Raw genomic sequence first — 72089 nt, 5'->3', positions numbered from 1 at the left:
GACACTCAAATCAGTTTTGGGGTTAAATCTGAGTAATTATAAAAACAGTGATAGTGAATAGTAAAACCATTGAAGAACTTACCTGTGCGTAGAAAAGGGACCTTTTATATAGCACTTTGACCCTTGGCCCATGTAATGAGGTGTATCATCATGACAATGTAACCTCCAATGCAACTTGTCTTACCACCATACTTAAATGATACCTGGTCGTCTTCTCGTAGGGACGGTATGTTGGGACTTGACGTCCGGTTAGAGGGGGTGAATAGCTGATCACCCTCGATATTCGCTTCCTACAACTTGTTAACGCATAGCAGAATACAAAAACAAAACTAATAAGAGAAAGCTAACCCTAAGCACTACAATGAACACGAAAGACACCAAACCTCACACGTTCATGTAACGTGATTCGGAGATCACTTATTCATACTCCACGGCTGTCCGTAAGGTCGACGATCCCGATCCGTCGATTGATGACTCTCCAAAAAAAACCCCGACTACCTCAAGTAACTCTTTGTGGGTGGAGAAACCTCGTCATAACTTAGCATAAGCACTCTTGATCACACAAGAGATTGGAAAACTCTAATAGGGGTTAACCACCTCTATTTTCATCAACCATGGTCGGCCACCTCGAGCTCAATTAAATAGAACTCGGGAGAAAACACAAGCTGTCTTTCCCGCCACCAGTCAACTGGTAAAGTCATCAGTCGACTTGCCTTTATAAAAAGATCTATTGTTACACCCCAAAGGTTCGATACCAGTTGACTGTCATACTTTCCATTCGACTACTACAGTAACTGTTATAGTTCCAGTTGACTGCTACAGTACCAGTTGCTTGCTACAGTGTCGGTAGACTGGTTTTCGCAGTCATTGGGCACAAAAACATTATGTGCCTTGGCCCAGTCGACTGGTCCAGTTGCCAATCGACTGATAAAACCCTTATCTAGGATTTCACCCTTAGCACAATCTCTCATGCACTCATCCTTGCCCGCACAACATCGATCTTACCTTCTAGCCTCCTCCATCAGCCTTGCATCCCTTGGATGCTTCCCCATCCTTCACGCATTGCCTTCAAGAGCTTCCTTCAGTCTTGCCCTTTGTTGTAAGGTCTTCCATTGCCAAGACACTCCTCACCTCCGGGACTTTATCCTTTACCAAGTCATACTTAAACTTACGTTACCAAGACTACATACTTAGACTTACACTGTAAGACTCCACTTGTACTTTTCCTTGTTGTACCTATATCTTGTACACACACAAGCGCATATCAAATACAACAATAAACCTAACTTAATCTTTTACCCAAATATCAAAATCTAGGGCACTCAGATTGCTCCAACATGGTAGGAATGCCTCAAGAATGAGTGGTAAATATATGCTTCAGGGATCTTCTAACAAGCTTTTGCATGACATTAAATGAGACAATGGACTGATGGGTTAAACAGATTAACGGACCTTTAGTTGCTATCCTTTAGTAGTAAACACAGGTTGCTTAAGAGAAGGCATTGTGGACTCGTAAATAAGGAATTTGAACCTAGATGAGCCTCCAAGGGTTTTGAGACCTTAATGGGCCCCCAGTGATGCTCCTTCAGCTGAATTAGCCCTGTTGGAGTCTGAACGGATCATGTGTACTATCATATCCAATTGTCTTCGGGAGGCTAAGAGATCGTGAGATCATTGTAGGAAGGTAGGACTCTTAGCATACTTAGAGTGATGTTTGAAGATTCAACTACACAGTAGGTCTTAGTCACTTGAATGCTCTGGGAATATGTTCCGTGCCATGTCCGATCGGATATGGGAAGCTAGGCCCCTCAAATGTCTGATCAGAACCATCCGACCGATGTTGTAGAGGGAACCATCTCATGTGTACTTGGGATGCTTGTCTAATCAATCTGGGCTTTGTGACCCCTGCCAATATCTAGTCGGCGCTATCCGCTCTGATTTGGGGGTCCCTACTCTACATCCTCCTTAGGAGTTTACCTCGTGCCTTTGATCAGTCTTTAGGAGTCACCCTAGGACTAGGGTGCTTAAGTTTACCTTTATTGAACTTTGATCTCTATGTCAACTAACCAACTTAACTTTACTGTTCACTCGGGGGTTCTACCTTATTCGTCATATCACAAATCTCCCCTTCGAGTCTAGTCGAAGGAGATGCGAGTCCGACTGACTGGACTTTCATGTTCCATCGCCTCTTGCTATCTCCGATTGGACATTATGTCAAGGTTAAGGTCATTTTACTATTCGTACCCTAAACCACCATACCCACATCTCGAAAAGGGATGTGTCATATGTCATAAATGCACGGTAAGGCACACACCAGTATTTATAGTAATGATGATTATATTGTCTCATCCTTAATAAATGTCATCAATATTCTTTCACCACGTAGACAATACATGCAAAAAATTGTATATTTGAAACGACAAATGACTATTAGGATTTGAAGCGACAACCAACTGTTGGGCTTTAACAGTTGTGATCTCATCCAATCGTCTCTCTCTTGGATCGGACGACGATGTGTCAATGAGACTAGGGCTTTTAAGGCTTCAAATTTTCTAAATGAGGCTCACCTTCTTCTCATTTCCTTAGACTCTTTCTTGTCTTTGGCGCCGGTGATTTTTTCTTCCCCCCCCTTCGTAAGTTTTCTTCGCCTCGCTCCCTACTTAACTTGCCCCTACTTCTTATTTTTCCTCTTTGCTTAGAAATGGACTAAGAAACTCCTCTACACGGCCCCACCCTCTCTGACATCATTGGTGGAGATTTTGATCAGATTAGGTTGACTTTCGAAGTCCCTAAGGCTCATAGAATCATTATCCTCAGCACCAACGACCGCCCCTAGGTTTTTTACCCTGTTAAAAGATCAATTTATGGTCAGTCTTTGCTTTCCCGTTCATTATTTCTTTGTTGAAATTTTTTGTTATTTTCATATTCCTCTTTAACAGTTAGCCCTTATTTATCAGACTACTTTTGTAGGGTTGTAATCTTTTTTCTACTGTATCGCATTCCCCTTAATCCTCAATTTTTTTTATTATTTCTACTACCCTAAGAAATCTGATGTAGGGAATTTTATCTATCAAGCCCGAATGAAGACAGTTTTCTTTGATAAGATATCTTCATCCAATAAGGAATGTAAACCACATTATATTTTCATTAAGTTCGTCCCTCCCGGTGCTTGGTCGATCAGATGGTTAATGAATATATCGCCGCTATCCGAACTCAGGGACTTCCGAGCAAAACCCACATTTGAAATAACCACTAACACATTGGCCATGTTGAAGTTTAATATTAACATTCTACTTCAGGAGGGCATCCTGCATATGTTTAACCTAAGTTCAATCGAGGCTGAGTTGACCTACTCATTTGGTAAGAGATTTTAATCTAAATTTATATTTTTTTTATAATTAAGATATTTTATGTTAGTACCCCGTGGTAGTTTTGATGTGGTCAACCAAGTTAAGTTAAGTCCTGTGTATTTAATCATTGTATCTAAGTGTGTAGGAGCTTAGGAACACAAGAAGTCGAGCGGAAGACACAGCTAGCGAGAAGGATGGCACGAGAAGGGAGCCAACAGGTTCGGTGCATCTGAGGGACGAGGTACTGCAAAAGAGTACACTGGTGGACGAGAAGGACATGCACGAAGTTCGAGGAATGAGAAGTCAGGGAGAAAGTCTGCTCGAGGAGAAAACCCGAAGATGGGTTTGGGTGAGCCCAATTCTAGATAGACGAAATCACCCAGGTGAACGGAGCAGTGAAAGAGCAAAACGGAGCTGCTAGAGCTGCTCGAGGTGCCTCCAATGCTGTTGGAAGCGCCCTTGAATATTTCTGGTGGAAGACGCCTTTAAACCTTCATGGAAGGCACCTTCAATCACTTGAAGGTGTCTTAGACTGGACAACAATTGGTCGTTAGTGAGGATAAAGTTTTATCCTCGCTTGCCTTGCTAGAGGCGCCTTCCAGCTTGTTGGAGGTGTCTTCCAGCCCCGAATAGAATTTTTCAGGGGCTATAAAAAGACCCATGGAGCTAGGAAATAGACATTATCTCTTGTATTCATTTCCTAGCAACTATCTGAGCATTCAACAAGTGTAAGAGGCTTCTCCGCCTTCATCAAAAGAGACTTTTAGTGTTTTTCATTTGTCTTGGATTAATAATCACCTAGGTTATAGCCAAATAAATTTCTTTGTCTCTTCTTTCATTTTATAGTTGTTTAATTTACTTGTTATAATTATACTGTTACTACTAATCTGAGTTGAAGGTTGGGAAATATTTTTTTTTTAATAGGCAATTTACCCCCCTCTTGCTGGCCGCATGGGTCCTAACATTTTCCTTTTCTTTGCAGCTAAAACCATGTGGAAAACTATCCTTGGCGAGTCTATATGTTGGTGTGATTTGCACTAATAGTCTAACTCAGGTTTTGATGAATAATAAGTGAATTAAGTTAAGGGCCTTTGTAATCTAAGTGTTTTACCAATCGTGCAAGAATTGATGAGTCTGGAGGACCAGACACTAAACTGAAATCCAGCTAGGTTTGTGAGATTGGATAGCTGGTGTGAAGTCCATATAGATCAATGGGTCAACTTGATATATGGTAGGAAGTCCGATGGACAACCGGTAGAAGTCCAGTTGGATCTGTGAACCTGACAACTGGTATGAAGACCTGGTGGGTCATGAGGCTAGTCAATCGACTGCAAATTGGTAAGTGAAGGTAAATCACTGGAGGAGAGTGACTCGATGAGGACACGTTCCGGTTACAGGACAGTATGCGTTGATCCAGTTTAGGTCCATTTTAGATCTCTAAACTGAGACATTGACTAGATCCTGGTCTCCGGAGAGACAAGATCTAATTACTACTCAATATCATTATGCTAACACTTGTCTTGCAGGTTATTCTTTAGTCTATTAGACTAACATATTTTGTAGGGTAAGAAGAGCACAAAAAGCCTCGGGTGAACAGTACCCGAGGTGGGTACGCCTTCTAGGGGATGGAACGAAGGCGCCTTTAATGTATGAAAGGCACCTTCCATAGGATAAGAATTAGACCTCGTCGCGGGTCAGTTTGTTCGGATCAAATTTATCGAGTTGGAGGCGCCTTCAAAGCCTTTAAAGGCGTATTCCACAACCTTTATAAGGGCTTCTCGACCTAAGCTTCTACAACAACTTCCATACAAGCTTCTATGTTTCTATTAAAGGTTCTGACTACTTCAACTTTCTGCTGTGACTCTGCTACAACGTTGTTGTGCCCGACTACTGCCAAGAAGCCGACCAACACCGAGCCTAAGCTGACAATCTTCAAAGGTGTTGGGTAACAAACTTGTAATTTGTGTACTTAATTATTTGCAAAAGGACAAGTGCAATGTGTTGCACTTGTTCCATCTTTTTGTGCACTCGATTCCCTTTTCCGGAGGTACCGAAAAAGGTATTTTAGTGAATTACCCATAAATAGATCTACGAAACCTGGGTCTTGGAGTAGGAGTCATATTGGTCCCCTGAGAATTCGGTACCCCTTCAACAAAGGCACAAAAAATGTCGGCTGTTGAAGGCCACTGACCAAACTCCTTCATCCTCTGCTTCCAGGTGCCCTCCCTCAATTCGTAGGAGTTTGCCCATCCAAATTCCCGAGCTCCCTTCCCATGACACCTTAGGGCAAACAACTATAGGGGTTGTTAGTGTAGGACCGTTAGAGTCGATAGAGGGGGGGGGTGAATATCGATTCGAAAATTTAGAGTATAAACGCAGCGGAAAAATAAAATAGACACAAATATTTTTTACTTCGTTCGGAGCCTGTGACGACTCCTACTCGAAGGCCCGTGGTCCGTGACCACTTTCGTTGGGCAATCACTAACAATTCGAATATAGTTACAAAAATGAACACAGGAACTGCTAGTGAAAATAAAGCAATACCGACAAGGAAATTAAATAAAAACCGAAGGAGCACTTTGTCGGAGCTTTGTTGGCGTCGCACTGAACGTCGAGCAGCAAGACCAGCAGTAGAAGAGTTCTCAGATTGATTGATTATGAAGCTCCTGCCTGGGGCTTCTTTTATATGTTGTTCCGGGCGCCTGGATTCCTTCCGGGCGCCTGGAATGTGACGTACCTGCTCAAACCGAGATGCTCCACATGGTGACCACTTGGTTTGGATATAATTTGACTGCATCTCGAATTTGCGCCGCGAACGATGTGGCATCCTGCGTGGACAGTGACGGGTCAAAGTCAACATTTGGTTTTTTTTTTCTCTCCGCGCTCGTTCTTTGGTTTTTTTTTCACGCCCCGCTCGTTTCTTTTCTCGCCCGGCTCGCGCTTTCTCTCCCCCTCCTGCCCTAATTGGTTTTCTCCTCTCCCCGCTCCCTGCCGTCGCTCTTTCCCTCCGCTCGCTGCTCTCGGCCCTCCTGCCCTAGCATTTTCTCTCCGCCTCCTTGCCGTCGCTCTTTCCCTCTGCTCTCTGCTCTCTTTCTCTCCGGCTCCGTGCCCTAAATCTCTCGCCGCTCGGCGGAAAACTCGACCCCGCCCTAAATCTGCCCTGAATCAGGTATGAGGTGTTTTCCTTAGCTGATTTTTGTCCAAATCGACTCGATTTTCTGCTATTCGGACCTTCTTGTTGTTTAGCTGCTCGGCTCTCCTTGTGTGTTTTTTGTTGTTGTTGTTGTATGTCATTGCAGAGCTATGCTGACATTAGGGATTGTTCTATACATTCAAAATTCATTGTGATGAAGATTCTTGCTTTGTACGTTAATTTGTTTGCCTGTGTATCATGGAGATAACCAGCCATTAGTTTTTCCTTGTGTGACAATAACATTAGTGCTTCCTAAGCTCATAAGCTATCTGCCATGATATGACTATTACAATGGATCCGGTTGATATTTGCTATTTGGATTTTGTTTTTTGTTTTAGAGTTTTGTGTGTTTGGTTTATTAATTTTTTAAAATAAAACATGATATCAGCACAGCTCTGTGCTGACAAACATCTCTTATAACTTTTGTGTTTGGATGTATATTTTCTTTCTTTTATGGAATTCCTTACTTTTCATTTGGATACTTAACTTTTTGGATCTGTTTTCTATTTTTTAAACAAATAAATGTAGTTGAATACTTACCTGCCTTCCATTTTTGAATAAATGTAGGCGAAAAATAATCATGGATCAAGGAAAAAGTGATTCAAATGAGGTAAACGATAACAACGACCATGTGAGCACAGATCTATCTCCATCTAGTTTAAATGAAGTCATGATTCCTAAGATTGGCATGACTTTTATATCTGAAGATGAAGTTCGTAATTTTTATAAATTATATGCTCAGAATGTTGGTTTTGGTATTTCCAAATTAGGTGGTAAAAAGGGAGATGATGGAAAGCAAAAATATTTTTGTTTTGGATGTGCCAAAAGTGGTAAAACAGTATCTCAAGCCAAAAAAGCTTTGTACCCTAGACCTTCTATTAAGACAAATTGCAAAGCTAAGATTAATGTTGTTATTCGGAATGATGATAACTTTGTGATAAATAGTGTATCTCTTGAACATAATCACGTCTTGAGCCCAGGAAAGTCACGGCATTTTAGATGTAATAAATTATTGGATTCAACTACAAAGAGGAAACTTGAATTAAATGATCAAGCAGGAATTACTTTAAGTAAAAGTTTTCATTCATTGGTAGTTGAGGCTGGAGGCTATGAGAATTTGACATTTGATGAGAGAAAGTGTAGGAATTATATTTCAGAAGCTAGAAGGTTGAGGTTAGGGGATGGAGATGCTGAAGCCTTGAGTAATTATTTTTGTCGCATGCAAAGTCGGAACTCTAACTTCTTTTATGTGCTTGATTTAGATGAAGAGTCTCGAATAAGAAATGTTTTTTGGGCAGATGCAAGATGTAGGGCTGCATATCATTATTTTTCTGATGTTGTGACTTTTGATACAACTTATTTGACTAATAGTTATGATATGCCATTTGCTCCTTTTGTTGGGGTGAATCATCATGGTCAATCCATTTTGCTTGGATGTGGATTATTATCAAGTGAAGATTCAGAAACATTCATATGGTTGTTCAAATCTTGGCTGACATGTATGCTTGGGCGTGCTCCAAAGGCCATAATCACGGACCAGTGTCGCTCCATGGCAATTGCTATTGAAAAGATATTTCCGGATTCTCATCATCGTTTGTGTCTTTGGCATATAATGAAAAAATTACCAGCAAAATTTGGTGGGCATGCTCAATATAAGTTGATAAAGAAACAATTGAAGAATATTGTTTACAACTCACTTAGTATTGATGAATGTGATGAGAATTGGATGAAAATGATTGAGATTTTTAATTTAGAGAACAATGACTGGTTGAAATCTTTGTATGAACAGCGGAATAGATGGATACCTGTGTATGTCAAAGATAAGTTTTGGGCAGGTATGTCTACATCCCAAAGGAGTGAAAGTATGAATGCTTTTTTTGATGAATATGTTCATTCGAAAACTTCTTTGAAGCAATTTGTTGAACAGTTTGATAATGCTCTGAAGAAGAAGATTGAAAAAGAAAAAAAATTTGGATTTTGGTTCTTTTAATTCTATGATACCAGTAATTTCTGGTTATCCTATTGAAAGACAATTTCAAAGTTTCTACACTAACAACTTATTTAAGTTGTTCCAAGATGAGATAAGAGGGTTGATGTTTTGCAATACCTCACTAGTGAGGCAAGAAGGGGTTGCTTTTATATTTGAAGTGGTAGAAACATTGTTGGGAAAAAATGGAGACCCTATAAGAGATGCTTCCTTCAGGGTAGATTATACTGAGTTAGATTGTCAAGTTAAGTGTCTATGCCATCTTTTTGAGTTTCGGGGAATTTTATGTAGGCATGTGATCTCTGTGTTGATACGAATGAAGGTGATTGAGGTTCCTATGAATTATATTATGGATCGATGGCGCAAAGATATTAAGCGTGGTTATCAAAGTGTCACTAACATTTATGATGAATATGTTTGTGATGGAGAAAGACATCGGTATAATATTCTCACTCCATTGATACAAGAGGTTCAACATCTTGGGGCAAATAATGACGACGGTTGTTCTGTTTTGGTGGAAATCTTGAAAGATGCGAAGGAAAAATTGATTGCTATTCAAATAGATCATTCAAGAGTGGACCATTTGAAAGAAGCATCTACATCGAGTTCAAAAACAATACACTCTCCATTAAAAGTAAGATCTCGAGGTCGTCCACCCACAAAGAGGAAACAATCTAAGATTGAACAAATTATGAAGAAATCAGTTGCAAAGGCCAGAAAAAAGGTATGATTTATTATGTTTTAAGCGATAGAGGATTATTGTTTGATACCTATGAGATAACTTTTGCTTTATATAGATATTTATAGCCAAATATCTCTATTTATTATTTATAGGGCTCTTTGTTGAATACAATGTTAGGTCATTCATTCTGTGACAACCAGCCAATCAACAACATAATGATGACGACAACAACCAGCCATTCAATTCTTTCTGTTCTCAAAAACCAGGAGCTAGTGACCAGAGAGGTACATCTGGCCAAACATCAGTGTCAAAACACATTATTTAATGTCAGTTTCAATAACTAATCAGCATTCTAATTGTCATCATGCAGATTGATATTCTGTGATGCAACACAGAACACAAGATTCTTGCATGTTCAGGCTTTTGGCGTGGTTTGTCAGGGGCTAAGAAGGCAGTCTATATGATGCTTGTTTCTTGTGTTTCTAAGCTTGTTGAATTCTGTGTGATGGTTAATTGTAGCTATGCATGTCATTTTGTAGTTGAACTGATGACAAATCTGTATCTGTGTTTTCAAAGAAGTGTCATGAAACTCGTATAGGAAATGCACCTTATGAACAAGCTAGTCCTCAAGGGGGACTAAGCTAAGCATCTGTTCTCTTTTTTTTTTACTTCCTGTGCAAATCTCATCAACTTATCTAAATATTTCCAGACTGATTCTATACTTAAGTGCCTGATTGTGGTAGTTTAGACAAGTTTTCATGTCCATAGTATTTAATATGCTCAATTTCTTTTCAGGATCCCATAGCACAGGATGCTTGGAAAAGGAAGTTTTCATCAAACGCATTTATATGGCAGGTATGTGTGTTATATTCTAATTTTTTTTATGGCGATTTCTCAAGTTTAGCTGGTTTAGCTCTCTAATCTAAATATTTTTTGTATCAAACATGGGTTTGGCTTGATTTGAATTCTCAAGTTTAGCTAGTTTTTTATCGCACCCATATTTTATGTTCGAATCCTTTTCCAAGCATGCAAAAATTAAGATAGCAGTTTGATATGACAGCATTTGGTAGTGTACCTGCAAAAATCTGCAGTTATTGCTATTGTATTCTGATGCCTTAGCATCTTTAGGGTTTTTACTATACCAATTTGTATTTCTACTTGATAGTATATCTTACATTAGCCTCTGTAAAATTATCATCTTTTGGACCTGTTTTGTAGATTGTCATAATTTGAGAGGTGTAAAACAAATAGGACAGGGTTATTTTCATCTTATCATTCTTCCTTCGCCTTAGAAATTGCTTCCAAATAAGTTGGGGGTCTACTACGTTCACTCTCCCTCCTATTCGTTGACCTTTAGATTGTATTTAGTATTTTTTTGCTTTATCATTGATTATGCTTTTGTTGGTTTCGTAAGAATTGATCTACCAACAGATTTCTGTGCTTATAAGTCATTCATGTTCTGCAGCTTCTTACATCCTCAATTCGGGCAAAACCTTTGCAAATTAACTATGATAAACGAGACCCCAAATCAGTCTTCAGCTGGTTAGATAGATGGACCACTATCAGTTTCTCAGTGCCTACAGCCAAATCGAAACGGAGAATTAATTTGAAAGGCCAAAACAAACGAGCTGTGGAAATTGAATCAGGAAAATCAAGGCGCGTGCAAAATAATTCTGCTTCAAATACTGCAACTGGTCAATCAACAAATACCAACAATGAACCTGAAAAGGCAAAGAGGAATCTGAAAAAGGCAAACAGTTCCCCAGTGCGCAATAAAACTAAAGAAGATATGAATGTGAAATATTAAATCAATTCTGAATTCTGATGGTATTGTAGCTTTCAAGTATGTTTCTCAAAAATAAATGTCATCAGTCATCACTGGAGACAATTCTGAAAACTATCGAAATATATCATTCAGTGGTTGTGTAGCTTTCAAGTATGTTGAAGTGGGTGCTGGTACCATCATCACGTTTCCTTTACAACATTTGCAAGCATCTAACTGTCAGTCCAACCCATTTGGTTACATCCAAATTGTACGTATATGTAACGACCCGCCTCCTATTAAACAAGGTGTTTACAACTGATAACCTCCTATTAAACAAGGTGTTTACAACTGATAATAAACAAGGTGTTTACAACTGATAATAAACTTCGGATCGATCCACAGACCGAACCGATCTACTGATACTGGCACGGTAGGAACCTCCGGATCGTTCAACCGACCGATCCATAAACTACACCCGCAATCCTGTACGCTGCTGGATCGGTCTACCGACTGATCCAGCTGGTCCCTGATCGGTCAGTGAGACCGATCAGTGGCTTACTGATCGGTCTGTTGACCGATCAGTGAGCGTGTGTGCTCTCTGTTCGCACCATTGTTTCTGTATGGGGCTTGATCGGTCTACCGACCGATCCAGGAGTACACTGATCGGTCGGTAGACCGATCCAGTGACTCACTGATCGGTCGGCAGACCGATCAGTAAGCTTCGTATTCCTCTGTTCGCATCTGGATCGGTCGGCTGACCGATCCATAACAGACGCGAACTCTCTGTTCGCGCATGGATCGGTCAGCTGACCGATCCAGGCGTACAACCCACACCCTGATCGGTCTGTAGACCGATCTGGGTTCTGATTTCACCCTGAAACTCTGATTTCAGCACTCTGGCGTGCCAAAACTTCACACAACAATTCTAATACGGGATGCCAAAACTTCAGCAAATTAGAGGCTGTTCCGGTTCATCGCTGGAAAGTAATTTTATAGAATTATGCAAAAACCCAGTAATACGGGATGCTTGTCTACTAATCCGTGAAATTTGTTGAAGTTAATTAGAATTTGAAGTTAATTTAAATTTAATCAGAAAGCAACCAATTTAAAAAGGTTAAAACGGATTCTCTCTTTTTGGCCCTGTAGTAAGTTTTCTTCCTTGGCAACAAACAAGAAGCCCAATTTAAACTTTCCATTCAAATATCTGCATAGTGGTATGTCTCACTTTTGCTTGAATACCAGATTGAATTCTACATAGAGATCAGTAAAGATGTTTTTTTCCCTTTGTTTTATAATGGGAAAATGCTGGGAGAACAGAGTTTGAGCACTCTAGCGAAAAGATTGATCGCTTTGGTTAGTATAAACGCAACTAAATCTGAACATATTATGTTGTGAAAAGAAAAAGTGCCTTAGCTTTCATAAAGTAACAACCAAGTTGATTTGTTGTATGTTATATTCAACTAAATAAGTCCGGAAAGAAGAACAAAGCAGAATACATCATTACAAATTATCAAACCATTATATAACATGTTCTGCATTATCCATCTTAACTAAAAACAAATTATCCTATCACATTACATCACCAACATTACTCCACTAATTAACAAGACCGAACTAACAAAGTAATAAGGTATACAGCCAAAAGAGTTAAATTCACTATAACTAATATCCAGACCACTGATGGTACATTCCAATTTCCTAAATTATGCCCACGAGAAGCAATGTATTCACTTCCTAACCTTGACTCTATTCTTCCTAACCTTCCATGACATATGTCACTTCTGTCTTCATTAGACAAAGTATCGCCTACCACCCACTTTTGCCAGCCATGTTGCGCACATCCATAATACCTCCTTCCGGGATTTTTGCTCGATCTAGAAACACATACCAATGTTCTTCGTCCGCAATCTCTACATGGTACATGTTCAAATTTTGCGTCGTCAATGGAGCTGTAACTTGATGATGCCATCTTTTAACAACCTATTAAGCAAACAAGAATTATTTAGATTCATTTATTTTGTAATGCTCATAGATTGTATGCTAAATCAATGGAAAAAATAGGAAATAATCTATTTTATGTTATTGTATAAATCAACAATAAGTACTACATAAATTATCTCATTTTGATAATAACCACTAAGTAAAACAAAACCTTATTGCCTCCATCAGGTTTTCCTTGTGATGGAGAATCTTGCTCTGTACATTCATTAGCATGCAGTCTCAGAACCTAATTTACAAGATACGAAAATATTGACTGAATTAACTATGAAGGAAAATACTTATTTGACTAAATGTTGTAGGGCCATATGATTTCAACTCTCATTTGCTATAGCTCTCAAGGCCTATGCATAAGCCTCTGGCATTACATATTGGATGGCATGCCAATTCACAGGCTATCCCTGCTAGTGTCTATCTACAAAACTCCCCTAGTCTCGGATCAAGACATCCAATCCCTCTATCTCAGACAGAAGCATCCTGCAAGAAACTCCCTATCTTGGACAAGGGTTCATCAACAAAATTTCCTTGGTCTCGAATCAAGGTGTCTAATTCCTCGGTCTCAAACAAAGGTGTCCTTCAAGCAAATCCCTATCTCAGGCAGACATCCATCAACAAACTTCTTTTGGTCTCGGACCAAGGCGTCCAATCCCTCTGTCTCGGACAAGTATGTCCTTCAAGAAAATCCCTATCTTGGATAGGTGTCCATTGGCATATCTCTCCCAACTAAGACTTAATCGAAGATTTAGGGATCGTCGTCACCGCCGAGCAAGAATCTACAGCAGGAAGGTCCGAATAGCAGAAAATCGAGTCGATTTGGACAAAAATCAGCTAAGGAAAACACCTCATACCTGATTCAGGGCAGATTTAGGGCGGGGTCGAGTTTTCCGCCGAGCGGCGAGAGATTTAGGGCACGGAGCCGGAGAGAAAATGCGACGGCAAGAGGCGGAGCGTCGAGAGCAGAGAGCAGAGGGAAAGAGCGACGGCAAGGAGGCGGAGAGAAAATGCTAGGGCAGGAGGGCCGAGAGCAGCGAGCGGAGGGAAAGAGCGACGGCAGGGAGCGGGGAGAGGAGAAAACCAATTAGGGCAGGAGGGGGAGAGAAAGCGCGAGCCGGGCGAGAAAAGAAACGAGCGGGGCGTGAAAAAAAAACCAAAGAACGAGCGCGGAGAGAAAAAAAAACCAAATGTTGACTTTGACCCGTCACTGTCCACGCAGGATGCCACATCGTTCGCGGCGCAAATTCGAGATGCAGTTTCGAGCTGCATATCATTTCTCTTATTTTTTTCCCTCAGCGAGTTAAATAAAATTTAAACATTATTGCATATGGGAGGTTAATAGAAGGAGGGACCTTCCCAATCATTGGACAACCTGCGATGCATGGCAGGTGGCCATCTGGCGGATTCTGAATAGAAAAGGCCATTGATTGATCGGTATTAATAATTTTCAATCGATTAGGAAACAATGTTTAGTTGAAAAATGATATCAAAAATGCTCAAGTAAGTCTTTGTTTATGATTATTTAAATCATAAAAAAAGAAAGACCTGTCTGCTGTAATGTCGTACCATATTGCGGCACGCCTACCTCTGAGAGAGATCTTTCAATGATTGCATTTCCTTCCAAGCTACCGCTCAGATTCCACGACCAAAGAAGGAACAATGCCGAAGCAGTCCAATCATCATATTATAAAAATCGAATCATTCAGTGGAAAAAAAGGACACGGTTGAAAAAAAAAAAAAAAAAAAAAAAGACACAGAAGAATAGCTACAATGGGGGAAGCAAACCAAACAGTGGAGATTTCTGAGTATTAGTTGCAATAGAGTCGTAGTAGAGGGGAGCATTGGGTCAAACAGTCGAAAGGATAAGATGGATCCGTGTGAGCTAGGCTCGGTTCGCTTCGTCAAGAAGAAGTCGCAATGCACCATGGCTCCCGAATGAACAATTGGCGACGGAGCTGGCTACACCTCCTCATGTCGTGCAGCAACTCTTCGCTGTTCCGCCGCTTGGAGGTGAAGAGCAGCTTGGTGTCCAGGGTCGATGCGTGGTCCTCGCGGAGGGGTGACGACCATAGCCCGCTGTAGCTGCCGAGCGTGGATGCCGCCGCCGCCGCTGCAGCCGCTGCCGCAGCGGAGGTGGTCGACAGTGATAGTCTCCTAGGTGAGGGCGTCGATGCGACAGTATTCTTGTGTTTGCTTCCGTTGCAGCTCGTTTTGTCAACCTCCTCCCTAGTTTGAACGCAATCAGTACTGGAGTCACTCTGCGGCATGCCGCCGACGAACTTGTTGATGACGAGAGAGGAGCGGTGAATTTTCATGGAGCCGCTCTGTTGCTGGGGCTGTGTGCTCACCTTCACTTCCACCACGGTTCCTCTGTCCACCACTTCCACTTCCTCCTCTTCCTCCTCTTCTTCGTAGCAATTCTCTAATTCTTCTTCTTCTTCTTCGAAGTATTTCTCCTCATCTAATTCTCTCTCTTCCTCTTCTGTTATTTGGCTACCGTTGACATCTTCTTCTAATTGTGTCATATCTTCCTGTTTTGGGGGCAGAGTGCTACCGGTGCTGGCCTCGGACGCATCATTAGTTTCATCATAACCAAGCTCGTCTCCGTAGGTAGCCTCGATGAAGGAGAGAAGGAGGCGGCCATCCACGCGCTGGGCATGAAGGTAGTTCTGCGAAGGAACAGAGACAGCCTCAACTACGAGGCGGCCGTCGCGGCGATGAGGACGCATGTGGATGCACCGTCCATCGCGCCGAGAGAGGGACGGGAGCGGCGGAGGGAACGACCTCACCGGCGATCGCCTGCTGACGGAGCAATGGTAGTTCACCGACGTCAATTCCTTCCCTCGGGGGCGCTCCCTCGCTACGGCGGCAGCCACGGAGACATCCTCCAGTTCCTCTTCTTTCTCATCATCTCCAAACTTGCGGACGAGATCGTCGTCGTCCATGAAGGAGGAGAAGTCGTCGGACCCCGTCTCCGAACCGAGACTCTCTGTGCAAATCTCGAGGCTCTTCTGGCTCAACGAGCTCGAGGACCTCCGCATCAGAGGATGAACATAAGGAGCGGCCCCGGCCTTCTGACACTGGATGGCGCTCCACACGTCCATTTGCCCGGCCTGCTCCTCGTCGCTCTCCGGAGGATCAGGGCGGTCGCCGTCGCTGATGCATCGGTCAGCCAAGAATGAGGCATTAGCAGGGGATCTTCGCATGACGGCCAACGACATCTTTGAATCCAAAAGCAGAGTCGCTTGCTTAATTATTCAGTGCAATTTCGACTTCACTGGAGCACAAAAGCAGAGATCAATAAGGACGGGGAAGTCCCACAGGCAACACAGGCAACAACACTAGCAGCCAACAGCGTGGCCATGGAAATTACCTCAAACAAGGATGAAACACTAGCAGTCCAAGGTTTCTGGTTCGGGAGGCAGACAGAGATCAGAAAGGTTGGGATGGATTGGAGGAGAGGCAAAGGCTGCTGAGAAGCGAGCAAGGAGGGGGGCTTATTTGTAGCTGCCAAGCCATGCCTGGGCCCTCCAACCCACCAAACAAACACACCTTCCTTCTGCTTTCCGGCTTTATAACGCCAATTTTCTCTCCCCCCACCAATTTTCCAGTAAAAAACAGTTGCTAACCAGTGTCCTCGATGCCTCATTCACCATTAACCCTAGGGGACTACATTTACTAGGCACCTCCCCAACAAAATCTTACTTGGGAGATATGTCAGTCATAAAAAAGGCGTGCTGAATGTAATTCTACATCTCCAGTAGCTATTAATCTAGCTAACCATTGCCAAGGAATATAATTAGCCACCGAGCATCTTTGCCAGTCACCTCAAAAATGCAAAAAAAAAAAAAAAAAAAAAAAAAAAAATCCTCCTCTCTCCACTCATCCACTAACTTATATTCGCAGCCTCAGCTCCTTGTAAATCATTTGGCCAGTTGCTGATTATTCTTGCTATTTATCTTCATCCAAGCCAAGTCTGGATGTTTCTGTTCCTGTCATTTCTGATATACTATTTATATATGTGTATATAGTGTTGCCTGGGGTCACATCTGAGCAGCAAACACATCGAATGAATGGATGCTATCTCTGTGCTAAAAGTGACACAATTGGACAGCGAGCCATAAAGGAATTGATTTCCAAAACGCTTCATTCCCTAATCCTTCGCAATATTCGATCCACAGACCAGAGAGAACAAGGAAGTGTGTCGAGCCACATTAGTGATGGAACATTGCCTCCGTGCCCCAATCACGACCATTTAATTGGCTGGGCGTAACTCCATCTTCAGATACCTTCGCTCCATTCTTGTGCATGGCTCCAGTCTATATCGGCTAGTGGGGATAAAGAAACAAAGCAGCAATGGTCCTTCAGATATCAAAAATATGTAAAGCATGCGTAGAAACTTTGTGCTCACGTCAGGGTTTTGTTGAAAGTGAAGTGGCAGACAATGGCTCGGTGAGGTTGGACCATGCAATATAATGGGTCCCGAAGTTAGATTGGCGCAACCTGGCATCGTGGTTCCTCACCACCCAAGGACAAGGCTGAAGACACTAAATAGATCAAGATTAATTTAGAGTAAGCCCAAGGCTCAAGGCTCAACTAGACCATAACTCACGCAAAGGACTTTTCTTTGTTGTCGTAGGGACCTGCTCTGGTATTCTCATCGACTTGATTATTGTGGTTCATGGCAATTATAATTTATAAATACGTGCTCCACTCATCCTATACTAGCAATATTTCATGAGCTCTCCTATACTTATATGAAGTAGCCAATATTGTGTTGCCTGTGGCCTTAATTGTGGAAAGATTGCCGGACAAAACTTAATTCAAGACACATTTTCTAGTAGGAATTTTGAGTAAAGATATGCAACAAAATAAAAGGCACTCAAATTTTAAGGGGGTTTTTTTTTGAAAAAAAAAATAAGGTGTGCGATCAGCCACATCATCCACTTGGTGTGGGCATGTGGATCTTGAACAGCTTGAATGATGCTTCTTCTTTCACCTAAATGATAAAGCACCAGAAGATAGGAATGGTAGCACATTATTCTTATTCCCATTATTGCTTAAAAAATTGAAAATAAGCAGTACACAACAGGAGCATGAGGGAGAAGTGGCAACTTCGTTTGCGCAATATAACTGGACAAAAGCACCATCATTCACGCACTCGTCTAAAGGAATGGTTCCATTATCCAGTTGTAGAAAAGCTCAACGATTCACTCCAACTTTCTGAGCCTCGATGAAGTCACCTCGACCACCCAAATAAACCCACTTTGAACTGCTAACACTAAGAATCGGCTCTATTGGGAACAAAACAAGAACTATGTCTACTAAGCCTTTGCCACCAAGTAATTGCACCCTGCCATTATCAATAAAGCATTCTCCAAAACTTTGAGCCACAACACACCATCCTCCGACATGCAATCTGCAAAGGATCCAATTCCACCACAGACAAGGACTCGAAATCGAGGGCAGATCTCCTGCCTCCTTTTGACTTAGGACCACTAAAATGTGTGTCTCAAGGCCGATGAGAAAGGAAGCGCTTTATGAGGATGATAGAGAAATAAAAGGAGGACAGTTATTTGGAGTAATAGTTGGACAGTGGCCCATGAAATGGACCAGCTTCTCATTATGCTCGTGCAGTCGCGTACATGTTGTCAAGCACTTAGGTCCATGATGATCGTACGGAGCATCAATATGGGACATAATGTGTGGAGAGTGGACTCTCTGAATTAATTGCAATTACCCGTAAGTTAACAGATTGAACAGAACTAATTTTGCATGATAGTCGACCATGACGATCTATTAGCTCGTAGGGGTTAGCACAAATGCAAGTGTAATTGGAAGACTGTCACAGGCACGTGGTTGCATATCGCATATATGCAGAGTACGGCACAGCAGATGAGCAGAATGCGAGGAAATGACATTGGAACAGCTAGGTTCCATATTTTTCGTACATGCGTACCAATTTTAGGATACTTGTTTCCTGGGAATCAATAGATTGTGCCAGACTTCCAGGCTTTCACCTTATGATTAACTCTAGGCTAGCCTTAACTCTAACAGCAATAAGCAACTTATTCCTAGTTTGGATGGATAAGTAATATATTCAGAAGCCTAACACTTTCCGTTCATCATTGTTTTCTCAAGTGCAGACGAGCATTGAGAAAGAAGAACACCCACGATTATCAAATTAACATCCAGTAAAAAAAATTTACAGTATTAAGCAAAAAGGGAACATCAGATTACCAGTCATCTAGGAAACAAATCACAGTGGTGAAACAGCAAAAGTTTGGCAGCAAAAACTTCAGGTAAAGCTTAAGATGCATGTACTATTGGCATCACAAGCAAGTAGATTTTCTAGAAAAGATGAAAGCACTATGTGAGAGCACCCAATATCTGAAAAGAGAGATCTTACCTATTTAGACGAATTGACGGGTGCGCCATCACCATTGCACCAACCAACTGGATCAGTAAAGATGTGTATTATGTGTATGCCATCATTGAATCAGATTTGTCAGATAATAGTAGTAGCTACAGGGTACAGAGAATATCTCCAAAGTACGCATGCATATTTGAAGCATGTTTTAAAAGATTATACAATCAAAAAGCCTAATAGCAGTGAATTTGTTTGATGTTACATAAACCAATACTCCAAGACTTTCAATCATACAACCGCTTAGGAAATTACAACCAACGGAAAAGTATATTGCCAAGAATTCAAGAACCTTACTAATAACAAATCTTTATGACAATACTAGCAAGGATCATACAAATTTGTGGGGGATAGATTGCACCTGCCTCCATTTCTGTAAGTTTACTATCAAATAAGACAGCATGTTTTTTCTAGTAAGATTTGCTAGAATCAACCTTTCAAGCAACAAGAACTAATAAAATGCAGACTGTCTAAATCCTTTGCAGTAAACTTCAGTGTAACAAGATTTTCAAAGGAAAACATGAAAGTGCAGCTGTGCAGAGGATAAATAATATTCAATGAAGCAACAATTGATAAGCAAGTTAGGTTCAAAGAGTTTTCTATTAAAGGTCAGAAGTTCGAATCAACTTTTATTACAAAGACTCTGTTTATGAGCATATTATAATTGTCCACATCACTCTCTCTAAGATCAATGAGAGCATTTCGTATAAAAAATGAAAGCATTTCTTAAATGGAAAAAAGGGATTTTATGTCAGGAAAGAAATGATGCACAATTCGTTACATGTTTGTAAGATAACAAACACCAAAATTAACCAAGTCTATTACAGGTTATCCCCAATCAACTCTCGGATTGTGTACAGTCTCAAGAAAGGATCTCACTTCTATTCTCATTCCTTCCTCACACCAAACCAGATTTGCCTCACAGGTCTTTTCTTAACCCCTGGAATTAATCTTGCACAATGCCATTTCACTCCATCTGCATCTAATTCTTGAAAACATACAACAGAATAAAAAAAATGATTCCTACCACCTCACATTCATGGGAAAGGGCATCAGCTACTAACCAGTTATTTTTTCCATTCACCTGACAGTAATATTATAAGTGGTTCATAACCATTCTGAGATCATTAGACCATCTATTGATTGTTTTCCTATATATGCTGTCTTGTCATGGGCCTAGCTCCTGTAGTAATATAGTTCCCTCCTGTGCTGTAACTTCAGTTATGCCCATGGCTTGCTAGAAATCCAAATTTGAATAATGCAGCGGGCTGCAATTCCTGCATACAAGGCTTGATCCAAGGGCATACAAGGCTGACCTTCAGAGAGAATAGGTTTAGAACAAATAGCAAGACAAGCAAGATGCAAACAAGGAACAAAAATAAACACGACCTAGACCTAGACCAAGAACTTTGAACCTGTAAAACTCAGATGAGTCCCCAAGAAAGACAAGGACTCCTGGAGAGATACCTTCAAGGTAAAACGCTAGCGAAAAGACAAGGTTAGACAAAATATACCAAAACCTTCCTATGCATCATCTAAGTTCCCTTGCAAAATAGGAGGTGAGTCAATCATGTCCAGCTGGGGAAGCAAGAGGACAAGAAGTCCAAGACCTAACTAGAGTGCAGGTTGGGCTCAGTCAAGAAAGACTCAAGCCCACCAATTATCCTCCATCTCCTCGTGATATACCCGTGATGTGTACTGAAGGTCACAAAAATGAGAGAAAAATATAAAGCAAGCAAAGCGAAAATGATCACCCTCGTTAGAACCATCAGGAATGTTAGTAATTCACAGAAAGAATCCTAAAAGACTGAAGCACAACAACCATGCTCCAAGAAAGATGCATATAGCACTCTAGTGAACGACAAGTCTTTCTACATCGCTAAGACAATAGTCCAATTTGCCTCAGTTGACACCAAGAATCGTAGTGGAGAATCTGTTGCTAAAATTGCATGAACAATTGCAATATATAAAACCAAATAAACACTTACAATCCTTGCCTTCCGAATGATGTTTGAACAATTACCTTGAATAGCTCCTTGTATTCCACGAGCCAAATCCTTTCTCTTGTTTGGATGTTCTCTCTTCCAAAAAAAAAAAATCTTAGAACCCCTCTCTACTTTGCTTGGACTAAAATATAAAGATGGGCAGCAGCAGCAATTATCCACATCTTGCAATTGTCACATAACTATAAAAATGCAGTTACTTCCCACTAACCTCTCTCACTCATCCAAGTGAAGTCACAAAGACCATACGAACATTCAATTTATACTTAAAGAAAAATGATTCATGCGACAACAAGCATACTGAGTGATTAAAATTAAAAAAATTATCACACTTTACATAGTCACTCTTCAAGACAAATTAAATATATCAATATTTTACATTTACCCTAGATTAAATCATTTATATCAACATGAACATCTCTAATCCTTCCTATTATGTCAAAAGTTCAGTATCTCCAATAATTATAATTATTTATAATCACATTTTTAATACTAAATAAAAAATATAATTGGTTGACCAATGAATAAATGTCAAAAAATATAAATCTATGTTATTTTTCTTTTTTAGCTAGAATTTATTTATTTTAATTAGTCGCTTTCTTAGTCATGTTCTATAAACCAAATCAATCATACTAAAGTAGCATAATTAAAACTTCAAGCAGATAACTAAAAAGTCATTGGAGGTAAAACCAAGATTATCTTATAATCTCAAGGATCTCACATAGTACAGAAACAAGGATTCATTTTCCTACTACCCTTATTGTTGCCATAGTACATGTGGTATAAAACTATAAATCATATACTACGATGTTATTCTTTTTACTAATTAAAAGTGCATGTTTTCACAAATTTAACATCGTACAGATTTTGATCTAGACATACTCAATGTTTAATCCTCAATTCAACTCATGAATCCTAATCTGGCTTCATGGTAGGTACATTTACTCCGATCATTATCAATTTACAAATGCACGGCTTCATTAGCTGCCCCATAAATAATGGTGTTACCTCTATTTATACTAACAAATAAAGATGATATATATCTTACCCTGCCAACATGCTCACCGAGACTTTATCCAAATTTAACAATGACATATATCTTGAATAAATCATGACATTCCACAATTAAACATTTTACAATATATCACATTTTGTGAAGTCCAAAGACTTCACATGTCATTGAAATGATTCTTTAGTCAATGACTTAATAAAATGATCAACAAGTATAGTATATATAGGAATATATTCAAGAACTATTTTTTCTTATCAATTATATCTTTTACACAAGTATACTTAATAGATATGTCTTACCTTTGCTGTGACATTTAGGATCCTTAAAAAATTATAATAGGACTCTCACTATATTCAGCAATTCAAAAACCTTCTTAATCAAATGGCTTCTTGCACAACCATTATGCAATACACATACTCAATTTCCATGATTGATAATGTTGCATAAGCTTGCTTCTTGTTGTTCCACGAGATGACTCCACAATTCAGAAAAAAGGCATAGCTAGATGTAGATTTTCTATCGTTAAGGTTCTCAGCTCAATCTACATCTATGTAGCCTTTCAAACTCATATCAAAATTTTGAAAATAGAGACAATAATCTACTACCCCTTTAAGATATATGAATATTCTTTTCACCTCTTTCCAGTGTCTCAATCATAGGTTTGACTAAAAATGGCTAACTAAGCCAACAACATAGTTGATATTAGGACGTGTAAATTATTGGTACCCCAAGGTAGTTTTGATATGATCAAACAAGTAAAGTTAGGTCCTGTTGTGTTTAACCCTATGTCTAAGTGTGCAGGAACTTAGGAGCACAGGATGTCGAGTAAAAGACGCAGCTAGCGAGAAGGATGACACAGGAGAGAGCCGACAGGCTCGGTGCGTCTGAGAGACGAGGCACTGTGGAAGAGTACGTGGGCAGACAAGAAGGAGGCGCGTGGCGTTTCCGAGGGACGAGAAGCCGGAGCGAAAGCTTCCTTGAGAAGACCGGAAGTTGTGTTCGGATGAGCCCTATTCCGGATGACCGAAATCACCCAAACCAACGGAGCAGAGCGGAAGGCCCGGACCGAAGCAAACGGAGCCGAAGCTGGAGGCCCCGAGAGAAAGTCAACAAAAGGTTGACTTTCACCTTCGGGGCGCCCGGAACATTCCGAGCGCCCGGAGCAGTCCGAGGCGCCCAAAACCATTCCGAGCGCTCGGAGCAGTCCGGGGCACCCGGAACCCTTCCGGGCGACCGGAACCCAAAACTTAGCCAAATTCGACATGGCACGTACCGTTGCGTCAGGGATAAAATATTATCTCATTCCAGGCGCCTGGAACCCTTCCAGAAATTAGTGCGACTTCATCTGCCTTGGATTAACAACTTCCCCGATTGTAACCAAATAAACCCGTGTGCCTCTGTCTTTTAGTCTTTTTGTATTTCTTATATACAAGTGTTTGATTTATAAAACTGTAAATCCGAGAAAGGTTTTTTTGTTTGCTTGATTTGTGCAGGGGTTATTCACCCCCCACCCCCCCTCTAGCCGACCGCCAAAGGTCCTAACAAGCTGTATCAGAGCCAAGACGCTTCAGGAGAACTAACCGCCAAACGAAGCACACGAGATGGTCGAACCAAGCATCTACCCACCAAAGTTCGAGGGGGTGTTCGCAAGCTGGAAATTTAAAACCGCTTTTGAATTGCTTTTAATAATGAAGTTCGGTTTTGTAGCACCCGAAGGTAAGGAAGAATACCAGTGAACGAAGAAAGAGCAGGCCGAGTTCGTGACAAACGGCAAAGCAGAGTTTCATCTGTTGAGTGTCCTACCGCCATAAGAAGTCAATCGGATTGGCGCCTACAACTCAGCAAAGGAGCTTTGGGAGAAGTTCCTTGAGCTACACGAAGGGATGTCCGAAGCCAAGCTCACGAGACGGGATCTGCTAAGGAACCAGCTGAGTAATATAAAATTGGAAGCAGAAGAAACCGTTGCACATCTTCACTCGAGAATGAAGGAACTAATCACTGGACTCACGAATCTCGGAGAAAAGGTAAGTAACCGAGATTCACTAAGGTATGCGCTTAATGCATTTCCTAGAACTACTGAGTGGGCATCATTAGTAGATGCATACTATATATCTAAAGATTTAGAATCTGTCACCTTAGAAGAAATGTTTTCAACATTTGAAGTTCATGAAACAAGATGCGTAGATTCGAAGGAGCAGAAGCACAACATTGCCTTTAAGGCAAATATGGACGAACAAGATTCTGAATCCTCTCTTGACAATGGCAAAACAGAAATGATGGTAAGACAATTTAAAAAATTATTTAAATCTAGAAAAACTAACTATCTGCAGGGTAGAAAGAAAAGAACAATCAGATGCTACCACTGCAACGAAGAAGGGTACGTTAAAGACAACTGCCCTAAGTTAAAGATCAAGGACAAAGGAAAGAACGAAAAGTCTATCCAATCAAACAAGGACAAAACGTTAAAGGCGACGTGGGACGAAACGTCATCCGAATAAGAAATTGAAGTTGTTGCCGGACTTGCGATAATGGCAAGTCATCAAAACGACGAAAACGAAGCAAGCTCATCCGAAATGAGCATCGAGAGCATCGATGAAAGGGAAACGACATCGGAAGAAAGCAGCACTTCAGGGGAGCTACGGATAACGAGATCGACAAGATAAGTTAGATACAATTTCTTCCTGCTGATAAGTCATTCTAGTTTATAAAATATTTATCAAAGAATTGTTGCAAACTAGAAAAAGAAAATGAAGAGTTAAAATTAATTCTAGTCAAGTCTTGTCCATTAGAAGAATTTGATAAAATAAAATTGAAAAATGATAATTTACAAAAAGAAATAAAGAACTTGAAAATACATGCTCATATAGTAAAGGTATTAGAAAATTCAATGGTCTAAATTGGTACCTAAATTACCACAAGGGACAAATTAGAAAATTTTCAAAGAAATATGTTCCTAAAAAATTCTTAATTAATTCAGTAGAATGGAACCTATATTGAGTTCCAAAATCTTGTCTAAATTAAAATTTAATTGGACTTAGGGCTTTCGAAGAGTAGATTAAATGTTTAATTTCCTTAGAAGGTTTTGTCTAGAAAGTGGTTATTGCTCCAATAACCAAGAAGGTCTAGTGCCTCGCCACAGCCTGGAAACTCATTAATAAAATAAAACGTTTAATTGACTAACTGATAAAGTATTTAATTGAAATTAATGCTTTAAATAGTTACTTAACATTCTTTTTATTTAGAAAATTCTCTGCAAAACTTAAAGTTTCTAAAATTATTTACGTTGTAAATTTTTTTTAAGTGATATCAAAATTATTTTCAAAGTTTTCAAAAACTTAATAAGTTTTTCAAAATTGTTGGAAAATCAAAAAAATTTTGAAACTAAAAACTTTTTTATTTTTGAAAAATTACCCTTAGATTTTTGGTACCTCATTTTTTTATGTGATCAAAGGGGGAGAAGGGAAGATTAAGTCTGGGGAGGTAGCTTAAACTTTTTTTAATTTTTGCACTTTATTGCAAAATTTATTGTTTTTACTTTATGTTGGTTTACACTAACTTAACTTGGGTTGCTCACATCAAAAAGGGGGAAATTGTTGGTACCCTAAGATAATTTTGATGTGATCAAACAAGTTAGGTCTTGTTGTGTTTAACTCTGTGTCTAAGTGTGCAGAAACTTAGGAGCACAGGATGTCGAGCAAAAGACGCAGCTAGCGAGAATGACGGCACGGGAGAGAGCCGACGGGCTCGGTGCGTCTGAGGGACGGGCGCTGCGGAAGAGTATGCGAGCCGACGAGAAGGAGGCGCGCGGCGTTTCCGAGGGACGAGAAGCCGGAGCAAAAGCTTGCTCGAGAAGGCCAAAAGTTAGGTTCGGGTGAGCCCTATTCCGGATGGCCGAAATCACCCAAACGAGTGGAGCCAGAGCGGAAGACCCGGACCGAAGCAAGCGGAGCTGAAGCTGGAGGCCCGAAGAGAAAGTCAACAAAAGGTTGACTTTCACCTTCGGGGCGCCCAGAACCATTCCGGGCGCTCGGAGCAGTATGGGGCACCCAAAACCATTCCGGACGCCCGGAGCAGTCCGGGGCGCTCGGAACCCAAAACTAAATTCGACGTGGCAAGTACCGTTATGTCGGGGATAAAATATTATCCCATTTCAGGCGCCTGGAAGGGTTCCAGGCGCTTGGAACCCTTCCAAGTGCCCCGAGCAGGGCTATATAAACAGCCCTGCTCCTAGAAACTAAAAACAATAAAAAAAGATCTAAACAACAATTGTATACACTTCCTTTTCTGTTTAGCTTTGTCATTTTGAGTTTTTGTTGCTGTAAAGAGGCTTCTCCACCTGAAGGAGAAATAAGTACGACTTCATCTGTCTTGGATTAACAACCTCCCCGGTTGTAACCAAGTAAACTCGTGTGCCTCTGTCTTTTAGTATTTTGGATTTATAAAGCTGTAAATCCAAGAAAGGTTTTTTGTTTGCTTGATTTGTGCAGGGACTATTCACCTCCCTCTCTAGCCAGCTGCCAAGAGTCCTAACATAAACAACCTAGTATACATTAAACTATCAATGACACTACATATGGTCTTTTCTTCATCTGAGCTATTTTCTCAGGAGTCTTGAAACACATACTCTGTTTCAAAATAATACCTTTCGCTATAAGTGTTTGTTCTATGTTGAAATTTAACATGTGTTGTGGTATCTTAGTAATATAAGTCTCTTGAAACAAACCCACAAGTTTTTTTAATCAATCTATTATAATCTTTACTCCTAAGATGTACTCAACTTCTATCATATTTTTTATGTCAAATTGCAATGAAAGTCATGCTTTGACTTCCATCACAAATTCTGTATCATTTCCAACTATTAGCAGCAAATTATTGACGTATAATGATAATATAACAAACTTTTATTTGTTCCTTTTTAAATAAACACAATGATCTTCATTAATCATTTCAAAACCATAAGACAAAATGACTTCATTAAATCTTATGTTCCATTGTCATGATGCTTACTTTAGACCATAAATAAACTTTTTAAGTCTACACACACTTTTTAAGTCTTCAATAATGTAACCTTCTGACCGTTTCATATAAATTTTTTCGTCAAGCTTATCATTTAAGGAAATCATCTTTATATCTATCTGATGTAATTCTAAATCAAAATGTGCTACTATAGCTAAAATGATACGAATTGACACAAATTTTACAACAGGAGAAAATCTCTCTTAAAAATCAATATCCTCTTGTTGAGTATAACCTTTTACAACCAAACAAGTTTTGTATAGATCAATCGATCTATCCGCTTTTCTCTTAATTTTGAGAATTCACTTATTTTCAATAGTCTTTCTGCCTAAAGGAAGATCGACTAATTTCCAAACTTAATTCTTTTTTATTAACTTCATTTCTTATCCACTACAATTTTTCACTTTTCTCTAACAGAGCATCTCAATGCTTTTTCAATAGTTTGAAATTCTTCAGCATCAACTAGAGAATCATTAAGACCTCATTCTCAATGTCAAACTTTTTCCAAGGAATCATCATACGACTACTTATTTAAGGTTGAATTGTTAAGAAATCAACTCATTAATTGACAAATCACATCCTCTAGGTTGACTAGACTTAGACATTTCTTGTGATACTTCATTGATAAAGTATCATCACCATCTTCTCATCTATTGCAAATAACGGAATAGTCTTATCAACATCACCTCTCACTGGAAACTCAATTTCGAGAAAAGTTGCATATCTCGATTCTATTTCGGAGATTGTTCCATCTTATTACTCACCAATGAATACATACCCCTTAGAGTATCAGAAAACCTTACAAAAATACATTTTTTATCCCTAGATCCTAATTTTTCATATTTGTGAGTATTATCATGAACATTGATGGTTTTCTGCCTGTCTAGTGTTCATATAGGGTAGATGGAATAGATTTAGAAGATACTCAGTTAAGTATATAGGTTGCTCATAATAATGCATCTCTCAAAATCGGTAAATTAGCTTAAGCCATCATAAACCTAACCATATCTATAAGAGTTCGATTTCTTCTTTCAGTAACCCCATTTTACTGTGGAATTCCTGAATTATTAGTTATCTAATAATTTATTTATCATTATATATTGTCTTGAACTGATCGGACATAGATTCACCCTACAGTCGGTGCATAAGGTTTTAACCTTATGATCTAATTGTTTCTCAAACTTCATTCAAATAACGTTCAAAATAGTCTAATGCTTCAGATTTATGAGAAATCAAATGTGCATGATCAAAACATGTGAAATTATCAATAAAAATAATGAAATAGGAAGCTCCATGTCTAGCGTTCACATTCTTGGACCATAAATGTCTGAATGAATTAATTACAATAGTGATTCAGCTCTAATAGCCTTATTTAATGGTTTCTTAGTTGCTTTTTAAGCAAGACAATGCTCACATATAGATAAGTTAATCTTAACATGAGTGCCTCGTAGACCCTCTTTAGCTAATCTATTCATTCGATCTTGTCCAATATGTTTTAATCTTGCATGTCAAACTTGAACATTAATATCAACAACAATATTTGAAAAATAACCATAAATTCCATAATCAATATCCGGTTCTATATCAAGAAACATGCAATCATTCGTTAAAAAACCATATTCAATTAACACAGAGTTAATAATAAGTTCTACACACCTAAAAATTTCAAACTGTATCCCAATTCAAGAAGACATGTAACAAAAATTAAATTCCACCACGTAGGTTGAGTTTGCATGTGTCAATTCCTTTGACTTCAATCCTTTCATTGTTTCTCACATATATCCACCTATTGTTAGCTGATACTAGATAGTCACTCTACGAATGTAGCTCGTTTACTAGCTACATGGTTTGTTACTCTTGAATCTATAGTCTACAAAGGATAAGACTCAGTTAACAATATTATACTAGCAACATAATGCTCATGAAAAGAAAATAAACATGAATCTACTTTTTTCGGCTCAGTACATTCCCGAACAAAATATCATTCTTGCCATAGTTATAGTAAGTTAATTTACTTTTAGGTTTCAATCCATGCTTCTTCCCTTTAAATTTCTTCTTGTTTGGCCCAGCCCAGCAACAGTATCAATTTCCTTTTCCTTTCCCTTCTTGAATTATTTATCTTATTCTTGGATCCAATAGAACCTTCAACTATAAAAGATTGTGTAGAAATCCTTGCGAATTCTATTCTCTCCACCTCTAGTTCAACATGGTATAAGACATCAACGAAAGTTTTGATACTTTTACCATGAGTAATATTATATTTTATTATTTCCTAAGAATTAGGAAGGAAACGGATTGTTGCTTGAATCTGTTATTCATTGGTCATCTCATGACTAACGACCTTTAGTTCCCGAATCATATTCATCATTTCCCTCGTGTATTAGGCCATGGTGGCATTCAAGTGCTTTTTGCAGCTGTCAAACTTAAATAGTTAACTGTCGAAGCTTTGTTCTAGCTCACTCCGCTATATTCTTTGTAAGGGCAACCCAGACGGCATGAGCCAATGGAAATTGCTCATATTTGATGTGCGCAGATTATATATATTTTTAGGCATTGTTTGACGCACATCTACTTGCAATTCATGAATATAATATATGTTTATTACACCTTATTCCATTATTATGCCATACTTCCATTTTATTTGTTCAGAGATCTGTTCTTTGCTTGATTTTATTAACAAGCTCCAAATTGGAGCGAAAATGGAGCAAAAACACACATTGAAGTAACTTGTAAAGATCATCAACAGGGGTCGTGCCAAAGTGTGCCCTCTCCCGAAGCAAACTGGGGCAAGCCGTGCTTCCCACTAAAGGCCAACCGAAGGGCGGCCGTGTGAAATTACACAGTCGTGCCCCCCTTCCAGAGACAAATTGTGGTCTGGTCATGTCATTTAGCATTAGAAAACATAGTCTAGTTGTGCTAAAAGGCACGACCATGCCTCCCATTCACGATCGCGTTATATCTTCCACCTAGACTGCAAATCAAACTTTGAACCACCATAACTTTCACCTTGGTTTGATCCACGACTCGATCCAAATATCAAAACATAGATAATTTCAAGAGCTACAACTTTGCTTCAGAATGAAACACGAGAAAACCAAGTTTAAGGGGTGAAAAACCCATTTTGGCGGAGCCATGTAAACCTGATAGATCTGGACAGTTTGGAGGAGGTGTAAAAGGATCAAGAAACTCATTCTTTGGCTCATCTTGGATTTAAGACTTCGTCCCTCTCCTTGGGGAAGGGTGCTCCGGAGAAACCCTAGAGCTTCCATCTTCGCCGATCCGCACAATCCATTCACCTGTGGAGCAATGATTGCAAGCAAAAAAACTGACGGCACATAGATAAGCATTCCTCTCTTCTCTATCTTATGTTTTGGATTGTAGGATGCTTAATTTCTTATCTCTTGATTGTAAATCATTTGCAATGGAGTAGATCTCTAGATTTAGGATGTAGGAAGTAATTGTGATGTTTTGATTGATGTATGAACTATGTATATGTTATTTCCTTATTAATAAAATGTTTATGTCATGTTCTATGTGTCTTATGCCTTGTAAGTGTTTGATGAAATGTGTGAATAATGTAAACATGTTGATGTGAGGGATTAGTTACCATGTAGATGAGGTACTTTGGATTGTATAACCGGGGGCCAGTGATAGAGGATAACCCTTTAACCAGACTTTCCGGAGTATTACCATGAATTGAGAGTTAATCCTCCACAAGGGATTAGCTAATTAAAGCTTAATGAGTTTTCACCCATTCCATGCTAGGAAGTGATTTGTATAATCTAGATCGTAGGACCAGGGACCTTGGTTACAAAGGGTAACTCTTTAACCGGACCTTCTACATTAGTTTTTCCACTTAGTAGCATTGATGTCAATCGGGAGAATACTCCAACGAGAGCATCATGGGGGTGCACCGACAAATTTATTAGAATCCCTATAAGGAGATGAACAATACATAGGGAGATTAATCGACATCATAACAAAACCGAAATCCTAAAAGTCATCTCCCTAAGCTCATCCCCTCTCAAGATCATCTCTCCTTCGGTCTCTCTCACTCTCTCAACTCTCTCTCTCTCTCTTTCTCTCTCTCTCTCTATCGCTCTTTCTCTCTCTCTCTCCTTCTCAACCTTAGCTCTCAAGACTTTTCCCAACCTTTAACCGCATAGATAATTCACCGTGCGAAGTTAACTAGTGTTTAATTAATAGTCCTTGTGGAATCGATATTTTTATTACTAACGACGTAATCGTGCACTTGCGGTGGTGTAATAAGTTTTTAGCATCATTGTCGGGGACTGTTTTCGATTAAAATTAATTGATTAACATATGAGTTAATCTAGACTTGTTAATAGATTTTTCATTTACCTGTTTATTTTTATTTCTGCATTTACTTGTCTTATTATAAGTTTATAGTTCAATTTTTCCTTTCCTTAATTTATGCATTTTCTTTCATGCTCTTAATTCTACGTTTTATTTTCTTTTGTTTAATCTTTACATTTTTGTTTATCCATGAGCACTAACATATCAAGCAAGCCTTTAAGAGAATTTTTTATACCCATTTCTGTAAAATTTATGTCTCTCATTGTGCAATCTCATATCGAAGTATACCTAGAATTAATTACCATGATACAAGGTCACAAATTTGGAGAAGTATCAGAAAATTCATACTTGCACCTTGAAAAATTTCTTGAATATTGCAACTAAACTGTGAAGGAGTATCCGCAGATGCAGTTCGATTAATAGAATTCCCATTCAGTATCAAAGATAGGGTAAAGACTTAGTTTTATTCTCTCCATCCTCAAAGCATTATAAGTTGGGAACAATTGGAGCAGCAATTTCTAGATCACTTTTCGTAGAACGATTTACACGAGGAATTGCATCACAAACTTTGTTCAGGTAAATGGAATCACTATTTGAATGATGGGACAAATTCAAGAGTTTGTTAAGACAGTGTCCCTATCATGATTTGGAAAGATTACTGACAGTGCCAATATTTTACATGGAGATTTGTTTCTTCATTATTAGATTCATCTGCTAAAGGTTCTTTCATTAACAAAAGTTTAGACGAAGCATGGACCTTAATTGATCAAGTAATATTGAATCTCCAAAAATGATAAGACAAAAGTTGGATGGAATCTCCCCCGATAATTCCTGAAGTGCAAGCAACTATCACATAAAAATTTGTACAACCGCCCATGCACAAAGAAGAAACTTCATCAAATCACAAAAAATTCATCAAATCACAAAATGAGGAGCCGAAAAGAATAGAAAAGTCCAATGCAAAATGTAATGTTATCAAGTTGAGAAGTGGCAAGAATCTTGAAAATCTTCTGGAGAAAAATTTGTATAGAAATGAGGAGAAAAACAATAGAGAACTACAAAAACTCAGTTCCAACACTCCATAGAGTGTCCATAGGCCACAGATATTTTTCCTCAACAATTGATCACACCAATACTAGACAAACAATTTGGATCTCCACCACAAGCTCAAAAGGAATTTGAGGAAAAGAAATATCAATCCTTCCCAAGACCTCTATTAAGGATTCCTTTTCCACAAAGGCTAGTGGGGCCAATAACGATAAACATCTTGGCAAATTATGTGATAAGAATATAGCTGAATGCAAATTTCTTGATTTACTTAAAGATACAGATTCTTCTAATGATGATTGTGATGATGATGGAATTGATTGTAAATTTTTGGATTTACCTATTGGGATTAATGATTGTTATAGTGATATAGAATTATCTGATAATGAGTGTATTAAAGATTTTCAATTCAAGACAGCCAATGATATTGTTGATTCTCCTACTGAAGATATTAATGTTGAATATTCTTCACAGTATGTGATGATGTTAATAATATGGAAGAAAGTGTAGGAAGTTGTGTTGTGAAAGCAATATCTCAAGAATCACCTCCTTTGTTCACACAACCATTTGAGACCATAAGAATTGCAAGAATTGAACATGTTGTGGATCAATGTGTAGGGACTTATACAGAGATAGCAGAGTCTCAAGAATCACCACCTTTAGTTACACAACCGTCTGAGCCAGAGCTAGAACCATCATTTGATCTAGAAGAAGTCCTATCCGCCTGTTTAAAACTTTACCTCTCAGCAATGCAAGGTTAGTATTATTGGTGATCTTTTAGAAAATTTCATAGAGGTACTTGTAGTAGATTTTGTTGGATGTGATTCAATTTTTGATATTTACTTAGTTCATCTTAATATGGTTATGGTTATATCTTATATAGTATGCTTGTGGGAGGTATGTTTTTCCTTTGGGGGTGTAGATTTCACTTGGGCCGGAAATTGGAAGCTCAATCTGAATCGTCTTCGACAACTTGAAAGAACTTTCAAGAAGTTGAAGATGGAGAAAGTGATACTTCACTTTATAGCTTCAATGATGAAAGCTCTTTTTATAATAAGAGCCTTTGGTAATAGGGTGTTAAAATATCTTACCCCTCCAAGAATGAGATTTAGATGAATCTAATAAGGTGATTGAGCTAATGACCTAAAACAAACGCTTCTTGGGAGACAACCCAAGTTCTTTCTAGTTTCCATTAAGTTTTTTGTTTCTTAACCTAAACTCTAAACTTAATTTCTCTTGTCCATCTATTTTTTTTTGTGTGTAGGTTTCAAAGTTGCGGAGGAATACAAATATCAAATAGAAGACTATTTTTAGCACATAAATGCCTCAATCATTTGGAACTTATCACTTGGTAACTTCTCTAACTTTATAACCTCCTCCAAATTACATTTATAGTTTTCATTGGGACAATGAAAAGTTCAAGTCTAGGGATGTATTAGGCTTAGATTAGTTTTCGTCATATTTCTTTTTTACATAATAAATTTTTTTCTAGTTGTATTATTCATCACATCATGATTGTTTATTCCTTAATGTAAAATACTAGCATGCTTGTTTTAGATTTCATATGGTTTATTGGTTACTTATGGTGCTAATATGTTTAGTGATCTATCTTTTCCTATCTATGTTAGCATAGTGAGCAATATTTTTAAGTTTGGGTGTTGACATTGTTTTAGGATCTCTTTACACCTTGTCTAATTTTAATAGTAGGCAACTCCGAAAATAGTCATAATTTATAGAACTATACTAGTATTTGTGTTTCTAAGGTGACCTCTTAATTATATTTTGGTTACTGATGATCTCAGATGCAACTCACTTGGAAAAATCAAAATCCCTGCATTTACATTTGTATATTTGTATATGTGTTAATGCTACACTTTTAAAGTACCAAAAAATAATTATATGAATAAGGGATAGAAAACAATTGTCGTGTTAATTTATCCCTTTGAGACTGAATTAAGTTAATGGAGAAATAAATGTTATGCTTCACTTGATTTTGAGTAATCTTTTGAGATTTATGTAGTTTGAGAGATAAAAACAATGCGTGTGGCCGGTAAGTATCTATCGCTGGGAGTATAAAGAACACGGTCTTATGATGACTTGACTAGGCTTAGAGATTGAAGATTGAAAATTTTAGGTCATTATTGCACTAAGCACAAAGAACTATTACTTAGGTCATGCTCAAACTATTTTTGTATCTTGCTTACTAGTGAAATCATTTGATAGGATTAAACTGATTCGCTAGCGATTAAAATGTACTATTTAGCCACAGGAGGCTATATTACAGTTTTTGTTTGAGGACAAGTAAAGGTTTAAGTTTGGAAGTGTGATGCGCGCAGATTATATATATTTTTAGACATTGTTTGACGCACATCTACTTACAATTCATGAATATAATCTATGTTTATTGCACCATATTCCATTATTATGTCATACTTTCATTCTATTTGTTCAGAGATCTGCTATTTACTTGTCTTTATTAACTGGATGCAAATTGGAGCGGAAATGGAGCAAAGGCACACATTGAAGAAACTTATGAAGATCATCAACAGGGGTCGTGTCAAGAGGCATGGCCGTGTGCCCTCTCCCGAAGCAAAATGGCAGGTCGTGCCTATAGGCATAGTTGTGCCTCCCGCCAAAAGCCAAGAGAGGGGCGAACGTGTGAAATCACACGGTCGTGCCCCCCTTCCAGAGCTGAATCGTGGTTCGGCCATGCCATTTGACATGGTCGTGCCATATTTCCAGAGCCTAATAAGAGAGGGGTCGTGCCTTTTGGCAAGGTCGTGCCTCTCTATGTCGTGTGGTGTGGAGTCGGGGTTGTGTCACGCGAAAATAAGGTTGTGTTGAATTTGGACAGACTGCAGAGTTTAACAAAGAAAAAACATAGTCTAGCCATGCTAAAAGGCAAGGTCGTGCCTCCCATCCACGATCGCATCACACCCTCCATTCAAACTGCAGACCAAACTTTGAACCACCATAACTTTCGACTCGGTTGGAGCCACAACTCGACACAAATATCAAAATGTAGATAATTTCAAAGGTTACATCTTTGGTTCAGGATGAAACACGAAAAACCAAGTTTAAGGGGTGAAAAAATCCGTTTTAGCGGAGCCCGGTAAACCTGGCAGATCTAGACAGTTTTGAAGTATAAAAGGGTTAAGAAACCCATTTTTTGACTCATCTTGGGTTTGGGACTTCATCCCTCTCCTTGAGGAATGGTTCTCCCCTTAGAGAGAATCCTAAAGCTTCCATCTTCGTCGATCCACACGATCCGTCCACCTCCGGAGCAAGGATTGCAAGCAAGAAGACCGGCGACACATAGATAAGCATTCCTCTCTTCTCTATCTTGTGTTTTGGATTGTAGGATGCTTAATTTCTTGTCTCTTGATTGTAAATCATTTGCAATGGAGTAGATCTTTAGATAATTGTAGGAAGTAATTGTGATGTTTTGATTTATGTATGAACTATGTATATATCATTTCCTTATTCAATGAAATGTTTATGTTATGTTCTATATGTCTTATGGCTTGTAAGTGTTTGATGAAATGTGTGAATGGTGTAAACATGTTGATATGAGGGATTAGTTACCATGTAGAGGAGGTACTTTGAATTGTATGACAGGGAGCTAGTGATAGAGGGTAATTCTTTAACCAAACTTTCCAAAGTATCACTTTGAATTGGGAGTTAATCCTCCACAAGGGATTAGCTAATTAGAGCTTAATGAGTTTTAGAAAGTGTGTGTAATCTAGATCGTATGGTCGGGGGGCTCTCGGTGACAAGGAGTTACCCTTTAACCGAACCTTCTACATTACCTTTTTCACTTAGTAGCACTGAATATCAATGGGGAGAACACTTGAGTAACACCATCACAGGGTTGCACCATTAACTTTATTAGAATCCCTAAAAAAAATGATTAACTAGGTTGGGTAACGTAGAGCCTGGGTGACCGGCTCGGCCCTACGAAAGTTTCCCATCGACCACAAGAGTAAATCAAAAAGTACTTGCGGCGAGCGGCCTAGAAGCCCAACATTCCTTAGTTGCAAGTTTCATTTAGAGAAAAAATTTAGAATCCCTACAAGAGTGTAAGCATAGAGGTAAGGAAATGAATAATATATAGAGATATTAATCGACATTATAACGAAACTGAAATCCTAGAAACCATTTCACTAAACTCATCCCCTCTCAAGATCATCTCTCCTTCTCTCTCTCTTGCTCTCTCAACTCTCTCTCTCTCTCCTTCTCAACTTTAGCTCTTAAGATTTTTCCCGACTTTCAACTGTCTAGATAATTCACCGTGCGAGTTAATTAATGCTTAATCAAGAGCCCTGTAGGATTGATATTTTTATTACTGACAATGTAACTGTGCACTTACGAAGCGTAACCATGCACACACACCATGTCATCAACCATAGCACTAATCAATATTTCCTTAGAAGTAGAATCTTTCTTCTTCTATATCTTATAGGCATCAAGATCACGTCTCTGCTATACTATAGGACCATCAATAAGTTCTTCCATAACCTGATTAACAGCCTCAATAACTTATTCCTCAAGTGCATATTGCATCTTGAGGTGTTATATTTTGTAGTTATCTTTATTTAATTTCTCTTATTTATTTAGTTCAACTATGATATTCTTAGTAGTCATAATCTAATATAAATAAATATATTATTTAGCAATTCAATACAATTCATAATGTATGTATGCAATTTATGATTAATTCAATGTTAATCTGATTTGGTTTACAAATTCAAATAGTGATTATGTTTCTACTCATCATTCGTACGGTCAAATCTAACCAACATTATTCAATCATACTGCGCACAACCCATCTAATTTATAATAAATGAACAAATCATTTATAATAAGAATATTGTTAACACATAACATCTAACCAAGTTGTGCATTCAAAAGAAATAAAGTACAAAGTTCATAAAACAGTACATATATAATAACAATAACATAAAACAACTCTAAGAAAATAGATAGGTTATAACTACTTCCACTAGGACTGATACTAGTGCAGTAGTAGCTAACACAACCTCTATCTTTCTAGGCTCGGCAAGGACATTAAACTCGGGCAGACTGACATCAGAACTCTCTATATAATCCTCATTAGGATCCTCCTCAAATCTCATCAAGATCCTCTAGAGGAGATGGTACAACGTCATCTAGATGGTCTAATGATGAAGTAGCTCTCTAATCAACTCCGCATATGTGATGCGCCCCTCATAGTGCCCCCATATGTGATGTACTACTTCGTTGAGATGTTTTGGCAATGCCTAAACCAAGACCCAAATCCGGTAATTGTCTGGGATAGGAAAATCCTACTCCTCAAGTTTCCAGAATAATCTATCGAGCCTCCCAATGTGTCCTCTAACTTCATAAGCATGATTGTACACTATCTCCTCTCCTGGATAGCTTTCCTCAACTTATTTCGTCACACATCACGATGAGTCATAGTGTATATAGTCCTTGCCATCTAGAATTGAAAATCAACAAAGTTAGCACAAAACTGACCACTAGTAATAAAACTAGTTCAATTCAATTCAAAATAAACATAGAACTAACACACTAAGAACACACGCAAGCAATCAATAGGTTCATAAAATTTTCTAAACTTGAATTTTTTTCCATTATTTAAATTTAATTTTCACAAATAAAATTCAATTTAAATTATCTAAACAATTCAGAAAACAATATGAAAAGATTGAAAAATCAGAAAAATTAATCTAAATTGACCCTTCACAAACATGTGCTGTCAAGCACTCACATGCGTGATGCATCGTCGATTGAACCTCATCAACGGCCATGTCACCCCATGACACATCACATCCATGTCATGCAAACTCATCGCATATGTGGACGACACATATGCAAACCAGTACCATACTAACCGATGTGGTACAGTAGCGAGTGTGTTACATGCGCCTGTCAATGTGGCCTTCGTCCCCAACTCAACCGTCACTCTCCGACTTTTTTTGTCGAACAATACAATCTCCCATGTATTTGAACATGTATTATTAGATTGCTCAATTAGAAGGCAAATACAACGGCAAACAAAACTTCCAAATAGATTGCTAAATAGCAATCTCATTAATAATAAACATCATGCTCATTATATAAGCAGTAACAACATGAATTCTATAAACATAATTCTATCAATGCAGTACTATATAACAAACATGCATCTTTCTAAAAAAAAAATCCACATGCATCGTCCCAATAGATTTCTGTACATTCTTCCAAGAAAAATCTTAGAACCCCTCTCTACTTTGCTTGGACGAAAATGTAAACATGGGCAGCAGCAGCAGTTATCCAACTGCATCTTGCAGTTGCCAAATAACTGCAAAAATGCAGTTACTTCCCACTAACAGAATCAACCCACCAAGAGAATGAGGCTTTGTCAAAATTTGACCAAGAGGAAAGCCTAGTTCAAAGTTCATCCACCCAATGCAAATAATGAAATGGAAGACCATAAGAGCATCACTTGATATTAAGGCAGCCACAATCTCAAGATAACAAATCAGCAAGTTTCACACAAAAAGTTATGCTAACAGTAACCACCATCCTCAAGTCAAGGCAACTACAATCTCAAGGTAATAAGTCAATTAGTGGCATGCAAAAAGTAACACCAAGATTAACAATATGCAAAATCCTCATATTGAGCAAAGAATCTAAAAAGAAAGAACACACTACCCATGAAATAGGTGCCGGTCACTCTTTCAATCAGATAAAACTGGTCACTTGAAATCTCTCGTCCAATTGTGAGGGTTGCTTCATGTTGCACTTGAAATATGGGTTGCCCAACCTAGGGCTTGATTACAACCCTCGCATCTCTAGTCAAGCAATAATTAAAAGAAAAAAAATAAGGTAGCTTATTAAAAAGGTGTTCTTTATTTACTTATAATGACAATTACATTGCACGTGCATTACAACAATGGTTGAAAGTTGGCTCAGGCAAACCAAAAAGATAATGTTGACTTGGAATAAGGCAGAACCTAAGCATGGGCATCATTTTTTTTTTTAATGAATAAGAATGGTCTCAGTCAATCAGTGACCAGGTCAATCCATTGTCATAACACTCCCACCAGACCAGGTGAGTTCAAATCAGCCAACCCTAGGATTGCCATCATATCCTAGATCCTCAATGGATGCATAATTTTTCCTCAAGCACTTCTAGACCACATTGAGAGGACCAACCTCGGGAGTCATCATTGAAGGCAAAAAAGAAAAACTAATCTATGAGGGCGCCTTTGTTAAAGTTTCAACCACATTGATATTGCACCAAGCTAAGGGATCCTCATTTATAAATAGATTCAAGGATGCTTGGCTTAGGACCTTCAAAGGCTAAACTACATGCATAGCCACACATAGGTCATTTTGTTTAGTCCGAACATGAAACACTTATTTTTGGTACAAATTGATTGCTCAATGTCGAACTTCCTTATAGTTGATCTCCCCCTCCTTAAGAATCTTCTTCCTCAAGATCCCATCACTATCTTGCAGTCTGTGGATCATTGAGCGAAAGCCTTCTGCTTGTGGACCAAGGCAGTTATCAAGTCCTTTAGCATCACTGACTTAGCCTTCAATTCCTTTAACTTTATTAGGTGAGCAAAAGATCACCCCTTGTAGTATTTTACTCCTGCCAAGTGTTTGTCTATATCTTGGTAACATGCAAGAAACAATATATCTGACTATTATAATACTTACATCGAGCTTGATTGAAGAGGAGATAACAAAGTGAGGGATCGATAGAATAAGAACTAAGCTTATCAATATTAGAAGCCGTGACCAATATAAATCTCAAAACTAAAGCAACACTTAACCTTAAACCCATGGATGATAAAGTTGTGAAAGAATGTACTAAAAGGACAAAAGTAGAGGTTACAAACCATGATGGGGTGGAGGACTTTACGTATGAATACCCTAACCAGTTAGAGTCCAACGAGTTGGTTCCCTCTGTGAAAGGCTCATCTTGAATGGATGGGGCAATCATAAATACTCCTTGAAAAGGAAAAGAAAAATGAAACCTACGATATGTTGGGAAGAAATGGACTACAAGTCTACAACTAAAGGGAAACATATGACCTGCTACAGACAGATAGAGCACCCGGCCCGCTACAAGGGTCTTCGGACATAGATGAAAGGGAAAAAAATGAGGAACTCGTCGGGTGTCAAAATAGGGAAGAAACCTCACCGTGAGCGCCAGCCGCTGCAGGGAACATCAAATTAAACGAGGAGACTGTGCTGGCCGGAAATTGCAGTGTGCGAGAAAAGCATCAGGTAGGATTCGGTGCAGCGGCTAGATAATTGGGCAGTGCGGTAGTTCCTGACGAGTTCGATAACACTGGCGGCGGAGTTGTTCATCAAGAACCGTGAGGTGGCCAACGCAGCTCGAATCGCTCGAGGGCGGTCGACGAAGGCCAACCAACTCCACCGTGGAATTCTAATTTAATCCTTCTAAAATCTAATAATTCTTAAATAAAAAGACAGTCGATACAGGAAACTCTAATAATTCTTAAATACAATTATTTAACCTTAACTATATTTGTAGATACAAAATCACCTTGTGTTTGTTTTACACAGTTTTTTTTTAAAAGGACGGATAATTGTCTTTTGTTAATTGCTACAATAGTTCAAATTGAATAATTATTCATATCTAAACAATAGAATAAAAGTCATTTACCGTGGACCCTGTCTTAAAATTATAGAGATAATGTACAAGGCATCATAGCTTAATGGTTAAAGACCTTTTACTCCTTGAAAAAGCTCCCTCTCGATCCTGTGCATACGTAGACAAATCAACAAAACATCAGTGCCTCGAAACCAATGGTAAGTCCCTAGTGAATGCCTTCCGACACTCAAGTTAATCCAAGTCCAGACGGATGAATAAAAAATAGTAGAGAGAATGTGCGTGCAAGAGTAAAAGTGACAGATGATCAAAGAGCGTACCTTTGTCACGGAAAGGACTCTTCCTTTATATACCATCTCACATAACCTCCAAAATCATGAAGTGGCGAAATGTGTCAGAGTTTGTTAGGTAAAGGGAAGTGTATAACCTAGGCAATATGTAATAATTATCCGAGAAATCTTTCCTTTATCCACATGTATACTTCGGAGCACAGATCTCCTGGACCACTTTTTTGTGGTCCAGGAGATGTGCCACTCGTATTTGCAGGCGGATCGTGGGTGTGATCTGGCCGCAAATTGTTGCGATCCCTTCTTGGGTTCACCGTCCCCACCAGGTTATAGTTTTTGTTCGGAGCGAGCGGGCAGAGGTTGTCCGGAGGCCTCCAGTGGAGGATAAGTGGCCAGGTTATTGGGCGTCGAGCGAGGGTGTCCTTCGGGCGGCCTCTGGCCGCTCGCTCCAAACAAAAACTATAACCTAGTGGGGACGGTGAACCCAAGAAGGGATTGCAACCATTTGCGGCCAGATCGTGGCCACGATCCGGCCGCAAATAAGAGTGACACATCCCTTGGGCCACAAAAAGTGGTCCAGGAGATCCTGCCTCGTATACTTCGTTTGTCGTTTATAGCTTCTGTTATTGCTGGGGTTGCTGAAAGGATATACTGTTATAAATGGTCTGCTAATGGGAGACATAGTAGTCCCTAAAGAAGTTTCCAGAAGAATATTCTTTAACACATAGTTGTTATTCTTATAAGTTGTTAAGATTCTCTGATTATGTTGTCGGCTAAGTATGTTCAGACTGACCTATAAGGTCGGTCGTCTTTATACATGTCCTCGCATTGAGATGGTTTTGTCATGTATTGAAGACCATGTAGAAATCTGTTCGGGAAATAATATGGTGCCCTAGGCACACTGGAAATCCATCTGGGAAATAATATGAGAACCTATGTGTTCTGGAAATTTGTTTGGTAAATAATATGAGAACCCATGTGTTCTGGAAATCCATTTGAGAACCTGTGGGGGCTATAGATTTGCTCGGGCCGCAATATGAAGATAAGTGTCTTAGGCTCGGTTGGTATTTTTTCCATCCGGGCATATACTGGGACTCTGGAGAAATGAAACTATGTTCTGAGAAGTTTGGTCGGTATTTTGAGCCAAGGTGCCTTAGGCCCAGGCAACCCTTTATCCGGACGGTATATAATAATTTGTAAGTAAAGCACACTAGGCGTTATGACCGGATTTATAAAGTTACCTTACACTTATGCATGTGATAGACGGGCATGTAGTCATATAAGCATGTTTGGTTCTATTATTGGACGAATACTCATAAGGCTAACTAGTAATCAGGTTAACCAGGCATATGTACAAGGGCTCATACAAAGTAAGACATTCAACCCTTCCTTCGACCAAGTCTAGGACTAGTCAAATGTGAGATGGGTTGGTCATTTCAACCGGCCCACAAGGATGTCCGGTCTTAAACTCGATCAACTATTGAGTGTTTGGGTGCACTATCTCCTTAGTTCAAGGGTAAAGCACTGCACCCCTTGCATTCGACTAGCCCGAGGGTCGATCGACCTTTTTTCCACCCAGCTTGGAATCTGACCAAGCCGATTCGGTGAGCCTTAACACCGGCAACTAATCAAAGCCAGGTGGGGAGATGCCCTCCTTCACTAACTTTAACTGTCACGTCACATTGACTTTGACCACCATGTCATCTCTTGAGTCGACTCATTTTAACCCGTATCACTAGTCTCCTCCTCAAGGCTAGTCAAATAAGGTGTAGCCGACTGACTGGACCCAAGTTTAGCTCTAGTCCACTCATCCCTCTCATCAGGGTCGTCCGAGAATTTCTATTTCTCTTTATGCTTTATACACTTGACAACATTTTTCAATTCAAACACTATCGGTCAAAGGCGTGTTGTGAAAGAGGGAGCACCAAGGATGCGCGAAGAGATGTTTTAGCAGTGGAATGATTTTGCTGTCATCTTCATCATAAATACCCTTTTTATGGGTAAATGTCACTTGGCACCATTCCTCGTTCTCTGAAATGACTTATGACGCACGCCTCCTCGTACGACTCCCCAACACCTCTTTCCCCTCAAATCAACGTCCCTCCAAGAGCATGTCATTTTAATCCAATGGTCGTAATTAAGTTACACTTCATAAAAACCCTAAGCAACCCATATTCTTATTACTTTGTTTTTCATCTTCTCCGATCTTCTTTCCGGCAACCTCTCGTCCACAATCTTCTTTTCTCTCTCACCTTAGACAATCAGTAAGTTGTTCATCCTTCATTTTCTTTGCATCTTCTCATGGTCGAGGAGTCTTTCGCCCCATGGTATACTAACTTATTCGGATTTTTGACTTTGTTGATAAAGCTTAAATTTGTTCTCGATACGAGATCTCTAAGAGTTACCATATCGTTATTCCTTCCTCTAGCGCCCATCCTCATCACCTATCTGCTAACTACATCACATTTTTTAAGGACCAATTAACAGTTGGTCTTTGTTTTCCTATCCCTCCATTCTTATCGGAGGTGAGTCACTACTTTAACATCCCTCTGTAATAGTTCGCCCCAAATGCAATCTGGTCCTGTGTGTGTTGGTAATTTGAGAGCATGAAATTGAAACTATACAAAGATAAAACAAAGCGATGCGGTAATTACAAACTCACAGTGATCTCCCGAAGAACCGCAACCGAAGACGCCGATCGATGAAGAGATTGCCGCTGTCGGAAGCACGATCACGGAGCAATTGGAAAGTGCTTCAAAGTTCACGAGCCAAATCTCAGCCGAATGCTCTCCCTTTGCTCTCACACAATCTCTCGGTGCTCCCTGATCACCTCGCCAAAAGCTCTCTTTATCGATCTGCACTTGGACGCCTCTTATAAGAAGGCTAAGGAAGACGAAGGGGAAAGGATGCCCCTTCGTCTCCTTGGCGTTTGCAGCAAAAGGAGAGTAACGAAGGGAAACCCTTCGTCTCCAATAACGCTCAAACGCCCAACATCTCTCACTCGTCCAAGTGAATCCATATGGTCACATAGACCATGTCAGTTACATAGACTACAAGGTGATCATGTCACGAAGATTAGAGCGAAATTAGTCACAAAGACTAAATAAGTCACGTAGACTTTATGAGGATCAAGTCACGAAGACCAGACCAAAATTTAGTCACAAAGACCAAATAAGTCACGAAGACTTTATGGAGATCAAGTCACGAAGACCAGAGCAAAATTTAGTTACAAAGACCAAATAAGAACATCCATTCCATACATTAGGGAAAATGGTTCGTGCGACAGCAAGCACAGTGAGCATTCAATTGCTAAGAAGATTGTCACACCTTACTTAGCTGCTCCACAGAACGAATCAGAGACATAAATGGCCATAGAACGAATCAAAGACATTATTGGCTTGCTTTTACCCCAGATTAAATTATTTACATCATCATGAACATCTCTAATCCCTCATATTGACCATATGTCAAGAGCATGTTCAACATTTCCAATTAAACAAATTATTCACAATTACATTTTATGTACTGAACTAAAAATGTAACCGGTACCAGTGAATAAATGTCATAGATGTAAATCAATCTTAATCTTCCTTTTTAGCTAGAATTCATTCATTCTAATCAGTCGCTTTCCTAGTTATGCTCCATAGACCGAATCATCCATAGCCAATAGGAAACATGCTAAAGTAGCAGACACTGATAAGAACTTCAAGTAGACAGCTAAATAGTCACTTAGGGTAAAATTGAGATTAACTTATAATCTCAAGGGTCTCACACAATAGAGAAGCAGGGATTCATTCTCTTACTACCCTTCTTGTCACCGTAGCACATGTGATATGAATCACATGCTACGATGTTATTCTCTTTACCAAAAAGAGCTCATGTTTTTCCCAAATTTAACATCGTACAGATTTTAATCTAGACATTCCCAATGTCTAATCCTGAATTCAACATATGAATTCTAATCTGCCTTTAAGCAGATTCAGTAAATGGTGGGTGCATTTACTCCAATCATTACACAAATGATCTCATCTTGACACAAATATCAAGGCGACCTTAACTTATGGGTATGTCTCTATTCACAGCTACATAAGCTGTCCCATAAGCAACGGTCTTACCTCTATTCGTACTTAACAAATAGAGATGATTGTCCATGTGAGTGGACCAATTCCAATCTGCCAACATGCTTATCGAGACTTTTATTCGAATGTAACCAAGACATATACATTGAATAGATCATGAAATTTTTTATTTATCAAAATGTTTTTACAATTGTTACATTCTCCGAAGTACCAAAGACTTCATATGCCCATGAAATGACTCTTTAGTCAATGACTTAGTAAAAGAATCAACAAGCATATTTCGTGTAGGGATGTACTCAAGAATAATCTTTTTCTTGTCAACAATATCCTTACAAAATTATACTTAATTTCTATATGCTTGCCTTTGCTGTGGTATTTGGGATCCTTGGAAAAAGCTATCGCAGCTTGACTGTCACAGTACACAGTAATCCTCAATAATCCTCAGATGCTTCAGGAACCTTCTTAGCCAGACAGCCTCTTGCACAGCCACTGCACAAGCCACATACTCAGCTTCCATTGTCGACAAGGCTACACAAGCCTGCTTCTTGCTGTTCCATGAGATGGCGTCATCATTCAGCAAGAAGACATAGCTAGATGTGGATTTTCTGTCATCAAGGTCCCCTGCCCAATCTGCATCTGAGTAGCCACTTAGGCTCATATCTGATCCTTGGAAACAGAGGCAATAATCAGTTGTTCCTTTAAGATATCTGAATATCCTCTTCACCGCTTTCCAGTGTCTCGATCCTGGGTTTGACTGGAAATGACTAACTAAGCCAACAGCATAGCTTATATCAGGACGAGTACACAACATAGTGTACATCAAACTACCAATAGCACTGGCATATGGTTTCTTCTTCATTTCGGCTATTTCCTCAGGAGCCTTGGGATACATACTTTTGCTCAAGACAGTACCTTTTGCAATAGACGTCTGTTCAATGTTGCAATTTGACATATTGAAGTGTTGCAGCATCTTAGTGATATAAACTTCTTGAGATAAACCCAAAAGCCTCTTTGATCGGTCTCTAACGATCTTCACTCCTAAGATGTACTCTGCTTCTCCCATATCTATTATGTCAAATTGTGATGAAAGCTAACTTTTGACTTCTATCACACACTTTATGTCACTTCCATCTATTAGCATATCATCAACATATAATGATAAAATGACAAGCTTTCCTTTTTCCTTTCTTAGGTAAACACAATGATCCTTATTGATCATTTCGAAACCATAAGATAATATTACTTTATTAAATCTTATGTTCCATTGTCTTGACACTTGCTTTAGCCCATATATAGACTTTCGAAGTCTACATACTCTTTTCTCTTGACCTTCAGTAACATAACCTTCTGGTTGTACCATATAGATTTATTCGTCAAGATTACCATTAAGGAAAGCCGTTTTTACATCTATCTGATGTAATTCCATGTCATAGTGTGCTACTATAGCTAGGATGACACGTATTGATACAAACTTCAAACTGGGAAGAATGTCTCTTCAAAGTCAATACCCTCCATTTGGGTATATCCTTTTGCAACTAATCGAGCTTTGTATCGATTAATCGATCCATCTGCTTTCCTCTTTACTTTGAGAATCCACTTATTCCCAATAACCCTTCGGCCCGGAGGAAGATCGACTAAATCCCAAACTTGATTCTTTCTCATTGACTCCATTTCTTCATCCATTGCAATTTTCCATTCTTTTATAACTGAGCTGCTCAAAGCTTCCTCAACTGTTCGAGGTTTCTCATCGTCAACTGGGAGAACCATTAATGTCTCATTCTCAATATCAAACCTTCTTCGAGGAATAATCTGACGACTACTTCTTTGAAGATTAGACTGTTGAGAAACTGACTCATTCAGTGGCAAATTACTCCCACTCGGTTGACTAGATTCAGGCATCTCCTGATTCGTTGATAAAGGAACATTATCCTCCTCCTCTATCTCGTATAGAGGAATTGTCTTATCAACTTCACTTCATGTTAGGAACTCAGTTTCTAGAAAAGTAGCATCTCTTGACTCTATTTCAGAGATGGTTCAATCTTGTCGCTCACCAATAAAAACATAACCCTTAGAAGTCTCTGAGTACCTTATAAAGATACACTTCTTACCTCTGGGTCCTAATTTTCCAAATTCGTGAGTTTTATCATGAACGTAGGCAGCTAACCCCCATGGTCTCAGATTACTTAAATCCGACTTTCTGCCTGTCCAACGTTCATGTGGGGTAGATGGAACTGACTTTGAAGGCACTTTGTTAAGTATATAGGCTGCAACTAATAATGCATCTCCCCAATAAAAGATTGGCAAATTAGCCTGTGTCATCATAGACCTAACTATTTCAAGAAGAGTCTTATTTTTTCTTTCAGCAACCCCATTTTACTGTGGAGTTCCAGGAATAGTAAGCTGTCTAATAATCCCTTTCTCATTACACATTGTCTTGAACTGATCAGACAAATATTCTCCTCTACGGTCAGTGCGCAAGGTTTTAACCTTACGTTCCAATTGATTCTCAATTTCGTTCAAGTAACGAATAAAGCAATCCAATGCTTCAGATTTGTGAGAAATCAAATACACATGACCAAAATGTGTGAAGTCATCGATAAATGTAATGAAATAAGAACTCCCATTTCTAGCCTTCATATTCATCAGACCACAAATATCCGAATGAATTAATTGCAATGGTGATTCAACCCTAATAGCCTTACCAAACGGTTTCCTAGTCGTCTTTCCAGCAAGACAATGCTCACATACAGACAAGTTAATCTTAGCATGAGTGCCTAATAGGCCCTCCTTAGCTAATCTATTCATTCGTTCTTGTCCTATATGTCCCAATCTAGCATGTCAAATTTCATCATTAACATCAGCATTACTAGTAAGAGCAATGTTTGAAAAACAACTATTATTATTTGGTTCTACATCAAGAACCATAAAACTATTTGTTACATAACTATATCCAATTAACACAGAATTAATTCGAAGTTCCATACAACGGCTATAAAAATTTACATTGTAACCTAAATCAAGAAGACAAATAACGGAAACCAGATTCCGTTGAATTTCAGGAGCGTACAAGACATCATGTAGAAATAAGGTGCCTCCACCACGTAGGTTGAGCTTGCAAGTGCCAATTCCTTTGACTTCAATTCTTGCATTGTTTCCTACATATATCCATTTGTTGTCAGCTAGTACCCGACGATACTCCACATATGTAGCTCGATCACGAGCTACGTGGTTCGTTGCTCCTGAATCTACAATCCACAAAGGATACGAATCAGCTAACAACACTGTACTTGCAACATATTGCTCGTGGAAAGAAGACAAAAATGGATTTACTTTTTTAGGCTCAGTACAATCCCGAGCAAAATGACCCTTCTTGCCACAGTTGAAGCAAGTCAACCTGCTCTTAGGTTTTTGTCCATGTTTCTTTCCTTTATTCTTGATTTGGTTTTTCGCAGCAACAGCATTAGCCTCCTTTCCTTTCTTAAACCATTTGTTCTTATTCTTGGAACCAGAACCTTCAGCTACAAAAGCTTGACCCGAAATCCTTGCGGATTCAATCCTCTCCACCTCAAGTTTCACATGACGTGAGACATCAGTGAAAGTCTTGATACTCTCACTATGGGTCAGGTTTTGTTTCATCGTTTCCAAAAAATCAGGAAGGGAACGGATAACTGTCTGAACCTGTTGTTCATCGGTCAACGTATAACCAGCAGTCTTAAGCTCTCGAATCATGTTACTCATCTCCCTGAGATGTTGGGCTATGGTAACATTCGAGCGCTTCTTACAACTATCAAACTTGATAGTTAGCTGACGGAGCTTACTCAGCTGACTCCACTGTACTTCTCTCTAAGGGCTACCCAGACAACATGAGCCGATGGTAATGTCTCATATTCAAATACTAGGTCATCTACCATTGAACTAATCAATATGCCCTTAGCAATGGAGTCCTTCCTTTTCCATGCCTTATAGGCATCAAGGTCACGTCTGTGCTGTGCTGAAGAACCATCAACCGGTTCCTCCATAATTTGGTTTACAGCCTCTAGAACTTCTTGTTCCTCAAGAACATATTGTATCTTGAGGTGTCAGATTTTGTAGTTATTCCTATATAATTTCTCACCCTTATTGAGTTCGGCTATTATGTTTTAGTTGTCATGATCTACATAAATAAACAAATTATTTATTATTTCAGTGTAATTCATATATATGCAATTAATCATTGACTCAGTGTAAATTAGAATTAGTTTACAAAATCAAGTAATAACATTGTTTCCACTCATCATTTGTATGTTCTAATCTAATCAACACTGATCAATTATATTACACATATCCCAACTAATGAACAAATCATTTTATATGAACGAATCATATCATGAAATGAACTAATCATTTCCAAGTTAGTTAACATATAACATAACTTTTATTATATAATTCTGTTCATACAAAACGACAGAAATTATTACATGACTCAAAAACTAGATGAGTTAACACTGCTCGTACATAACGACAGTAAACAGAACACTAATAAACTAGATAGGCCAGCATTGCTCCCACTAGGACAAACACTAGTATAGCAGCCAACACTATCCCTATTAACCTGGACTCATTTGGGATAATCTCAGATGGGGCAGCTTCAGAATTCTCCATTAGATCCATTTCTGGATCTTCCTCGAGCATCTCCTGGTCCTCTTCAGACTCTTCAGGCTCTTCTTCACCCATATGGTGAAGTAGTTCCTCACACAGTACTGAATATGTGACACGCCCTTGATGACGCCCCCATACATAGTCTGCTATTATCCTGGGATACTCTGGCAATGAATGCATCAATGCCCAGATCCTATAACTGTCCAAGACGGGAAACTCTTCTTGCTCAAGTTTCCAAAATAGTCTATCCAACCGTATAACATTTCCGTCAACTCCATAAGCAGACTTATACTCTATCTCCTGAATCTCCTCTCGGAGCTGGTTTCGCCGCACTTCGCGACGAGTCAATGTGGTAATCGTCCGTGCCATCTGAAAAATTGAATTTAAATAAGTCAGTAGAAAACCGATTAACTAGTACAAAACCAGTTTAATTCAATTTATACAGGCATACCATCATTTTAAATCAAGAAAAATAAATCTTCTCGATTTTCAGAAGTTTAAGTCGACCGATCCATTAGACCGGTCAATCAGGAGTACGGATGTTAAACTTAGTCTATTGTCCTGATTAGAACTAATCTAATTGGACCTATGTTCTGTTATTGTTTAAGCCTATTTGAGTCAATCTCAGACTTATTGATCAAACTTAGGTTCGTTTGATTCATCCAATTGCCCATTGGATTAAGTCCGACTCATTAGAACAAATCTAATGTTTTTGATCAAATATGACACAACGGAACTAATTCGGTCATATTTGATCAGCCCAACTTCTGTAATCAAGATTACCCCAATTAATTCAATAATAAATTAAACTGGTTAAACCAACAAATAATTTGAACTAGTTTCAGGTATTATTGAATCATTTTGGGCTACTTAAATTAATTAATAATTTAAACCAGACCTGGGTTTGATCGGTCAAGTTGGTCTGGTTTCATTTTCAGTAAATTGAACCATAATTTAATTAAATATTTATTTATTAATTAATAATACATTCCTATATGTATTTAATTAATTAATAAAAATATTTAATTAAATTTACCTATTGTTCATGTGGTGAAGAAGAAAATTTTAAATTTATGCATGCATTTTTTTCACGTTTTTGTTTTTTTTTCACAGTGCTTTCATAAAAACACTGTTCATGCACTTTTCACTCTTGAATCGATTCATGCTTGTTCTTGAATCGATTCAAGTGCATGCAAAAAATTAAAAAACGCAACTTACTGTTCATGCATTTTTTTTCTTTGATCGATTCGTGAATCGATTCAAATGCAAGTTTTTTCCACTGTGCTTCGTCAAAAGCACTGTTCATGATTTTTTTTTCAATCGATCCGTGAATCGATCCAACAACTATGCGCGATTTTGAATCGATTGGAATACAATTTCAATCGATTCATTCCAATTGAATCGATTGATTAATCGATTTAATTGATGAACAATATTCACTGTTCATCATCTTCTTTACGACATAAGAAGAAAAACGTGAGTTTTTTTCAGGTCGATTTTCATGCTTTCAAATCTAAGCATGCTCTGATACCATTGTTGGTAATTTGAGAGTATGAAATCGAAACTATACAAAGATAAAACAAAGTAATGCAGTAATTACAAACTCACAGTGATCTCCCGAAGAACCGCAACCGAAGACGCCGATCGATGAAGAGATTGTCGCTGTCGGAAGCACGATCACGGAGCAATTGGAAAGTGCTTCAAATTTCACGAGCCAAATCCCAGTCGAATGCTCTCCCTTTGCTCTCACACAATCTCTCGGTGCTCCCTGATCACCTCGCCAAAAGCTCTCTTTATTGATCTGCACTTGGACACCTCTTATAAGAGGGCTAAGGAAGACGAAGGGGAAAGGACGCCCCTTCGTCTCCTTGACGTTTGCAGTAAAAGGAGAGTAACGAAGGGAAACCCTTCGTCTCCAATAATGCCCAAACGTCCAACAGTGTGGCACGCTCATATTATTTCGTCTATACAATATTCTCTCGACCCTCCGAAATTTCTTTTTTTTTCTTATCCCAAAAAATCGAAATCAGGGGTCTTCCTTTTCCAATCTCATCCAAAGTCAGTTTTTTTTTAAGGCATGTCCTCTTCAAACAAGGGCTGGAAGTCTCATTTCTTTTTCCTGAAGATGCTTGAGCCCGTCACTTGGCCTATTGAATAACAATCTTCTCTTCCGCCGCTTCCTAACATAGGGAATTATAAGCATGATTCTTCCTTTCTCTCCTACTTTGCAAAGTTGAGTTGATTGAGAGAGAGAATTAGTATTATCAACTGGGTCAATTTGTTACGGGATTGGTTAACTTGCCAAAAATCCACCCTTCCTATTAGCCAAACAAAAAATAAAAAAATTAAAAATTTAAAGTTTGGATTGTGAATTAGACGGATCAAACTCATTAGCTGTTTGAATTTCCCACTTTATTTTTAAATTTTAGAAGAATTTTTTTCTCAATTTAAGAGGTCAATCCGAGTCCATCACGAACTGATCCGCAAGGGTCATACGCTAGACAGATCAATCCCTTTGAATCCATCTTATAATAAGTTCTACTTAAATTATTTAATAGGACAGATCAATTTAACGGATACCTCAAATGGACGGCTATGTAGTGAGAGGGCGCGCCAATCCGAGCCACTCAAAGGCAGCCCATTAACCACCGACCCCTTAAATCCACCAAGCCCAGTTTTTTTTCACTTTAGAACTTGATAAGTGTTCCAAAATAATTGATCAATATATATAAACAAACTCATTGATCGCGCAATGTAATGTTTCGGACCGATCTCTGGAATGCCGAACTGCTCTCACATGGCTTGCTTTAATAATAATAATAATAATAATAATAATAATAATAATAATACAATAGGGACGAAATGCGTGCATGGACCCATGAATAATTAAGCAGAGGAATTTGTATTATGTTCGTGGGAACATCGAACTGTGAGATGCCTTGTTGAGCCCAAAATCTTCGCGACATTGTCGTTGTCACCATGAACCCTTGCTTTTTGATGCACTCTAACAGTTAATCAATCAGTTTGGGAGTACGTGGAATGTAATTGTCCCTCATCTTGCATGAACATAATCATTGATGTAAACTTTGCTTGGACAAAATTATGTATAGTGATTAGTTTCTAGTTTTTATCTGAGTGTGTAAAAATGTCAAGAGTTGAAAATTACTTGGTTTTGTACACAAGCAATAGGGATGTATACATCGAAAACAATTCATATATAATGCATCAATTAATTATAAGATCCAACTATATCTATCTTTTAAGGCAATATTGAAAACCGAATTTGATACAACAGTTAATCCAAATGTTAATCTGAGTCCATAGTAAATATCATTTGTATATCTTATTTGTCGTCAGAGTTTATGTAAATACAGAATGATCTTATAAGGACTGAGTAATTTATAGTCTTTTTCAATGGGAAGATAAGAGAAAGATGAAGAAATTCTATTGAATTTAAGATTCAAGATCCCTAGATTAATGAGCTTATTCTCTTATATATTTTGGTTCATCATAGAGATCATCCATATAATAACCCATAGTCCATTAACAATCCATTATTATTAATGAAACGGATGAATGAATCTACCCATTGAATCCACATCTAATAATATAAATCTCCTTCATATTTAATGTATTAGATCACTTAATTAGAATTTAAATCCTTAATAATATAATTATTATATGTTAATATGTTATTATTAATCAAATGTTAGCCCATCAAATAAAAATTAAATGCTGCATTGTAGTAAACAAGGAAGATTACTTGTGTCAAATTAATTCATTCTCAACTATATTGACTTATGCAGCTTGATTAAAAAATGATTAATTATTTTGATTAAAACAAACTAGCTATTTAGTATGGATAAGAATTAAATTCCACATAGATTGATATTTTAAGATATCTTTTATAACTATATTAATTTTTGCCGGACGTATGTCATCGGAGAAAAACTCTTCCTGTCCCCTAATTATTTAACGATCGGTTATAAATTGATTTCATGATTTATCTTCCTTTCTATAACCTAGGAGCGGATTTTGAGAGACGTTTGGGATAAACATAAGCACTTTTTACAACAAATATAACAATATAAGAAGAATATAATTAGGTGGCATTTGGTTTAGGGGTATGAGAATAGGAAATTGGAATGATTCCTTTTTGTTATGTTTGATTAATGGGAATGAGAATAAAATATTGAAATAAAATCTAAATTTTTGGGCATGAAACTCATCCCTCACCTCAACTTTGATATTTTATTCCAAAAGTAAAGTTCATTTAACTTCCAATCAATTTTAACTTCCAACCAATCAAATTTGTTGATATATTCATCGTGCCAATGGTGGTCTTTAAGGTCACAATTTGGCCGATATATTTGCCATGTCGATGGTGGCTAATGTGATGGCTGGTCTGTTACTAGATTTCATCATGGGCAAAAACTAGTAAATAAGAAAGATGTCAAATAGAAGAAGGGATAGTTGATCGTCCATCATTAAATTTTTAAATTTGAGAAAGAACCTTTTCATTGCATCATCGGCTGGGCAAAATATTGTTCACATGCTTTGGAGATTGTTCTCAAAGGTCTTCTCTATTGGAGAAGCCTATAGAATATCGACGAAGACTTTACATCCGTGGGCCAACATTACGTCTGTGATATTCACCTGAGAAGGCACAGCGATGGGTGCCTCCGCGTTTAGCGACAATAAGATGTTACTAATCTGAATAACGAAAATATTCCTCCACAGATCTAACTAATGTGGCATCAATGGTGCTGTCATTGTTGTCAATGGTGGCGAACCCCACTTTGCCCCTTGAAGTCGGTGACGTTGATGAAGCTGGAGGAGCTAGGCGCGGTTTCGGTGGCTTGGTACATGGCAACGATTAAGGTCGTGGTATTGGTAATCTTGTTAAGCTTTTCGGCACCGATGGATGGAGAAGACATTTTTTAAGAGATGAGAGGATATTTTTGATTAAGGAGGATGTGGACATATAGTGGTCTTCAAGTGCATTTTTAGAATTTTAGTTGATTCCCATTCTAAGATATTAAACTAACCAAATACTATATTGAAATAACAAAAATCAGGGAGCGTTTGGTTAAATGATGGGAATGACTATGAGTATGAGTTTGATAGTAGGGTGGAATAAGAATAAGAATAGAAATGAAACCCATCAAGTTATATGAGTTTGATTGATTCCCATAAATCTAGTAATCATTCCCAAAATGACATTCCCAAACTCACAATCCAAACACTATCTTTTATTATCATTCCATTCGCTCATTCCCAACCCATCAACCAAACACCCCTCCAATCTAATATCAAACCTATTCTGATTCCTATTCCTACCGCACAAATCAGACACCACCTTTAGTCTTCTACTCCACACTCATTAAATAACATATATACTCATGTACAAAATAAAATTAATTAAAATAAAAAAATAAGATGAAAATAAATGAATTATTTTGTATTTGTTTTACCTGTATATCTGGATTATTTTTAGGTTTAACAAACTATGACAAGTTTAATAGGCATGATAAATTATCATCTCTACTAAGAATCACACACTAGTGCATCTTGATGAATATATATATTTTTTTCTAAACATTCTAATTTAACAGTAAAAAGCTTTACCAAGCAATGATGCGCTAAACTCTCAACTCATAATTTAGTACGCCTCGTTTCTATAATTCCATCTATCAACCGGCCATCCTCATCATAATGGATGCTAATTTCAAGTTTGATCCACAAACTTCCAATCATTTCGATATATCCTCATCAAATCTAACTTAATCATTTGCTACCTCAATCTATCGAACTAATAAAAATACAACAGTAGTAAAGATCACACACACACAATCGATTTTCTTCAATCATTATCTTCAATAACAATGCGAATACTTTACGAATCATTTGGTACGCCAATTGAATCAATTTGACCAATTGATTTTCATATCAAACCAGTCGGAGTCCCATTTTGTCGTTAATCCGGAAGTCCTAATCTCAAACCTGACATCACAGGCCTCTCTTGTTCCATCAACCCCTCTCTAGCTTAATGGTCATTTGTGCTCGAGCCAATGGCTCCTCTCGCAAGTCGTCATCTACATCTCCCTCAATCTCTATTTAATATTTATTTATTTTTACTGTTTTAAATTTTTATTATATTGACCACGTTGATACATACAAAAACAATCCGTTAATATGTTCTGGTGTTCTTGGTAAATAATCTCTGAGTAATCATAGTGCCACATGGATAAAATGGTTAATAGAATTTGTACAACTTTGAGTACCAATAGCCCTTGATTCCATGACACTCCTGACTCTAAGTTGTACGTCCCAGAGCTACCTTCTACTGGATGACATTTCTATGATCTTGAGCCATTTGTCTTCGAACCACCTCCCGACTATATGACATTCAACTGAAGATAATATCATCATTTATTTCAGGAAGTAGGTAATGACTTTACGGATCTCAGAATTTCAAACTATTAATGATCACACAGATCTCAATATTTCGGATTATTTTAAGAAATAGATAACAATCACATAGATCTTGAAATACATGGAGAGGATAGAAAACAATCATCTTAATAGAAAACAATCATAAAATACTCCTGACCATCATTTACCCTCTTTCTTTCATCTTTGTTGCCATTTAATTTTCGTTGTCACCAGGCGATTGATGATGAAGACGGCTTCTGCTTCTTGTGTATATTCACGGGTGATTAGTCGGTGAAGAATCAGTAAAATATCAATTTCGTAATGACGGACGCTGTAACTTACGACGGTGCATGCAGCAGCAACCAAAACGGTGGGAGTTAGTGATTATCTCGGGAATAATGCAGGGGCGACGTCAACTGCCCAAATTAGGTCCCCGGCGACGGGACCACGAGGTGTTTGATTCAGGGATAGTTTGGTAATCTCGCGCGCAATGAGTCGCTTATTACCGATTTTGGGGCATCGTGTGGCCTCGCCGATGGCTCGCCGATTCCGTTGGATCAGCGACGACGCGCGGCGGTTCGCTCCGCTTGGAATAATCGAAGAAAGAAGAGGGCGGTTTGGTCATTCCATGAGCCAGCAGATGACCACCTCGCTGCCTCAATATTATTGTGGCCGTGGTGCCGTGTCTCTTTGCTCTCTCGCTTGCGTATCGAGACCAGAGCAGAGCAAAGCAAAAGCTAAAGAACATAGCAGCAGAAGCAGAGTAAGAAGGCTTCTTCTTCTCTTCCCTTCTCTCTGTTCTCCTCTCCTCCGTCTTCTTTTTAGTTCTTCTGCTCTGTTGGAATTTCCTTTTTAGGGTTCCGCCTTGAGCTTCTTCGTGGTTTGGATTCGATTTCTCTAGCGGTTTTCGTCGGTCTGAGGTAGGAGGAGGGGAGTAAGGCGTCGCGGATCTGCAGGGGAATGCCAGGCTCAGCCGTTGGAGGCTAGGCCTTTCACATCGGAGAATGCGGCGGTTCGGTCGTGAAGGAGACGCCAATGGAGGGGCGGACGCGGCGGTTGCAGAAGGAGAGAAGCCAGTGGTTGTAGCCGTCCCTTCTGTGGCCCCGGATGAGGCGTTCCACTACGCGAGGAGTAGATCTCAAGGCGGTGGCGGTAGGAGAGTCGCCCCTGCCATTGGTCCACCCGATGAGGAGGCGGCAGCGGAGGTGGCGGAGAAGGTGCTTGCGAATGGGGATATGTACACTGGGTCTTTCGTCGGGAACGGCCCCCACGGACGGGGGAAATATTTGTGGGCGGATGGGTGTATGTATGAGGGTGAATGGAGGCGGGGGAAGGCGGCTGGGAAGGGCAAGTTCTCGTGGCCCTCCGGCGCGACGTTTGAGGGCGACTTTCGCTCCGGACGGATGGAGGGGTTCGGGACATTCACTGGATCGGAGGGAGACACCTACCGCGGTCTCTGGGTCGCCGACCGGAAGCACGGCTACGGATGTAAGTGGTACGCGAACGGCGACTACTATGAGGGCGGGTGGCGTCGCAACCTCCAGGAGGGTAGAGGCAGGTATGTGTGGCGGAGTGGGAATCAGTACGTCGGGGAGTGGCGGAACGGCGTCATCTCCGGCCGTGGCTTACTTATCTGGGCGAATGGCAACCGCTACGACGGACTTTGGGAGAACGGCGTGCCTAAAGGAAGCGGCGTTTTCACGTGGCCCGACGGCAGCTGCTGCGTACGTAACCGCAGCAAAGGCGATCTCAAGAGCATCAACGGTGCCTTTTACCCTGCTCTCTCAGGTGGCAAAAAGATCACCGGAAAAAGGAGCCCATTCTCCCCTCTGGAGGAAACCTTCGTGCTCCCGTCATTGATTCCCGGTTCAAGGAAGAGGTCATCGGTGGATGGGCTGGGTCGGAGGAGCTCCACCATGGAGAAAAACTTCCCGAGGATCTGTATCTGGGAATCTGATGGTGACGCAGGAGATATCACATGTGATATTATAGACACAATTGAGGCGGCCATGCTCTACAAGGATGGGATGCCCTTCGCTCAGGGAGGACGCACACTCGTTGGTTCCATCACGCAGCGGCGCAGCTCATGTTTCTTGTCGACGAGAGAGCCAAAGAAGCCCGGGCAGACTATATCGAAAGGGCATAAGAATTACGATTTGATGTTGAACCTTCAATTGGGCATCAGGTAGATGGTTTGGTATCTTGCTACTCGATGTTGAACCTTCATTAACTTTTGGTGGCTCAATTTTCTGTCCTTTCAGTTATTCTATTGGAAAGCCTGGTTCGTTGAGAGAGCTCAGAACAGCGGATTTTGATCCCAGGGAGAAGTTTTGGACAAGATTTCCTCCTGAGGGTTCAAAGATTACTCCTCCCCATCAATCTATCGAGTTCCGTTGGAAGGATTATTGCCCCATGGTTTTTAGGTAAAACTCATGTTAAGCAATTGCAGTTGCATCAGCTGAAGTTTTTTCCCTTCTAATTCGACTTTTGCAGTTCTGGCTTGTGTGAGTAATTTCTGTTGGCTCGGCTTGCAGACACTTGAGGAAATTGTTTAATGTGGATCCAGCAGATTATATGCTAGCTATATGTGGAAATGATGCACTGAGGGAATTGTCTTCACCGGGAAAGAGTGGGAGTGTCTTTTACCTTACCCAAGATGATCGCTTCATGATTAAGACAGTGAAGAAATCTGAAGTGAAGGTTAGATATATAACTTCCCTTTTGGTAATTCATTTTTGAGTTTGCAAGTTTTTTTTTGCCTTTTATTTATATGAAATCATTAAAGGAAAAAAATGTAACTTAATTAAGTTTTCATAATGCTAAGGAAGAAATATCAGTGAACCCAATAGTTGCCTGTTGGAATGAGGAAAATTTGTGTGCTAGCTATATTTATTATTCCCATTGCCGCTAATGAATAGGCACAGTATACCATAGATTGGGTTAGTGGGCTCTAGCTGTATTTGTGTGTAATGGCTAGTAATTTTTGGTAATCATGGTTCATTAGTCCTGATCTTTCAATCAACATAATTAATGAATCCAGTTGATTGGGCAATGCATGATTTATATTCTATTAAATGAATGAGAAATTATTAAATATTTGTTTTAAAATTCCATTTAAAGTAACTTTTGTTAACAACATTTCACAAAATATTCTGTGTTGACATAATCTTTTCTGACACTGTTATTCAGGTACTTCTTAGGATGCTTCCAAGTTACTACAAACATGTTTCTATGTATAAAAACTCACTGATCACAAAGTTCTATGGTGTGCATTGTGTGAAGCCAATTGGTGGACCAAAGGTAAGTTATTTAAAATTAGCTTCTGCACTATCACTTAATTTTCCACATTCTTTTATTCGTTAAATTATCATGCAAGTATAATATCAGCTTACCTATTTGCTTACTGGTGCCTGGATAATAGATACGATTCGTGGTAATGGGCAATTTGTTCTGCTCAGAATACCATATTCATAGAAGATTTGACCTGAAAGGTTCATCCTATGGTCGAACATCTCACAAGGCTGAGGAAGAGATTGATGAGGTAACGACCCTCAAGGATCTTGACCTTAACTATGTATTTCAACTTCATAGGTCATGGTACCTAGACCTTCTAGAGTAAGTCAACTTTCTGTATTTTGCAATTTTTCATTTACTTTACCTATTTGTACCTTCTGTCATTTAATGAAGTTTATTTACCTTTCAGACAAATCAAACGGGATTGTGAATTCTTGGAAGCAGAGGGTATTATGGACTATAGTCTTCTGTTAGGAATTCATTTCTGTGATGACATTTCACCATCTTATACAGGTCTATCACCGCGCTCTCCTTCTCTGAGTAAGTGATTTCTCTTAAAATCTTAAATATCCATCAACAGTTTATGGAGCATTGCAGCTAAGCCTAAATTAATGTTCCTTATTCAGAGGGTTATCGCAAGAGTGACTCCTTCCTAGATCGAATAGCTTGGTCAGACTTGCGGTTCTCAAAGTCTACCCATCGAAGTATGAGTACAACAAGGGATGACCGGTATGTCCAGTCAATTAAGAGCTTTTTGGTAGTTGAAGCAGTCATTCATTGACATAAGACCCATTAAAATATATTCAGTACTATATTGATTGTAGTTGAGAAATCTGTTTAATAATCCAAGTAATGATTCCGGGCAAAAAAGATAGAAATCGCCAATGTACTGCGGCTTCCATGAAAAGAATATTTGTCTAGAGCTTCATAAAGAATACCCCACATCGGTTTCCATTGCTAAAACATTTTAATTATTGTGTCAATCCACCTTTTGCTTCTAGTGTCAAAATGATACTTGATTTCTTTGTATATTTCAGTTCTATGATGCCCGCAGCCTTTTTTTTTTCCTTCTTTTCCTTTCCTTTTCTGAAATCATGTAGGGGAGCTCCTGCCATTAAAAATATATATTAAATGAAAGAAATTACATATTTAAGTCGAGATCTTGTGCATGTACTCTAATTTGTATGGCTACTGTAGTTTAAATTCTAGTATCTCTGAAATTGTGTTAATAACTGATGTGTCTATATGTATTTTCTTCATGCTAGGAATCCCCCCTTGCGTCAGCTAGGTATAAACATGCCTGCAAGAGCAGAGCGCACAACAAATAGTAGGTCGATGTCAATCCCCAACGGCAATGCCCATAATGTAATTCTCTATTTTGGCATCATAGATATCCTCCAAGGCTACAACATCTCTAAGAAGTTAGAGCATGCCTACAAATCCTTGCAAGTGGATCCCAATTCCATCTCAGCAGTAGATCCAAAGCTCTACTCTAGGAGATTCCAAGATCTCATCCGGCGAATTTTTGTAGAAGATGGTTGATTTGGAAGTAACATGATCTTGTGAGGCACAAATTCGCAGAAGTTAGTGGCTCTGCTGTTCTAGCAACAGTTGACAAGAGTCAAGTATGACAACGGAATTTGGGAAAATGCTATCAGCAGACTTGTGAGGTAAAAACATCTTTGCCATATAGAAGACCTATGATGAATAAATTCTAAGGGTCATATATCCATTTAATGAAGGTGAATTTACGGTAAGTGGGATTTGAAGCTCAGTTTCACATTCAGCAAACAAAGCTTCAACTCAATGATTTGTCTCGGGGATGGAGGCCAGTCTGCCAAATTCGTTCAAGGCTGAATTTTGAAAGGTCAGCCATTGGGGAGTTACAAGTTACTTGTTTTTGCTAGTGAGAGCACAATTTTGTTTACTGAAAAAAGGTGGAGGGAAAAGAGTGAGAAATATATCATGCATGCTCTTGAGTCTTGTGAAATGTAATGTACAGGATCACGAACATATTCACAGATCAAGCTTTAATTCCCACTCTCACTTCTATATAATGCTCAATCTCTTGGCTGCTTTCTTGTTACCGTTGTTTGTTTTAGTATACTATACCCTGAGAGAAGAATCTAACTCCGATTGGGAGCGGAAGAGCGATGGCATTGGAGGAGGCAAAGAAAGTGGAGGTAGAGCAGCATCAAAAGCAGAGAAAAGTGCAAGAGCAAAGATGCGGGAGCAGATGAGATCCTCTTTCTTGTTATCTTCTCTCTCTATCCACGTCACACCATGCCATTCTGGCCTCCCTTTACACCCCCTCAACCTCTTTTTAAATTCCACTTATTTTTCTTATCCGTCTGTGTCTTTTGCTTTCCTTACGTTTGACTGGTCTTATCCATCGCTGTAGCCTCCACGTTGCTTGCAGGAGTGAAGAGATGCAGACTGCAACCCACTGGCGCGTGGCGACCCCGAGAGGTGAACCCTTTGTTTATCGCTGCTTATTATTTGGCGTATCAAAATAAAATCACTGAGGTCTCGGCTTTCTTGTTGCATGTAGTGGGCAGCATGCACGTCTTACCTCGTCTCAGCTTATCTCCCCCTCTTAGCAGTATAATACTTCCATATATCACTGAGGTCAAAGATTGTGTCAGCGTTTATGCTCTTTACCAGTTTTCTGTCGCTGGCATTTTTCTATAGTATTACTTTCCTTTTGTTACTGCTTGCTTTCATGCTTAATTTTCATATTTCAATATGATTTAAATTGACCGAGGTTTGAATTAGCAAACCATCATCAACTTTGGCGACATCTGGAGAACCACATAAACGACACGCCGGGGGTGAAGGCCAGGCCGCAAAGCGCATATCTTTTTCTCGCGTGATGTTCATGGTGTAGTTTGTCGGAACGACTATAGCCAAATAACTGCTATCACCTATCACAACATACACCTCATCGTAATGTTCTGTTTAACTTTCCTTAAAAAATATTCTTTTCTCTGAAGGATAAATTCACTTCAAGCATAGTTTAATTTGGCAAATCAAGTACTTTTGCTATAAAAAATATCAATCACCAAAGCCTCTGGGTTAATTCTCATTATAAAAACGATTTTGGTAAAAATATTTATTCCGAGGTTCACTTGGTTCCTGAAACCGAGGATGCTTTTAGTGTGGCTCGAGCCTTTATAGCTTGAGGGTTAATTAAAAAACGAAATCTTTCTTGGAAAGTTTAGGAGTTATTCGACAATATTTCTGTGGTTACTCAAAAAAGCTCATGTCCCCTTGGCTTATTTAGGACGACTTATCTTTAATTAATAATTAATTACCATCTAATCAACTAGGTCCACTAACCTCTAGCACTTAGCACTCAATAGACCTCCTTTGAGCCTCGCGTAGCTCAAACTCTTCTGGTTTCTCGATCTCTACGTATTAAATTTGCTCCTCACGGTTGTGGACTTGTCGTTCCTGTTTTTTTTTTTTTTAAACATACATTTTTAAAATTATATTTTGTAAAAAAAAAACAGGCAACAGTGTTGCGGTGTTGGGAGAAGAAAACTCTTGAAGTATAAATTATAAAATTGATTGGAAAAAAATAAGAATGCGGACCACTATGTATTAGTATTAATTGTCATGGTCATCACTTCATTATTTTATGGTTAATCTAAGTCAATATCTACTTTTGTCTTCACAAATGTGTTGCAGAGCACTTGCATGCATCATGAGCCAGGGTAAATAAGTGGATTAGTAAATGCATTATTTTATAGCTATTATTAGATATTTGGATTTCAGATTGATTAATTCTGAAAATAACTTATTCAATTTTATAGAAATTTTTTATCAACCATCAAATTAAATTTAAAAGCATTCTTAATGGATAACTCAATAGCCCAATATCCTAGATTTAACATCCACGACTATATGAAAATCCTACCATTGCACAATAGCTTGAGGGCGTAAATGCATTATTTTATATGGTCACATAGCTTGAGGGCGTAAATGCATTATTTTATATGGTCAAAGTGACTCGTTGATCTTGAGCATCTCTCTATCAATTTATAGTAAGATAAAGAGAATAAATCCGAATAATCAAACGACCTTTCTAAATGAGTGATTGTTCTCCCTATCATTCGATTCTTACTTTTATACTATAATCTATCATTTAATCTAAGTATTAACTTGGCTACATTAATAGGGGGGTGTAAATGTATTATTTTATCACTATACCAACATTGCATGTTGCCTCTAGGCCTCTTTTTTATTTTTATTTACTCGTCAATCAAATCAAATAATGAAGCACGGTGACTTTTAGTAGAGATCGATGGATGAAAAGAAAATCCATGCAATCGATCCGGATGAAAATTTATAATGCTCGAAACAAATTTATTTAAATAATTATTTATTTAAAAACAATATGCTAAGAGTTAAAAAGAGGCACAAGAAATTCACAAAACACAAGAAAACAAGGTGCAATTAGGAGCGCGACAATGGACGCAGCGTGTTAATGCGATTGGGGGTCCAAAGTTTGAGTATGTTTCCTTGTCGTTTCAACTTCTGAGAATGGAACGTGGACAAGACTGTGTTCACTGTTACAGCACCTTCTCGTAAACATCCAGCTTGACTACAGTGACTGACACGTGAATGGTGACAACATTGTACGCGCTTATTTATGAGATATTTATGAATTTCTTTGCCGAAATTTAATAATTTGAATTTAGATAAAAAGACGTTTTTTTATTAGAATTCATATTTTACTTTTTAAAATATTATTATTTTCAATATAAAATTACTATTCATAATTACTATAATATAAATATTTCAACTATGATTAATTATATTACTATATACTATGGTAATTGATATGAACTATAACGGTTATAATATATATTAGTCTCATCTCATATCAAAATTAATCAAGCTTGAATTGGTTTAAATTTGAGTTTCGATATTTGATTAATATGTGATAGAAAAATTAAGTAGATCAAGTATAATTGGATATTTAACGATGTCAAAAGTTCAACAAAAGTTGGTAAGAGAAAAATTTAAGAGAATCACGGAGAACCAGACACTAGGTGACTGGAAGTCAAATGGAAAGTTGACAAGAGAAAAGTTTAAGTGGATCATGAAGGATCGGACACTTGGTGATCGAAAAACAAATGGAAAGTAAACAAGGGAAGTTCAAGCGGATTAAGGAGGACTTGATACTTGACAATTAGAAGTCCAACGAAAAATTATCAAGAGGAAAATTGAAGTGGGTCATGGAAGAATAGACACTTGGCGACTGAAAGTCCAACGCGGAGTTAACAAGAGGGAAGTCCAAGTGGATTATGGAGGATCAGACACTTGACACAAGACTCTAAGTCCAAGTGAGTCATGAAGGACCGAACACTTGACATGAAATGGAAAGTTCAAGTGAGTCAAAGATTGATTAGACACTTGGTGAAGAAGCCCTGTCAAGTCAAGATTGATCGAATGCTGAGCACTGGAAAGTTTCAACAAGTCACGAATGACTTTAAAGTTAGGTAAAGGAATCCTAAACTCGGGTTCAGAGTTTCGGATTTGACAATCGATTAGAATCGATTAGCCCAAAGAAATCGATTGAGGGCTTATCTCCAGAGCATAGTAAGGACCGGAATCGATTCAAGTAATCTATTAGATTTAAGGTAATTGATTAAGACAATCGATTGACAAAAGTTTTTTTTTTTTGCAGAAATAGAAATCTACCATATCAATTGGCACAATCAATTCAAACTCAATCGATTGGGCTAATCGATTGATAGTGTTGGGTCACTTCGAGAGCTAGAGAGAGGGGGTGGAGGGTGAATAGCTCATCTCGCTCAGTTGCTCATTTCATAGATGTTGTTGCTGTAGAAAACTCGAAGCAAGCTCCTCCAATTCTAACAAGATGGATTTACTTGGTATCTACCTCAAATGAGGTGACTAATCTAATGATCCGACCTTCTCTCACATATCTACTATTAAAACACTCCTTCCCGGAAATACTCCGGAGGCGGGAAGTCTCGTACAAGCTCTCAATACAACAAGAAAAAAAGAGAAGCAAATATAATACAAATCTTACAAGATTTATACAAATAAAACTCTAACTAGCTTCTCCTTCTTACTTGGAAATGCCTGTTGACCTTGGAAGTGCAGCAACACTTGTCTCCAAGAAGCTTCAAAAACCGGCGGTGATGATCTAAGCTGGGTGAAGAGAGTGGGAGAGAAGAGATGTGATGAACAGTGCATGTCAAACCCTTTTATCGGACTGATACCAGCTAATTTTTCAACCTTAAGTGACTTCTCTAATCGCTTAAGGGTTCTTAATCGATTAGCCGAATCGATTAAGAACCTTTCTGTTCGATCACAAGAAATCCTGTAAGCGATTAAGCAGGGAGACTTAATTGCTTACCAAACATTCTGTTTCCTTACAAAATAGAGTTTAATCGATTAGATTAGTCGATTAAGCTTTGCTAAATCGCTTAAGGTAAGCGATTCAGCTCCCTTCCATTTCTCGCGATTCCGAGCCTTAGGCGATTAATCGCTTAACACACGGTGTAATCGATTACCAAATCCTAACTTCCAAACTTAAGTCTAGGGTTCCCTTCACCCAACATCTGATTAACCGTGATCTATTGGGACTCCTTCACCAAGTGTCCGGTCAATTCTTTGACCCACTTGAATTTTTCTCTTCATGCCAAGTGTTCGGTCAATCCTTTGACCCACTCGAACTTTTCTCCTCATGCCAAGTGTCGGGTCAACCTTGACCCACTCGAACTTTTCTCCTCATGCCAAGTGTCGGGTCAACCTTGACCCACTTGGACTTTCAACCTCGTGCCAAGTGTCCGGTTCTCCATGACCCACTTGGACCTCTAAACACCAGATGTCCGATCAACCTTGACCCATCTGGATTTCCTTATGCTTGGCTTCACTCACGAGGGTTTTTCATCACCTAGCTTTACTCACTAGGATTTTCAAACTGTCTGACTTCACTCACCAGAACTTTCACAACAAATGTCCGGTCAACACCGATCCACTTGGATTTTCTTCTTCTACTAACCTTCCCATTGGTCTTGTCCTTGCCTAACCTCTAATTAGGACTTCCCAGTCAAGAATTCGGTCAACTTTGACCTACTTAACTCTTCTTCGCATTGAACTGGTCAACCTTGACTAATCTCCCCAAACGGACAATTGTACTTGCAATCTCCATATATTGTTAGACATCAAAACTCAATCATAAAGACTCAAGCTTGAGTCAACTCAAGCTTAGTCAAACTGGTCAACCTTGACCTAGAAATTGTACCAACAATCTCCCCCTTTTTGATGTTTGACAATACGTTTAAGTTAGGTCAATCTCATAGCCTCAACTTCTTCATTGTGTCAAAGCATGAATGAGGGTTTTATTCATTCTCCCCCGTAACTTAAAGGTTTCACAATCTCCCCCTATGAACAAGGAGAATTTTCTAACTTAAATCCTACATTATATCTTTTTCGCACACATAAAATACTCTTCTTCTTAAGAGTTATCTCATGTTGTTGGTCACAACATCACCATGAAGGTCTCATACCCTTCATTGTGCCCAATGCTCACCCTAGAACATTCTTCCATCATATAATGCTCATCCTAGAGCATTCACCCATTACAATGACGATTTCAAATCTTCCATTGATTTCCAATGCTCAACTTTGAGCATGCATAACAATGAAGATTTCTACCTTCCATTGTTTCATTGTTTATAAATAAAATATAAACCATGTTTTTAAGGAGTAGCTTCCCTTCAAAATATGCTCTAAACTTTTATCATTGCACCAACAATGACTTGAAGTTTTTAAACCTTTAGAAAATCTAAAATTTAAAGTTTTGAGGTTCAAAATTTAATTGAAAACCTAAACCTCATCTTAAACTTCAACTTAGTCTTCTTTAACCAATTCTTTCTTGTTTCAATAAGGAAATCGCCCTTCAAATGTGCATAAATGAATTTCTTAAGGTTAAGAATGATTAACTCGACTAAACATGCCTTAATGGACTGAAATCAGACCATTTAAACCAAGATCAACACTCTTAATTAATTTATGTCAGCTACCAGTCGATTACAATTTCTCTTAATCAATTAAAGTTGGGATTTAATTGATTATCGAGTATTAATCGATTATTCTAATCGATTAAAACCTTGAATCGATCACAGTGATCGATTCCGTGAGCCACTATTCTCACGGGAATTCACGTTAACTGATTGACCTAATCGATTGCTGTAATCGATTCCCATTTTTTATTTCTGAAATTCAATTTTAGCTAAATTTCAAAAATACATAAATAATTCTATAAAATTCCAATAATTATGAAAATTCATGAAGACATTATTTATGTCATATAGTATCATGGAAAAATAATTTTCTGAGAAAATATATCTTATTTTCAAATATTGACACAAAGTTGAAAATTCTTAAAAACTTCAATGTTTCTTCTAAATTTATGCTAACTATACAAATGATGATTTCTATCAAAAGATAGCATTCACCAAGGTTATTCAAAGTATTTAAAATCACTTTCAAAACCAAATTTCTAACCATGATCTTTGGGATAAATGCACATGACTTGTACATTTGTTTTCCACATGATTGGATAACACATAACTACATGTTTTGACGAACCTAAAACTCAAAAAGATACATTAAATCAACATCTTGAGTCTTGTTCATCCTTCTAATATCTTACTTGTATCTAATGTGCACTAAAATATATACAAGTCTGTTGGAACCTCAGGTTGTTTTGGTGTGATCAACAAGTTAAGTTAGATTCTGTGGTGTTTTAACCCTGTGTCTAAGTGTGCAGAAACTTAGGAGTACAGGAAGTCGAGCGGAAGACGTGGCTAGTGAGAAGGACGGCACGGGAAGAGAGCCGACGGACTCGGTGCGTCCGAGGGATGAGGTGCCGCGGAAGAGTACCCCGACGGATGAGAAGGAAGCGTGCGCTGGTTCCGAGGGACGAGAAGCCAGAGCGGAAGATTGCTCGGGGAGCAAGAGACGCAGCTAGCGAGAAGGTCGGCACGAGAGAGAGTCGACAGGCTCGGTGCGCCCGAGGGATGAAGAGCTGCGGATGAGTACGCTGGCGGGCGAGAAGAAAGCATGCGATGATTCTGAGGGACGAGAAGCCGGAGCGGAAGCCTGCTCGAGAAGGCCGGAAGTTGGGTTCGGGTGAACCCTATTCCGGATTGCCGAGATCACCCAAGCAAGCGGAGCCGGAGTGGAAGACCCGGACCGAGGCGAACTGAATCGGAGCAGAGGGCCCGGACCAGAAAAAGTCAACTCTATTGACTTTCCTGGTCCGAGCGCCCGGAACCATTCCGGGTGCCCAGACCTGGATGATTATCCAGATCGTGATCAACGCGATTTACCCGAGACGGGATAAAGTTTTATTCCCTCCTAGGCGCCCAGGCGCCCCGACCATGGCTATAAATATAGCCTTGGTCTAAGAAGCTGAACAAGACAAGCAATTAGCATTTCCAACACTTGTGCGCTTCATATGTAGTTTAGCTTCTTTATTTTCTGTGCTTAAATGTTGTAAGAGGCTTCTCCGCCTGAAAGAGATATTCTAGTGCGCGATTCATTCTTTGGATTAACAACCTCCCCGGTTGTAACTAAGTAAAAATACTTGTGCCTCTTCTTTTAGTTTCTTTCTATTTATTTAATATATTTTATGCAAGTGTTATTTTGAAAGTTCGAGAAAGGATTTGTGTTTTATTTTTTCAGGGCTATTCAACCCCCCTTCTAGTCGGCCGACACGATCCAACAAGTGGTATCAGAGCGAGGATGCCTCAGAAGGACTAACCGTCGACTAAAGCAACGAGATGACCGGAGCTAACATCTATCCACCAACATTCGAGGGGGAGTTCGTGTTTTGGAAGCGACGAATGCAGGTTTATTTTAAAAATGACTTTAATATGTTATTAATAATGAAATATGGTTTTGAAGTACCCAAAAGCAAAGAAGGAGAAAAACTTGAAGAGCATCAGTGGATTGACGAGGAACGTAACAATGTTATGGCAAATGGTAAAGCCGAGTCCAATCTTTTAAGCGTACTACCTGCTAAGGATCTCGACAGATTCGAAAAATACAAAAGCATAAAAGAACTTTGGGAAAAGTTCTTGAAGCTATATGAAGAACCAGTTGAGGTCAAAGCCGACTCCTCGATGGTCACTGAGCCGTCGTTAGAAGAATCTGAAACCGAGAAGATTGCCGGAACGTCTCTCACCACCGAGCATCTACCAGAAGACGCAATCAGCTCTTCCTCAAAGAGCATCAAGAGCATCGATGAAGGAGGAACAATGTCAGAAGAAAATAACTCAACAGGGGGAGAGTTAACAGCCGAAAAGGTAAGTCAAGTATGACCTCCACCTCCTGACCAATTGATTAATTCAATCAAAGCCTTATCGAAAGATTTTTTAGAATTAGAAAATATATTGTCAAAAGATTTTTGCAAATCAGAAATTATTTTGTCGAAAGGATCTTGCGAATTAAAGCCCAAAAATTATTAAACAATAGTGGGTAAAGGAAACTCATGTAACAATTTGTCGATTAAAGAATTTCGACAAACTAATAATAGAAAATAACGTAATAAAGGAAAGAATACAACTTTCTGCATGCTTAATATTTTCTGCTTCAAACTTGAAAAATTGTGACTTGAGAAATTATAATAGACTAAAATGAAAATTTAGATATCATAATGATATTAAAGAAATGACAATAACTTAAGAATGAATTTTGTTTAAATAAAAATAATAATAATAAGCCAGTATTATTCTTTTTTCAATTGTTAAACTATGAAAATTTTGTTTGAGTTATCCGTGCCTATAAAAGTGTTTTATTTTAAAAAAATTATATAATATAATACTTCAATTAACAATATTACATTTTTTACCTAGTACTAATAACTACATTATATTTTTCTATGTTGGGTTGTTGGGTCACTAGTTACAAATATTTTTAGATTTATATTGATAAACGGTAGAAAATTTTTATGGAATCTGATCAGTCATCTCCAAAATTAACTGGCCCGAAAGATTGGATACCCAGTGCTATCTAAAAAATAATAAAAATATATTATATTATACCGGTCCTACTTTATATTAACAGAAACACAAATGGTAAGCCCATGACGGAGCCTTGCAGGCAATGAAATTCTAGGATCAATCATTCCCCGAGTCAGATAGAATGTTATATATTTACTATCTATGTCAATTACATGTCATAGATCTTGTAATATAAATGTTTCATCTCCAATTAACATGATCAATATAAGTTAACATCATATTATAACCACTATAAATTATCTTAGCAGCTTTAATAGAGATAATTTTTTTTTATCAATATTAGACGATATTATATTATTGATCCGGTGGTAAGAGCAGGAGACCCCGTCCGGTGAAGTCAACGCCACGTGGAAGTCAAAGTGGCAGGAGGTCCGTCCGGAGATGGGGGTCCAACCGGCCGACCGGCCGGTGGAGTCAACGTCCGGAGGAGGATGGGTCCGACCGACCGGCCGACCGCTCGGTGTCTGGCTGATGGTTAAAGGTGCCCTGTAGGAAGTCAGGGTTCCGGCGCTCAGTGGAAAATATTGCAGGGCCGAGCGGACTGCATGCACGGCCAAAGCCATAAGGTAACAACATACTGCCAATAGTCTCCCCAAAGCACGTGATTAAGAATCTCCCCAAAGTAGACCACCGTATACGTCCGGCCGGCTGTCGCGGAAGTTAGCCGGCCAGACGCCAGATCTGGAGTGTAAAATACCGAAAAATAGAGAAATATTAAAAAGGGAATTTTTCAAAAATTTTAGAAATTTTTCGAGAATTTTTCGGAACTCGTACGAACGAGTTAACGGGCCCCGGGAAAAGCCTGTTTAGGCTACCCCATTTAAGTAAGGAAAAGAATTATTTTTCCTTTTAGTTTTCTTT

At 38.7% G+C, this 72089-nt stretch overlaps 2 protein-coding genes, 1 long non-coding RNA gene and 1 pseudogene across 9 annotated transcripts; 2 read left to right on the top strand and 2 right to left on the bottom strand.

Moving 5' to 3' along the window:
* Positions 1-7123: 7123 nt before the first annotated feature.
* Positions 7124-12372, top strand: LOC122025207 (annotated as a pseudogene).
* Positions 12373-14635: 2263 nt separating this feature from the next.
* LOC122024283 (protein FAF-like, chloroplastic) lies at positions 14636-16764 on the bottom strand. The gene is made up of 2 exons (XM_042582872.1): positions 16343-16764; positions 14636-16246 (listed from the first exon to the last, which is right to left on the bottom strand). The coding sequence occupies exon 2, from the start codon at positions 16188-16190 to the stop codon at positions 14871-14873; it is 1320 nt and encodes a 439-aa protein (XP_042438806.1). The 5' UTR covers positions 16191-16246; positions 16343-16764; the 3' UTR covers positions 14636-14870.
* Positions 16765-19125: 2361 nt separating this feature from the next.
* LOC122024917 lies at positions 19126-41238 on the bottom strand. Of its 5 annotated transcripts, none has more exons than XR_006123531.1 (4): positions 40989-41238; positions 39488-39627; positions 21420-21477; positions 19881-20712 (listed from the first exon to the last, which is right to left on the bottom strand). It is a non-coding gene; the product is annotated as an uncharacterized LOC122024917 (long non-coding RNA). The 5 variants fall into 5 exon arrangements; XR_006123534.1 differs by having other exon boundaries at positions 19881-20707; XR_006123532.1 differs by lacking the exons at positions 19881-20712; positions 21420-21477 and adding an exon at positions 19126-19425.
* A 16250-nt stretch (positions 41239-57488) lies between these two features.
* On the top strand, positions 57489-62213 carry LOC122024064 (phosphatidylinositol 4-phosphate 5-kinase 1-like). Of its 3 annotated transcripts, none has more exons than XM_042582594.1 (9): positions 57489-57625; positions 57719-59047; positions 59124-59285; positions 59397-59562; positions 60052-60162; positions 60284-60477; positions 60566-60696; positions 60783-60885; positions 61422-62213. In XM_042582594.1, exons 2-9 carry the CDS (start codon positions 57867-57869, stop codon positions 61696-61698), a joined length of 2325 nt encoding a protein of 774 aa, XP_042438528.1. In that variant the 5' UTR covers positions 57489-57625; positions 57719-57866; the 3' UTR covers positions 61699-62213. The 3 variants fall into 3 exon arrangements, 2 of the variants coding, with proteins under 2 accessions (XP_042438528.1, XP_042438526.1); XR_006123314.1 differs by having other exon boundaries at positions 57490-59047; positions 61422-61826; positions 61899-62213; XM_042582592.1 differs by having other exon boundaries at positions 57490-59047.
* The last annotated feature ends 9876 nt before the right edge of the window (positions 62214-72089 follow it).

This window comes from Zingiber officinale, chromosome 9B (genome assembly GCF_018446385.1).
Source record: "Zingiber officinale cultivar Zhangliang chromosome 9B, Zo_v1.1, whole genome shotgun sequence".
NCBI classification, from domain to species: domain Eukaryota; kingdom Viridiplantae; phylum Streptophyta; class Magnoliopsida; order Zingiberales; family Zingiberaceae; genus Zingiber; species Zingiber officinale.
Note: the sequence above shows the minus strand (reverse complement) of the source record. Positions and strands in the feature narration are given on the sequence as shown.

Coding starts and splice junctions, on each gene's coding strand:
- LOC122024283 (XM_042582872.1), bottom strand. CDS start 16,190: ATGTCGTTGGCCGTCATGCGAAGATCCCCTGCTAATGCCTCATTCTTG.
- LOC122024064 (XM_042582594.1), top strand. CDS start 57,867: ATGCGGCGGTTCGGTCGTGAAGGAGACGCCAATGGAGGGGCGGACGCG. Junction 60,163..60,283: donor AGCCAATTGGTGGACCAAAG/GTAAGTTATTTA, acceptor CCTGGATAATAG/ATACGATTCGTGGTAATGGG. Junction 60,697..60,782: donor ACCGCGCTCTCCTTCTCTGA/GTAAGTGATTTC, acceptor TTCCTTATTCAG/AGGGTTATCGCAAGAGTGAC.